The sequence below is a fragment of the Aethalodelphis obliquidens genome, unplaced genomic scaffold (assembly GCF_003676395.1).
Source record: "Aethalodelphis obliquidens isolate GAN/ISIS:26980383/991018 unplaced genomic scaffold, ASM367639v1 scaffold41, whole genome shotgun sequence".
In the NCBI taxonomy this organism is placed as follows: Eukaryota; Metazoa; Chordata; class Mammalia; order Artiodactyla; family Delphinidae; genus Aethalodelphis; species Aethalodelphis obliquidens.
The window spans coordinates 15,379,903-15,449,502 of record NW_020837985.1 but is presented as its reverse complement, the minus strand read 5'-3'; the positions used below and the strand labels follow the sequence as shown (position 1 = coordinate 15,449,502).

General features: G+C 61.2%; 1 protein-coding gene across 1 annotated transcript; it reads left to right on the top strand.

The window, feature by feature from the left end:
• The first annotated feature begins 41,322 nt into the window (after positions 1-41,322).
• On the top strand, positions 41,323-42,983 carry GPR20 (G protein-coupled receptor 20). The gene has a single exon (XM_027132351.1). It carries the CDS (start codon positions 41,485-41,487, stop codon positions 42,565-42,567), a length of 1,083 nt encoding a protein of 360 aa, XP_026988152.1. The 5' UTR covers positions 41,323-41,484; the 3' UTR covers positions 42,568-42,983.
• Positions 42,984-69,600: the final 26,617 nt, after the last annotated feature.

Genomic DNA, 69,600 nt, shown 5'->3' with positions numbered 1-69,600 from the left:
TTGTTCCTGAAACTTGCCTCTGGGATCCTGCCTCCGGCCCTTTGCACGTACTGTGCCCTCCGCCAGCTCTCTGCCCTGCACCGTCCCACACAGCCACCAGGCCTTTGCCTATGGGCGCCACCTACCCAGGACTCCCTCCTGGCTCTCCTGGGTCTGTCCAGACCCCACCTCCTTGGAGGCCGGCTCGCCAGACCACAAACACTTACTGAGCACCTCCTGAATGCCCTGGCTATGCTCTAGGTCCAAAGGAGCTCTCCGGAAGAAAAGCTCAGTTCCTAGCAAGACGGCCAATCTGGCCATGGCAGCCAGGTGGTGACCCTGAGGGCCAGGTGCCCCCAGACCACGGCCCCAGCAGCAGCAAGAGAAGAAGAGAGGCCCTGGGCTGCCGAGGAGCCCCTGCCCCGGCTGGACTCCCGACGCACTGAGAAGCTCCCATCTCAACCGACTTTCCACCCAGACGCCCTGGCAGAAGGGGAGGGGCGTGGAGAGCACTGTCTTGTCACGTACCATCAACGGAGCACGCGGCGCCCAGGAAGAAATGGTCTGGGGGCTGAGGCTAGCCACCGTCCCTCGGCCAGCCTCCTCCCCAGCCTCCCCAGATTCTGGGCTCTCGGCGCAGGGCTCCCCTAACACCCCTCAAGGCTTCTCCCATTTCAGCAGCATCCCAGCAAGCGCCAGGGAGCCCAGCCTCAGCCTCCTGCTGCCTCCCCCACTCCCGCTCACGCACACAGCCAGCGTCTCCTAAGAGAGCACCCTTCCCTCTGCTTCCACGTTTCGCTGGACTTAGCATTTCATTACAAGGCAGCAGAGCGAGGCCGACACTTCTCAGACCTGGGGTCAGCTGCCCTCTACCACCAGGAGGTAGCCGATCCCCCACAACCCACGGCGGCCGTGAGGCTGGGTCAGTGCAAGCAGCACAAGCAGCAGGCTTGGGAAGGTCACTGACCCTCCCGGGACAGGCTCATGGGTGTCTGTCCTCGGCCCATAGATGCCCATGGATGCCCCTGGACCATCCAGTCTCACCCAGGACTGGCCGGTGGACACGCCTCCCGGCAGCATGCTCCTGAATCCTGGATCCACCCGAAGCCCTGGTTCTCACACTCACTTCCCCAGGGTGGGGTACCGTAAACTCACCCTGGCCCCGAAACCCCAGCACACTCTCTGGGAGGCTTTGCCCATAAGAACCTGCGCCAGAGCCTTCCAAAGGGAGGGGGGGAGGAGGGGGGAGGGGGGAGGGAGGGGGACGGAGGGGAGGGAGGAGGGGGAGGGAGGGGAGGGAGGAGGGGGAGGGGAGGAGGGGGAGGGAGGGGAGGAGGGAGAGGGAGGGGAGGAGGAGGAGGGGGAGGGGGACGGAGGGGAGAAAGGGGAGGGGGACGGAGGGGAGGAAACCAAGGTGGGGCGCTCCTTGGCCTCCCCAGGGCTGGCTGGGCAGGGCTGTCTGACCCCTGAGCCCACCAGGCTCCTTCTGAAGACAGGAGGCCCAGGCAGGCACAAGGCAGCCAAGTAGACAGGACGCGAGGCCCTGAGGGGTCAGCGTCCCTCCTAGCGCCGGGCAGGCCCAGCTGGCAGTGTCTGTGGGAACAGTCCCCAGGCCTGGCCGGCCACACTCAGGCCAGTCAGTGGGCATCGGGGCTGCAGCAAATGCCGGGGCAGCTGGGCACGTCCCGAGGGGCGGAAGCCCAGGCCCCGACCCTGCTCCAACCACGCCGAGACCTGCAGGCTGATCTGGGGGTCTCGCGGGGGTCCTGGGGGAGGGGCAGGAGGGCTGGGGGAGGGGAGGAGAGAAAGAGGTCTGTGGGGCATGATGACCCCTACCATCACCATCCATGCCCCCAGACCCCGCCCACCTCCAACGCCCCAGAGGCTGCCCCCTTCCACCTGCAGCGCTCTCCCCCCAGCCCTTCCCCTAGACGCCTCCTCCTTGACCCTCAGCTGGCGCCGAAGGCCCTTCCTCTGACCCTCCCCGGGGGCTGGGGCTCCTCCCCCGGCTCCCGGGACCCCACACCTCCCCTGATGTCACACAGTCCACCCAGGGCCGAGGCTGCGGTGGCCTCACTGCTGTCTGCAGACCGTGACTTCGTGGGCTGTGGCCATGCTGGGCCTCATCGGGGGCCTGTGGGGGGCAGGGGCAGCTGACGAGGTGGACAGACAGACGGACACCCTTGATGAATGGTTCAATCTACACTCCAGCCCACACGCCCAGCGGGCTCTGCCTGGCCCTGTCCTCCACGTTCCCTGCCCCCTACGCTCCACCCCGGGACCCCCAGCCTCTGGCTGTCCTCACAGGCCTGGGGGCCCCTCGGGACGGCCCTTCCGGTGACTTCCTGCCAGGGAAGCTGGGAGGAGGGGTAAACAAGGCCTCCAGATGGCTTCCTGCGGCTGCCCGGCGACCGTGGGAACGGCCCAGCCCTCCAGGCCACGGAGGATGGAACAGGAGCAGGGAAGGGCTGCACCCTCAGCAGACCACCTTCTGCTCACCGCGCGGGGCCCCCTTTTACACCTCCCAACATGCCCACGAAAGGGGTGCACACCTCCATTTACAGAGGGGGAAACTGAGGCACGGACCGGCGCGTTAACGCCAGGCCAGAAGCAGGGCCTCCCGCTCACCAGGTGCCCCCTCCTTATCAGACTGCCACCCATCGTGCAGGCAGGTCCTCCCAGCCCCGTGTGAGAAACAGGGAAAGCTGAGGCCAGAGAGGGGAGGGTCTCCCGGGCCAGATGAGCCGGTGGCTGTACTGGGGTGAGATCCACTCCACCCCGGTCCCACACACACCTGAAGGCCCCTCATCTGTAAACGAGGGGACGACAGTCTGGCTCCAGGCCGTTCTACAAGGACCGCACAGCCCTGACTCAAGGGGCACCAGCCAGACACGCCTGCCACCCTGGGCAGGGTACGTGGCCTGGGAGACGGGGCAGTGACAGCCACTGCCGCACAGCTGGCCGTGAGGTTGAATGCCGTGCCCTGGACCAGCTCCACTCCGGCCTAGAGTGAGACCACGCCAGCGCCCCTGAGGGGTGCTCTTAACTCAGGCCCCGAGCTCCCCGGAGCTGCCTCCGCCCAGCTCTCCCTTCCTGGAGCCCCTCCCGCCAGCTCCTGTGATGCCCACATCCTTGAAGCCCCAGCCAGACACCACCTCCTCTCAGAAGGCTACCTGGACTTCCTGCTCCAACACGACCGCAAAATCTTGGGGACACACGCTCCAGGAAGGTGACAGTCGTCTCCTGCAGGTCCTGTTCACCCACGGTCCCTCCCGGGGTCAGGACCACCTTTCTCCGCCCTCTCCCATCCCCCACAGGGGCCAGTGCAGGCCTGGCGGCCCCTCAAGAGGCACAGGAAGGCAGGAGCCAGGCCAAGCCAGTAGGCTGCCTCCCCAGCCCCGCTACACAGCGGCCAAGCTGGTGGTGATGGGGGCGAGAGGGAGGCAGGGCCCTGTTTAGGAGCGGCTGTCACGAGGGTACTGATTCATAAACAGGGTCCATCCAGACCCGGGCCCCGGGCCCCCAAGCGCCATTAGGAGAGAGGCCCACCGTCGGTGGTGAGGGAAATTTCCAGTGAGATACATCACGCTGCACGTGGGCAGCCTGTCCCCGTGAGATCCAGCATGTGCCCCGCAGCCCAGAGCCCAGAGCAGCTGTGAATTTCCGGGGCTGTCTGACTGTCATCACTGAGTCTGTACTGAGCAACACGGAGCACTGTTTGGATGGTCCCCGGCCCCAACGTGAGTTCCTGCGCCCAGGAGGTACCGTCACAGCAGGGCCCCAGGCCCTCTCTGCCCACTCCCTGCACAGGGTCTGGCCCAAGAGCACAACTTGACAGACGGGGGAACTGAGACACCCACGGACGGCCCTTCCCGAGGTTGCAGGCTTCAGAGACTGTAAACGGCAAGTCTGCCTGGCCGGTCACAATGGGCAGACGCAGGGCTGCCAGCAGGTCGCCTGGCCCAGGTGGCTTGGGCTTAACCGCCAAGACTCCCAGCTTTGTCCTGACCCCCCACCCAGTCTGCTGTGGGGCCCAAGGTCTGCTCCAAGCTCTCCATTCTCTAGACAAGAAAACTGAGGCCCAGTAAGAGCAGGGTCCAGCCCAGGGTCACCCAGAGAGGCCTGGCAGAGCTGGGGCCACGGCTCTGGGCTCCCTAGGGCTATGCGGAGGGGACTGCGAGGTCACCATGGGGAGCCCCGGGCACCCCCGGGCACCCCCTGAGCTCCGCATGGCAATTCCCAGCAGATGGGCCGCTGGGCAGCCAGCCAGAGAGGAGTGAAGGCCAGGAGAGGGCCCAGCGCTGAGCCCATGGGGAGATGAAAGGGGAGGAAATGTTTGGCTTGGCAGGGCCTGGTCCAGGCAAGGGAGGAGGAGGGGCCTGTCCCAGCACCAACAGACGATGCCCGGAGGGTGCCAGCGGAAGTAGCAGGAAGGGGCGCCCGCTGGGGGCAGGCACAGAGCAGACAGCACGTGGAGCCCACCGTAGGTAGCGGTGGGGCGGTGACGGGACACACAGGCGGTCGCTGCGGGAACTCTGGGTGGGGTGGCGGGGAATCCTCGTCGCTCTCCCGCGCCTCTTCCAGGAAGCCTGAGTCACAAGGGGGGCCCCGGGGCCAGGAGAGGGGCCGGGAGCACCACTCCCATGGGAAGGGGACAGGGCAGGGCTGCCTGCCCGCCCGCCTCCTCCAGCTGGGCCAGCCCTTGCTTCGGGGTCTTTGTGGCGAGTGAGGCCATGGGAACAGGCTCCTGCAGCTCCCAGGAGGGACTGGGGGGAAGGAGGAGCTGGTGACAGCAGGTCAGAGCCCCCCTTCTGCAGAAGGGGAAACTGAGACCCCAGAGGAGAAAAGCTGGCCCAAAGGCAGACGGCTAATGGCCTTTCATTGCCTAAGGGGGCTCTGGGCAGCCAGGCCGGGATCTAGGGAGACCCACAGCGGCACCCATGGACGTCCTGGCTGAGTCCTCTTCCAGCACATCAGCCCCCAGCCACGCACCAGAGACCACCCCTCCACCCTGCTCTAGAACACTCCATGGCTCCTGCCGCCCCTTCCCTCAGAATCTGAGTCAGGAAACAGAACCGCGGCACGACAGTCTGCGGCTCCCAACCTTCCATCTGCCCACATCAGCCATGGGTGCTTCCTTCCCGGGGGCATCAGAATCTCCTGGAGGACGTGTGGGCGCACCTCAGAAAGCACCAAGCATCTGGGAGCACCTCCTCCATTGACAACCTTGGGTCTGATCCAGCCCCTCATTTGCTGGTGCAGAGTGGAGACCCAGGGTGGTGACACCCACCCCTAGACCCATCCAGGACCCAGCCAAGCTCTGGCCAGGCACACAGTAGGTGCACAATAAAGGTGGCGGCCGGGAATATCCAGGATAGAGAGGGCATTCGTGGCACAGAGGCCTGAGAAGCTGGGGCAGCGGGAGGAGCCGCGCGGGGCTCAGGTCTGATTGCCGGACCAGTTTCTCCTCAACTCCCTTCTGGCAGTGATGGCCGAGGACAGCGGAACCCCACTCCAGCCATCCTGGGGGATCGTCACCTTCTAGAGATGAGAACACTGGTCTCCACAAGGCTCAAGCCACCACCTTGCCCGCTGAGACCCTCGGGCACTGAGGCTTAGGTCCTCACATCCAAATGTACACACCAGGGACTTCACGGGTGGTCCAGCAGTTAAGACTCCACGCTCCCAATGCAGGGGGCCCGGGTTCAATCGCTGGTGGGGGAACTAGATCCCGCACGCCGCAACTAAGAGCCTGCATGCCGCAACTAAAAGATCCTGGACGCAGCAACGAAGACCCTGCATGCCACAGCTAAGACCCAGCACAGCCAAATAAATAAACAAATACTAAAAAAACCAAAAAACAAAAAACCACCTGCCTGGCGAGGGCTCGCAGAGGACACACACTCCCAACTGAGGCCTGGGCGGAGGAGGGGACAGACCCCAGGCAGCAGAACGGTCACTGTGGCGGGAACTGGGCCTGGCTGGGGCTTCCACACACCCCTGACCTGGGCGGCCTTCCAGAGTCCCAACAGGAACAATTCCCAGCCCGCCCGGGGGACTCGGGGCACTGGGCCAGAGGCGGGGTGGGACAGAGGGGCCTCCTCCCTGAGCCGTCACTGCCCAGAGCCCCTGTGACCTCGGGAAGTGAGGAGCCTCACTGAACTTTGGCCTCTCGCTGCAGGACAGGTAGACAATGACCCCAGTTGCTGGGGGACAGACCAGGATGGGGGAGGGGCCCGGCACCCAGCAGGCACCCAGCACACCTGGTGGCTACCTTCTCTGAGCCTCGGCTTCCCCACCTGGAAGGGGAGCCACCACCCCTCTCCCAGAGCCCCGGCGGCAGGAGACGCTGTGACCCTGGGGACGTGGACAGAGCCCTGCGCCACACGAACGGACCTGCCCTCGTTCCCTCCAGCCTGCAGAGTCCCTCCAGGCCCGGCAGCCCACCTCCCCACCCGCCAGAACCCCCAGCACTGAAGGCAGGGTCCAGGAGAGCAGGGTCACACCTGTTCTGTTCCCTGGTCCTCAGTGCCCGGAGCCCCACCTGGCAGAGTGGACCCTGGCCACATGCATCAGTGGGCACACACAGCCCCACCCATCACGCGGCGTCACCGTCCCAAGTGAGAGAAAGGTATTGTGAGGTTCGGCGGGGACACGCCCAAGACGGCACAGCCACCTGTGTGTGTGGGCGCCTCCACCTGACTGCCATCTCCCGGGGCCAGGGCCCAGGTCAGCCTCGATAACAGCTTATCAGGGCCTGGCACACAGTAGGTGCTCAAGTTTTGGTGACTCAGTGAGAAAGGAATGCCTGACGGGCTGCTCAGAGCCAGACTGCTCAGGGAGGACCGCCACCAGGACAACAAGGACTCGAGGAGGCATGGCGCCACGGCCTGAGGCGGGACCTGCCATCGTCCACCCCTCAGTCCAGCACCGGGCCTGGCACACGGGGCATGGCAAGCACTATGGGGGTGTTGTGGGGTGGCCAGCTCCCCAGGGGGACATCTGGGGGGCAGCCTCTTCTCCTGAATACCTGCAGCAAGGGAGGCCTGGGTGGCCGTGGGGAGACCCCCCCCCCCACGCCTGCCTCAGGGCCCATTTACTCCTCACAGCAGCCTGCCAGGAAGGTCAACCAGCACCCACTTCACAGGTGGGAAAACCAAGGCTCTGGTGAGGTCTGCAGGCTGAGGGGCTGGACATGACTCCACCTCTCTGGGCCTCAATCTCCTCATCTGAGAAGTGGGGTTAAGAACTTCATGGGAGGATTTGAGGTCAGTGAGGCAAGGCGCCTGCACAGAGCTGCAAAGGGGTCTCCATTTGGGCAAGGCCATAGGCACCCTGTGTCCGCTGACCCTCTCTGGTCCACAGCCCCACACTGCTCCGGCCTAGGAGCAGGCCCCCCTGGAGTCCACACACCTCTGGTGCCCAGCACCCAGGCACCCACCATCACATGCAGGGCTGGCCACAGAGCCGGCCAGCCAGGAGAGGAGGCACAGCGCATGCCCACCTGCCAGGGCCGGAGCGCCCGGCACACTGTGACCAGCTGGCCTGGACTCTACCCATCCTCAGACCCGCTGTCAGGGTCCGGCCTGTGGGGTCACCATGCTCCACCCAGGAAGGCCAGACCAGGGCGACAGCTGCTCTACTGGCCTGGAGCTGACACGCCACCCACCCCAACTCAACCGGCCACCAGCTAGCTGCCCGGGAGAACACAGGAGCGCATCACGAGCCGCCTGGGACAAGGCTGGGACCTGCTCTAAGCTGGGGGACTGCTTGGACAAATGAGGCACCGCCGGGCCACCAGCCCCAGAGTGGTCTGAAAGCCGGGGCGCGGACCTGTACCGGGACTTGGAGCTCAACCTCGTTGACGTTCGCCGGCACCCCCCGCCATCACGACGCAGGGAATCCGGTGGGGTTGTGGCGGGCAGGAGCGCTAGGGACCAACTCCCCCCAAACTGTGCGGAGGAGGAAACTGAGCCAGGGGATGGGAGGCAGCACCCGACACCCTACCGGCCCTTGGGGAAGAGGTATTCGGGGGCGGGGGGAGGGGGTCACGCCTCCCAGCCCGGGCGTCCCGTCGCCGCAGGGGGAAGCGGCGGGCGGAGTCCCGAGCCGGCCCCCCGGGCTGAGAGTTGCACGTGGCAGCCTCCAGGCCCGCGCTCGCGCCGCAGCGGCCGCCGGGAGCAGGGTCCCTGGACTTGGGTAGTCGGCCCGCCCTCGGCCCGCGCGCGCCCCGCCACGCGCCCGCACCACGCGCGCGCCCCCGCCCGAGCGGGCACGAGGAAACTGACCTGGCGGTCCAGACGCCGGCTCCACAGGCGGAGGGCTCGGGGCGCATGCGCGTGCACGCGGGTCCGGGGCGCGTGCGCGGCCCCGCTCCGGGCGCGCGGGCAGGGCCCGCCGCATCACGTGGACGGCGCGGCCCAATGGGAGCGCTCTCCACACCGGAGAGACGCGGGCGCGCGCGCGCGCACCGGAGCCCCGCCCAGGTGGGAAGGGGCGTGTCCGTGGGCTCTGACTGTGGTCCAGTATCCCTCGCAAGGCGGCTGCTGCGGGAAGCCGGGGCGGTTGGGGGGCAAGGCGGCTGCTGCGGGAAGCCGGGGCGGTTGGGGGGCGGCTTGACCCCGAATGCGGGTGAAGAGGGCAGGGTGCGCCGAGGCTGAGGGATGGTGTCCGGGGTCCAGGGATTTCAGGAAACTTTTGGAGTCCTGGACTTCATCTTGTGTCGACTGGGGCTGAGCCCCACGCGCACGGCGCGTTGCCGTGAGGATGGGTTACGGAAAGCAGACACCTGTCCCGGTGCTTGGGGTCAGACCGGGCCTCGAGGCCCCCAGGCCGCCCATGATACATGGGGCGGAAGGTGGCTTTCGGGGAGTGGATGCTGGGGCCCTGGGAGATCTTAAGGTGCCCCCTTGGGGACTGGTGAGGAGGGCCCCTTATGGATCAGCCCATCCTAGGGAGCTCATGGCTCGGCCAGTGGTGACATATGGAGGAAACCCAGGACAGAGGGCGCATGGAGCCTGGCCAGGGTGTCCCGGGCGCCTCACTCACCCTACCCTGTCCCCCACACCAGTCCGTGGACCCCCAGCCCAGCCAAGTGCCCAGCCTCTCCTTCCAGACTCTGGACCTGCCTCCATTTCTCGGAGAGGATGCCCTCCGACCACCCACCCACCTGGACCCCTGGAAGGCAAGAGTGAGCCCATCCTCCTCTGTGCGGAATCCTGCAGGGCCCCACCTCACTGTCCCCAGGCCACCTGAGCAGGCCCAGGCTCACTCCTCCAGGTGCCCTCCACCTGCCACCTCACTGCCACTGTCTCATGCACCTGCGTGCAGTTCCTCCAATAGTCAGGGTCCATCCCACCTAAGGGCCTTTGCACTTACTGTTCCTTCTGCCTAGAAAGTCTTGCCCCAGACTATCCCTGTGGTGCCGTCCTTCACGTGTGGTCCCTCTCAGTTGTTGTCTCCTCTGAGAACTCAATCTCCGCTAACCATCCCCTCACTCAGCCCCAGAGCTGTGCACCAAGTTCTGCCAGAAAGTCACAGGCAGTGACACATAACACTGATGGTGGTCTGGGTGAGGACCTCACCCGTATCCCCATCTGTGTCTCCAGCGCACAGACCTACATCTGGCACACCAAAAGTACACTCAGTCATGGATGGGGGGGTGGGGGTGGTCGGATGGTCCCCAGAGACCCCCGATTCCTCCCTAAGAGGCATCAGGGGCTCAGAGGGCAGAGCCTTGCCGATCTGGGTTCAAATCTCAGTTCGCCAGCTCATTTAATGCCTGCACAGCCCCATGAGGTAAGGACAATTGTTCTCTCTATCTTGTAGATGAAGACACAGAGAGATTAAGCAACTTCCAAAGATCACACTTCAAGTCGGGAGTAGAGCTGGTCCAGGCCTCCCTCGCTGAACCACAAAGCTGGGCTTCCCTGTCCTCCGTGCCTTCAAGCAGGGAAGAGTGGGAAGGCTGTGCTGTTGGAAGAGGCAACATCTGGCATGCATTCCAGCTTTGAGGGCCTAGGACGCCTCCACTGAAACGGGAGCTGGGCACCCACGGAGGCAGCCCATTTCCAGGTCCATTTTTTTTTAAACTTTTTTTTTATATATATACATTTATTTATTTTTCGCCATGTTGGGTCTTTGTTACTGCACGCAGCCTTTCTCTAGTTGCGGTGCGCGGGCTTCTCTTTGCAGTGGCTTCTCTTGTTGCGCAGCATGGGCTGTAGGTGCACGGGCTTCAATAGTTGTGGCTCGTGGGCTCTAGAGCGCAGGCTCGGTAGTTGTGGCACACGGGCTTAGTTGCTCTGCAGCATGTGCAGTCTTCCCGGATCAGGGCTCGAACCAGTGTCCCCTGCATTGGCAGGTGGATTCTTAACCACCGTACCACCAGGGAAGTCCCGGGTCCATTTTAATTACCGATCTTTATTTTTTCAATGTTGAGCTTGACCTCGAAGAACAGCACCTGCCTCCCTAATTTTCATACTCTTCCTCCTCGCCTGCCCCAAATCTTGGAGAGGTTTCCCCCATGGATGTGGCCTTCCTCATGGGCTGCGGTCCCTTTCACCTCCACATTCTTGGCATCAGTATGGGGACCCGAGGAGGAGGGTCCAAGAGTACCACTCCCTAAACATTCTCTGAACTCCAGCCTCGTACCAGACACTTACACCCACTGTCCCACCAAGTCTGCACTGTGCCCTGCAGAGGAGGGGCCACCACCCCCATTTTGCAGATAAGGAAGCTGAGGCTCAGTTAAGGCAGAGCTGGGATTCGAACCGAGGTCTGAAGGCCAGAGCTGGCACCCCTGCTGTGAGTGGAATGGGCGGGGCAAGAAGGGGTGAGCTGAGTGGTGATCTCATAGCAGGAAGGGTTGGCTCAGAACTTATCTCCTTTACCCGGGAAACGGGGCCACAGAGCTGATGGCTGAGTGAGGGAAGGACAGTCAGGATCCAGACCTGAATTCCAGATGCCCAGATCCTCCCTGGGATTGAGGGCCCCACCCCATCTACCCCCAGTCACTGGACCTGCCCACCAGCCCCCAGCATGGCTGAGAGGAGGCCCCCAGCTGGGGAAGAGGGCCTGCAGGGGGAGGTGGGTTAGGAGGACCGGACTGGGGAGCGCCCGCCGGGGTGACAGGATTAGCAGATTAGCTCCAAGGAGGACAAAGGCGAGGTCAGTGCTAAGTGGATTTCCAGAAAGCGGCCTGGCCCCAGCGGCGGCAGGACCACAGGTGGGGCCCAGAGCCAGCCGCGGCCAGCGGGCAGCTGCACGCCTTCACCTCTCCCTGCCTCAGTCTCGTCATCCATAACGGGGTCAGGGTGACAGCTCCAGCCTTGGGGGATGAGACTTGACACCGGCTTGGTTCCACCTGTCACTGAACAGGTGCCCAGTAGACGTTCTTAGGACTTTCCTTCCAGAATCATCCTCAGGTCCCAACGTCATACATGAGCAAAGAGAAAAAGAACTTCTGGTTGTCTTTTGGGGTTTTTTTTGGCTGTGTCGCGCGGCATGTGGGATCTTAGTTCCCTGACCAGGGGTCAAACCCATGCCCCCTGCAGTGGAAGTTCAGAGTCCCAACCACTGGACCACCAGTGAATTCCCAAAGAGCTTCTGGTTGAACGTTAAGTCAGGTAAACGCAAAAGCTGGGTGCGAGGTATAGGACAAGAAGAGGAACCTCGGGGACTGACTCCTGGTGGCCACGTCACACCCATCTCAGCTACAGAAGCAAAGGTCCGTCCTGAGCCCGGTGGGACCCTCCTCCTCCCGACAGTGCCCCACCCCCAGGGTGCACCGGGCCCCGAATGTGTGAGCCAGGACAGCCCTCACCTGTGTACTCACCCAGCCTCCCTCCTGCAGACAGAGGGTGTCTGGAACACCTCCAGAGGCCCTGGAAGCATCGAGAGATCTCCACAATGCCCCCGTGTGTTGGCTTTCCCACCTTCACCTGGGATCACCTGAGTAAACCCCCTGCACCCAAGTCCCGATCTCAGGCTCTGCTACCAGGGGAGCCGAACACACAACTGTGTTCCAAATATGAAGAGGAAACTGGACTTGGAGAACAAGGCCTTGGGGGTTCATCACTCTCATTCCCGAATTTCCAATAACACAGTCAAGTTGCTTAAACGATGATTTTATGTGCGCTCGCTATGCTGCGAAACAGTCACCTCAAACTTAGTACCTTGAAAGAGCAATGACCATCTGTCCTCTCCGGGCACCTGTGGGGCAGGAGTTCCGACGCTTAGCTGGGCAGTTCTGGCTCAGGCTCTCGTGGCAGCTGCAGTGGTGGCCTGGCTGCATCATCTGAAGGCCCACCTGGGGCGGGAGGACCCGCTCCAAGCTGGCTCGCCGCCCCAGCTGGTCAGTTGTGCAGGCTGTTGGCTGAGGCCCATCCCTCCTCTTGAGAGCAGGTCTCCCAGGGGGATGTCCTCACCAGACAGCGACTGGCGTCCCCCAAGTCAGCGACCGCAGAGAGAAGCTGCCATGCGTTTGTAACCCAGCCTCAGGGGTCGCTCGTGCCCCTCCCCACCGTTGTCCATCCGTCACAGGCCAGCGCTGCAGTCAGTGTGGGAAGGACAGGGCCCGTTCATGGGCCTGCAATCTGTTCAGGAGGCAAAGGCAGCAACAGAATGAGCTCTGGTCCCCGCAGGGGAGGCGGGGGTCCTCCCTCCCAGTGCCAGCATGGAGGAGGGGCAGTTCTTTTCATTTTTTTATTTATTTACTTATTTTATTTATATATTTGGCTGCGTTGGGTCTTCATTGCTGCGCGCGGGCTTTCTCTAGTTGCGGCGAGCAGGCTTCTCATTGCATTGGCTTCTCTCAGGCTTCAGTAGTTGTGGCACACGGGCTTAGTTCCTCCGTGGCATGTGGGATCTTTCTGGACCAGGGCTTGAACCCGTGTCCTCTGCATCGGCAGGCAGATTCTTAACCACTGCACCGCCAGGGAAGTCCGGAGGGGCAGTTCTTAAGCCCAGACTTCTGAGACTGCCAATGGGGTGGGTGTGGGAGCCCTGGGGGCCATTGGAGCTGGAGAACCAGTGGAGCGGAGGGTCCCCAGCTAAGCCTGGAAGTTCCAGCCCTTTCACCGATTGCTGGCTCTGACAACCACGTGTTGAGTGCTGTGCCAGGCTGTCCTGGGGATGCTGCAGACTGGTGTGGGAGAGCCCACCCAGGCAGCTCCCCAGTTACAGTGGTCAGGAGCACGTGGGGAGGCTGCTGGGCCTGGGAATTGAGAGGGTGCGTTCCAGGCATCAGCACATGCGGCAGGCCTGCAGGCCAGGCAGCCATTAGGCAAGCAGCTCAGGAAGAGTGCTCCAGTGTGCACCAAGGCCTCCCTGAGGACGGCCATGGCCGGCTGTGTCCCCCACCCAGCCCTGCTGACCCCTGGGTCCATCTACACCCAGTGCTGCTCTTGGCGACCTCCAGCTCCATCCCTGGAGCCCCCAGGGCGTCAGATCAAGCCCACGTCCTGGCCTTTGCACAAGCGGTGCCGTCCACCCGGGATGCTGCAGCAGAGAACTAGCAGCCAGAGGACCCACCAGTGAGGAGGCCTGGACACCGACGCAGCCTGCATTCCCGACACCTCCTGGGATGGTTAGGACCAGAAGGCTTGAGGTGGACACCTCCAGGCGCCAGCCCGGAACAGGCATCGGGCACGCTTCGCGAGCGCCGCCTCGTGGTGACTGTGAGAAGGGCCAGCTGCTCGGGAGTGAGACCTGGGCGGTCACAGGCCTGAGGTCAGCCACGGGCGCGATGCTCTAGTGTCCCCATCGGGCAGCGCTTATGAAACAGGCGGCCCACAGTTTGGCTTCACGCTGGGCCCAGGAATTACGTAGCCCGTCCTGCCTGGCCCTCCACCCAGCCCCAGTGACCTGGGTTGCCAGGGAGATGGCAACAGGGAAGTGTGGGAGTTGGAGCCCCAACACTCAGTTCAGAATGAGGCGCAGGGGGGCGAGCCACACATCCAGGGGATGGCCCGTAGCCCCTCCAGAGACCACCCGGGGAAGGGAGAAAGGAAGGGACTGCGACGGGAAGAGCAGGGCGTGCCACCGCCGCCAGAGCCCGCTGGCAGCCCCGCTGCGCTTCTGCACAGCCCTGGCGTAGGTCTCTTATCTCAGCCCTCTGGGGTCCCCAGTATATCTGAGTCTGTCCCCACCTCCTGGGCCCATGGAGGACGGGGTCCCTCCTGCTCGGTCTCTTCGGTATAGGCACTGGGGACAGGAGCCAAAACTGCCCCAGGAGCAGGGTCTTGGGGCTCCAGGGCCGGGGTTGCCCAAAAGGGGCAGCAGGAGGCTCAGGTTCTCACGGAACCACCTGCAGCCACCCTGGTACTTCCACCCACCGAGACTGTGGTCCTGCACGAGGCCTCTGAGTGTCAGAACCCCTGCCCCACAAAGCCCCAGAAGAGGGTCTGTCCTTTCACCCCGACACCACGAGGAGAGCTTGTTTCAGTGCATTGCCCCCCTCAGCAACCGAGGCCCAGAGCAGATAAAGCTGGTAGCCCTCCCGGGTGCAGTCCACGGTCAGGGGGCCTCGGCGGGCACCGAAAGGGTCATTGCGCCCCTCACAGAAGTTTGCACCCAGGAGACGGGGGTATGGTACTTGCGGAAGCCCAGAGGGCAGTCTCTCCTGGGACTAGGCCAGGAGGCTTCCTGGGGGAGGAAACACCCCCACTGGGCCCTGCAGTGGGAGCGGGGTTAGGGTTTGTCCCGTTCGGGATGGGGGATTCAAAGGCCCAGGGGAAGGAGGGACAGCAGGACACCAGCAAGACGGGAGTGACAGGTGAGGGTCCTGCAGCAGGACCACAAGCTCTGTCTCAGCAAGTTCACCCCAGTGTAGGTCCCCCCCAGTCCCCTGCCCTCAGCACGGGGCTCAAAGGTGGGAGCTGCTGACGGTCTGGGGAACAGCAGGGCTGACTGCTCGGGAGGGTGGGATGGTACAGAGAGGGTCCAAGGAGACCCCAGTAGACCCAGCAGACGGCAGGGGCAGCTGGCTGGCCATCCAGGCAACCGGGATTGGGTAAGAGCTGTGTGGTGGCCCCAGGGCAGTGGGGGCTGTCCAGTCAGGTCTCCCCAAGTCTGGCATGTTCTGACCTTGCATAGTGAGTCCCCTCTTGGGGAGCCTGTAGGGGACAGACGGCAGCCTCGGAACAGGTGACCCCATGCCAAGGTCATGGGGCCACCAACAGTGACACTTCCCAGGAGATAGCGGGTCCAGGCCAAGCAAACCTGATGGGTCTGTGCGTCCCTAACCCTCCCATCCGCAGGACAAGGCCCACGTGGATCCAGGGACTGTGCGAGGCTACCGTCAGGCCTCCCCGAGCCTGAAGATGCCACGTCCTCCACGCTTATGTATGTGTCTGTCTTCTCCAGGGGTCTGTGATCCACTTGCTGCCTTGTCCCCTGCCTCCTCAGTGGCGGGCACTCAAGGACAGGAGCCCTGTGGACAGGAGAGCTTCAGCCCCTGTGAACCGCAGCCACCAGGGGGCAGCACAACTCTGTAGCCTGAGCTCCCTGCCGGAGAGCCCCAGGAGGTGGTGGGAGAGAGACCCCACGACTCATCACACACACCATCTCGGGCTGCTGACCGCCGCACGGGAGACTTTGTGGGGAGACTGAGCCCTCGTTCCCAGGAAGCTGCCAGTGCTGAAAATATGGCCTAACGATGTAGTGAGCTCCCTATCACAGGAGTGTCCGAATATAGACCACGTGCTGAACCTCTACAATGCTCTGAGCTAGAGGGTGCAAACTGCAGAGTACATTGGAGCTGCCCATGCCTCAGGGGTTTGCACCCCACAGAAAGACAAATGTCATACGATATCTCTTATATGTGGAATCTTAAAAAAAAGCGTACAAATGAACTTACTTACAAAACACAAGCAGAGTCACAGATGTAGAAAACAGATTTATAGTTACCAGGAGGGAAAGGAGGAGGGATAAATTAGGAGATTGGGATTGACATATACACACTACTATATATAAAATAGATAACTAATAAGAACCTACCGTATAGCCCAGGGAACTCTACTCAACACTCTGTAATGGACTATATGCAAAAAGAATCTAGAAGAGTGGTTATATGTGTATGTATAACTGATGTACTTTGCTGTACACCTGAAACTAACAACATTGTAAAGCAACTATACTCCAATAAAACATTTTTAAAAAGGGACTTCCCTGGTGGCACAGTGGTTAAGAATCCGCCTGCCAATGCAGGGGACACGGGTTTGAGCCCTGGTCCGGGAACACCCCACATTCTGCGGAGCAGCTAAGCCCGTGTGCCACAACTGCCGAGCCCGCACACCTAGACCCCGTGCTCCACAACAAGAGAAGCCACCGCAATGAGAAGCCCACGCATCGCAATGAAGAGTAGCCCCCGCTCGACGCAACTAGAGAAAGCCCGTGCGCAGCAATGAAGACCCAACACAGCCAAAAATTAATTAACTAATTAATTTAAAAAAGAAAAAGGGGCTTCCCTGGTGGCGCAGTGGTTGAGAGTCCGCCTGCCGATGCAGGGGACACGGGTTCGTGCCCCGGTCCGGGAAGATCCCACATGCCGCGGAGCGGCTGGGCCCGTGAGCCATGGCCGCTGAGCCTGCGCGTCCGGAGCCTGTGCTCCGCAACGGGAGAGGCCACAACAGTGAGAGGCCCGCGTACCACAAAAAAAATAAATGAATAATAAAAGAAAAGAAAAGAAAAGAAAAAAGAAAAAGAGTTTGCACCCGGTACCATCACTTACCAGGGTACTGGCTACGGGTCCCTGGGCTGAAGGAGTGGCCGCCCTCGGCTGGGGCCCCAGTCTGTACCCCCGCCCCACCATCTGCAGGTTCTGCGGGTGATGCCACAGGCCCTGCCCTCCAGGGGCAGCAGACAGACGCTCACGGTCTGGGTGACATTAGGAGGATGCTGCAGGCCCCTGGGGTGGGCGGGGCAGCATAGGCAGAGGAATGGCACACGCAAAGGCGCAGAGGTGCAGAAGCACGTGGCAGGTTGGCAGCACGAAGGCAGCTGGCAGCACCAGGACTGGGGCACACGGTCAGGTGCGCCCAGACGGCAGAGGGTCTCAGATGCCACGCGACATGCCTGGGCTTTGCTCTGCGGTGCAGGACGTCCTTCCTGGGCTCGGCCGGGGCTCATTAGGCATGGTTAGGGCTGCAGCTGGCATCTAGCGAGTACTCTTCATGTGCCAGGCCCTGGCCAAGCACGTTTCCTGCTGCATCTGCTTCTCCCCATTTAACAGAGGAGAAAACCAAGCCTCAGAGAACAGCAGGAGTGCGTGCAGCAGTGGAGGAGGCAAGGCAACCCAGACCCCCACTGCCGATGCTCTCAGCCACCCACCTGCTGAAGACACACTTGGGTGTTGAAGACAAACTGGGGGGGGCACCCTGTGAGAAATGGGGGAGAGAGCTAGGGCAATGGCCCAAGGCAGTGAGGAACAGAATGGGTTCATAACAGGATGCTGGGCTGGGGAGACTCACACGTTCCTCTAGGACTTAGACAAGAACAGTCAAAAGTGGACCCCACGCTTGGCGAGGCACTGAGGTGACCCACTGGAGGCTCCTCCGGCAGCAGATGGGGGAGGAGATGCCCCCAGTTGGGGGGGAGACCAGCCTGCTGTCCCGGGCACAGCAGCATCTGAAACTCCTTTTGGGGAATTTTCTTCAGAGCAATTTATGAGGCACAGGAGGGACCAGGCGCCACCCAGCCCCACCTCGCCTGTGCCCAAACACGGCGCTTGGCAGTGGGCGCCCTCACTTGGCTCTTGGCCCAGGAGGCGGGGCTGCCCGCCAGTAGATGGACCCCACCCCCAGCCCGGGTGCTGGGGGCGTTTGGGCAGCGATGGCAGAGGAAACAGACCAGTACAGTGTGGGGCTCATCACTTCTTTAGCAGCGGATTTCTTTTTGCAAACAAAACTCCCCAGGAAGCCCAAGTTATCGTTCTGAATTTATTCGTGATTCAACAAGCTTCAGTAGAACACCTGCTGCGTGCCAGGCCTGTGCCAGGAGGAGACAGCGACAGGAGAATGCCAGGCAGCGCGGTGGGCACGAGCGAGGGCGGTCCCCCCACGCAAAAAGCAAAACGCGTCTCGGCTCGGACACGCCCTGGGGAGGTGGGGATTGTGACCATCCCAAGGTCTCAGACAGGAAGTGACTACAGAGAAGAATCAGTGTGATGAAGGAACTCTGGAGTGACGCCCAGGTACGTGCCCCAAAGACCAAGCGCAGGGACTCAGACCAAACCTGCTAGAGACTGTGCTGCGAGTCCGCTCAGGAAGCCAAAGGTGGAAGCCGCCCAGATGTTCATCATCTGGTCACAGGATGAGCACAGCTCGATCCACGCTGCAGTGGAGTATTCTCCAGCCATAGGAAGGAGTGAGACCTGACACAGGCTGCAATGGGCATGAACCTTGAAACCATCACGCTCAGTGAGAGAAGTCGGATACGAAGGACTACGTGTTCTGCGAGTCCTTTTACCTACGGTCTCCAGAACACTCAAAGCCACAGAGACAGACAGTACATGAGTGGTTGCCAGGGGCTGGGGGGAGGAAGGGGAGTGACTGTTTAATAGGTACAGGCCTTCCATGTGTAAACCTTTTGGTGGTGGAAACGTTCTGGAACTAGATAAAGGTGATGGTTGCACGACACTGTGAGTGTACCAAATACCACTGAACTGAATTGTACACTTTAACAGGGTTAATTTTATGTTATGTGAATTTTTCCTGAATAAACGCAGAGTGACAGGGTCTCTTGGAGAGACCAAGTGGCCTGGGAGCCCCGAGGCAGAGGTCACTGCTGTGCGTCTCCTCCCTCCCACGCTCGGGGGGTCACTGTCCCACCCCCTGATGTGAGGCGTGGCCATGCCACCGACGTCAGACCTTGGGAACAGGAGCAAAGCTACAGGGGCACTTCTAGTCCAACGCATCTAAGAGCCTATGAGTGAAGCTTCCCCCCGCCAATGGCGGTGGATCCTGAAACCTCATGTTGGGACCGCAGAGGCTTTGTGTGATGGTGGAGTCTCTGTCACTAGGGTCCCCAGGCCACCAGGGAGCAGGAGCCCCACCCCCACTCCCCTGACCTGCAATGGACACGTGGTGTGAGTGAGAAACATATCTTCACTGTCTGGGCCCCTGGGAGTCAGGGCTGTGTGTTGCTATACTGACCTCTCACCCACTCTGGACAGGTGACGTCTGAGCAGGGCCCTCAATGAGGCTATAGGGGTGAGACAGTGCGGGGAACCTGAGGGAACAACCATAGCAAAGGCCCTGAGGCAGATGGGTGCCCAGTGTGGTCAAGGACAGTCATGGGTGGAGCCCAGAGGCCACAGTGGGAGGCCAGAGCCCGTGGGGCGTGGGGCCTTTGGGGCCTCCAGGAAGCATAGGCTGTCACTGTAAAGGGACGGGAGCTCCCAAGCCATCTTAAGCAGGGAATTACAAGGTTGGATTTAAGCTCTAGGAAGATGCTCTGGGCCCTGTGGAAATGGGCACTTTGAGCAACAAGTAATGGAAACCAGGACTACATGGCCTTCCCCAGGAAGGAAAGTTATCTCACATAACAGGAACCACAAAGGGAATGTGGGCTCTAGACACAGATCCGTCAGGCTCTGGCTGTGCTGCTCTGAGATTCTTCCCCACCTTCATTCTCGGGTGGGCTCCGTTCACGGTCACAAAAAGGCTGCCTGTTTATCCAGGGACAGAAGAAAGCACAGAACCCACGAGGCCGCTCCTGGTCACCTTTCACTGGCCTAAATCAGCCTAGACTTGCCCACCCCAGAACCAATCCCTGGCTAGGAGGGAGGGCAGATGATCTGTGATTGGTCAGAGGGTTGCACTGTAAAACCCTCAACCCAGCCACACAGAAAAGCCCTGGGAGCTCAGATCCACGCACTGTCTGGAAGCCTGGCCAGAGCCTCGAGAATCCATGCAGCTCTGGCACTGCCCAGCCACCTGCCACGGCTCCCCATCGCCTGCAGGGCAGAGCCCAAGCTCATGAGCGTGGCTCCCACCCGTGTTCCTAGATTATTGCTTCCCTACAATGACTCTGCAAAGTCCATACAACTATTCCCTTCCCTCTAGAGGTGAAGAAAATGAGGCACAGAGAGGTTAGGTAATGTGCCCAAGGCCACAGAGCAGGTAAGTAACTGGTGGAGGCAGGATTCACACCCAGGCAGCTGGCCCAGAGCTTCCCACCCTTCCCACACTGCCTGCTTTCTGGCCACGCCTCCCTTGGACAGCCACAGCCCAGCCTCCTGTCTCTGCTACTGATGCCTTCCCCTCCACCGCCTACCAGTGTGCCCCTCCTCAGTTTTCCCAGACAACCAATTCAGATGTCACCTCCTCCGAAAGCCTTCCTGGGCTCTACGTCTGAGAGAGTAGGGACCTGGTAGCCTGGGGCCAGGACTCAGGTGTGACTCGGGCCTGCTGGGTGAGTCTCTGAGGACTCACCTGTGAAGTGGGGATGGTGACAGAGCTAGGTCACTGTGTGGAGGGTGCCCTGAAGCCCCCTGCGGCCCCCGCCCTGTCTCCGACCAGAATAAGCTTGCGGCCTCCCTCCTGCACCTGGAGTTTCCGCTGACAGCCCCAGCGTAAACACAGGGAGGCCCGGGAGAAGAAGTGTCAGCCGGCCTTAAACAAACCTGCTCGGCAGACCGGAGACGAGGAGCAGGCCAGCCGGCGGCGGGACCTTGATTTATAACAGGATCTGATTTATAAAAAGGAAAAAATAATTATCCACAAGGCCTCAGACACAGTCTGTTCCTGAATGGATGGACGGATGCAGGGATGGAGGGGGGGTGGGCGGGTGGATGGATGGATGGAAAGAGATCATACCTACCTGAGACTAACCTCAGGTAGTAACCATCAGGCAGGGTCTAGGCTGAAAACTGGGAGCTGAGAGGGCCGGCAGCCCAGCGTCCACTCTGACCAACATCTCAGTGTGCTGGCAGGAGCCAAGCTTGGCCCAGTGATAGTCACCCCTGGCTGCACACCAGAATCACTGGGGGAGCCTTTTCAAATACTGATGCCCAGGCTCCCACCCAGACCACTGAGGCCAGCCTCCCCAGGGCCTGGCCTGGGCCTCTGTATCGGATCCAAACCCCCAGGTGACTCTCAGCCCACACACTCAACCCTGCACGACCATGAGACGGACCCCAAAGCACATCTGTTATCTCATCTGCTGCTCTCACTCTAGTGCCAAACGCTGCTGTCCTCCTCGTGCAGATGGGGAAACTGAGGCACGGGCAGGCTCAGTGACTCAGGTAGGAGGCAGCAGGGCTAGGATGACAGCCTAAACGTGTCATCACAAAATGTCCCCATCACCTCAGCTGAGGACACATCCCAGTCTCTCCAACCTCCTGGGGAGAGAAATGAGCCCCAGAACGGGGTCCAGAGCGTCGGGGCAGAGGCCCCTCCCCAGCAGCTCCCCCAGCCTGTCCTGGCTCTGACCCTCCAACTCTCAGTGTGACCGCGGGGGCCGCCTCCCCCACTGCAGAGAGGGGCCGGACCACACCCCGGCTCCAACCCGTGCCCAACAAACTCCAGCTGCTGCCGCTCGGTCACCACCTTAACGGTCATCTTAATGCCGTTGCCATCATCACCATCACCATCGTGTCCATCTGTGTCTGTGGCTCTGATGACCAGTGTCCCTGCCAGACCCAGTGCTCTCCCACCTCCCCACAGAGGAGAGCCTGAGGTGCAGGGCCTGGGACAAGTGCCCAGTATGGACACTGGGCTCATGGCCTGAGAGCAGGTGAGGGAGGGGCCAGAGCCCAGAGTCCCCCTCGTTGGAGGGAAAGCAGGCTGGGGCCCAAACATTCAGCCCCACCCTCATTCCCTCCACTGACTTGCCCAAGGTCACCCAGCTGGAGATGGGAACCAGATTCTCAGCCACCAGAAAACGCCCTTGACCATGGGCAGCTATCCTGACAGCCTGAAAACAGGCCTTGGCCCCCGCCCTGGCTCCCTCACTCCTACCCCAAATTTAACCCACACCCAACCCCTCCCACCCATCTAAACACCTTCTAGGTCTGGCCTCTGTCCTCCTGACATGACTTGTAAGCAGGAAGTAGCCAGCAGGCACTCCCAGGCGGATCCCAGACACCACCAGCTCCATCGGGAGAAAGAGGAAGGCTTGGGAAGGGCCTCCCATAGGACCCAGCAAGCGCCCCGATTCCCCACCAAAAGAGAGACCTCCCTGGGGCAGGGACAGGGCAGGGCACGGAGGCCACAGGGTCATTTGTAATGCGTGAAGACCTTTCTTTAGAGATGCCAGGGTCAGATGGTGGGATGGCATGTACCCAGGCTGGGTGCCCTACTACTGACCCCAGCCAGCAGATGAGCCCTGCTCCCACACTGAGCCCCGCCCCTGGTCCCACGCTGAGCCCCGACCCCTCGGCTGTGAGCTGGGAGGCGGAGGGCTCACTGGTCCTTGCTGCAGGTGAGCACGCTGAGGCTCGAGCCGTGAAGCCCCAGCCTTGGCTCCCGCAGCTGGACCCGAGCCCGGGCCTTGGACTCTGAGTCTGGCACTGTCACCTCCCACCAAGTAAAGCTCCTGAGGACATGACCAGGTCCCTGGGAGGGTCACATGCACTTCTCCTGGGCAAGTGCCCTGAGGCCAGGGGCAGAGCAGGTCTGTGCCCAGCCCAGCGCTGACAGAGGGCAAGACCCGGTGGGGCTGGGGGCCAAGCTTCCCCGGAGGCCTCTGAGAAGACAGCACAGGACAGAAGAGTCCGATCTGGGGGGGAAGGTGCTTCCTTAGTGGGAGATGACCTCACACCGCACCCCATCAGCAAAGCCAGGGGTCAGCTCTGGCAGGGAGCAGACGTCCCAGCCCCAGCGTAGACCCCACCCACCCGGGGTCAGCTCTCTGTAAAATGGAGGAGGCTGGCAGACACACAGCTGCCCCTGTGAACCTTCCGGGGCTGCATGCGTTTCTGGTTCCAACTTGAGAAAGACACTAAACGTATACACTGTCTATTACACGTCGCCCCAGTGGGGTCCGGGGCTGCCCCTTCCACCAAACACCGATCGTTCTGCAGCGGGAAGTATCAAGTTCACTCTGAGCGGAACCCATAAGATCCCAATACCCTCTGGCTGGTTACGGCCGAGGGGGTTTGAGCCCCTTCAGCTGTACCTCACCTGCTGCTTTCCCATCTCAGAGCAGTTTGGTCTTCAGGACTTTGAGTGGGGACTCTGGGGACTATGCAGCCTGCACCTCTGTGTGGCTGTCTGTTGGCCGGTGCCTGCCCACTCCCTGGTGCCCCACCCCAGTGCCCTCCCTACCCACCAACCCAGAGAACTGGCACCAGCTTTCCAGAAAGCCACTGTCCTAGCCAAAAGAAACAGCAGCCTTCCTCCCGTTCCCACCAGCTGCCCGCTCCTCAGGGCAGTGGGCAGGGGGTGGGGCTCCATGGACAGGGACCCGGACATCCTCCCAGCACCCTGATCTGGGCTTTGCCCCTGCTGCCCAGATGGACAGACCAAGTCAGGGAGGAGACAGGCTGGGACGTGTCCAGGGCACCCTTGGGAGGCAGGGGCCAACCCAGGCTCCCGCCACCCACCGCACCCCATCAGCTGGAGAAACGTGGGGATCACATCCCCAAGTGCCTGTTTCAAATCCTCGCTCCACTGCCCGTTAGCTGGGTGGCCTCGGGCCCCTGCCCTCTCTGAGTCTGTTTCCTTGCCTGTAAGAGGGAGGGATAGTACTGATGGTGCATGCCACCCACCCCGTCCCCTTCACCAACAAGAGGTGGCTGCCTGGCCCCCGGAGGAGAGGGCAGGGTGAGCGGCCCTACAACTCAGCAAGCATGAGAGGAAGCTGCAGCAGGAGCGGAGGAGGTCGGCCACCAGGAAGAGCGACCTGTTTGTGAGAGGGGTAGGAAGCACGCTGGGGAAACCTGGAAAGGCAGGAAAGGGGTCCGAGTGCCTGCGACGGGGCCATGCCAGGCTGCCTGCCCACTTTAAAAATGACTGGGCAAGGACTTCCCTGGTGGTCCAGGGGCGAAGACTCCGCACTCCCAATGCAGGGGCCCGGTTCGCTCCCTGGTCGGGGAACTAGATCCTGCATGCATGCCTCAACTAAGAGTTCACATGCCGCAACTAAAAGACCCCGCATGCCACCATGAAGACCTGGCGCAGCCAGAACAAATAATTTTTTTTAATGATGGGTTTGGGCATTCCCTAGTGGCCTAGCGGCGAGGACTTACGCTTTCATGGCCGTGGCCCGGGTTCAACGCCTGGTCGGGGAACTGAGATCCCGCAAGCTGTGCAGCGCGGCCAAAAAAATATGAGACGGCGTTTGCATTCATTGAGCTCCTACCGTACACCCTCACATACACTGAGCATCAGAGAGAGAGAAACAAGTAAAATTCTGGCCCTGTCTGGGGGGACCTAAACATCCAGTTAGAGACAGAGTTGGCCTGGGAGATCCAGACAAGTGACCAGGGCCCAAACTGCCCTCAGAATCCGGGGCTTAGAGAAGTCAATCAAGGCAGGCCTCATGGAAGAGGTGGCCTCAAAGCTAGGGTGGATTTGGATCTGGAGAGAAGTGGCGAGAACAGTGGGGGCAAAGGTGTGGTTATGGCAAGGAACTCAGCCTCCCCCAGAGACGGTGGGGAGAGGCCTCAGGGTGGCATCTCTGTCTCCGGCGGGGGCGGGGGTTGGAGCCTGGGGAGAGCCTGTCCCGGAAGCTTTAACCCCAGACTCTTAGAAGTGACAACATCTTAGCAGTTTGGAATCGCAGAATCCCAGAATCAGTGATGTTTAGAGTCTGGGGTCTCTGCGTCCCACTCCTCAGAGGTCATCAGTCTTCCTGGCCGCCCAATGCTGATACCCACTCAGCAGCTCTGGAATGTGCCCATCCGGGCTCTATTTTGGCCACTTACAGTGACGGGGAGCTCACCGTCTTCTGGGAGGGAAGGTAGACAGGGCTGTGTAGAGAACAGCGGCTGCTGCGACAGTGTCCCTGCGTGGCCGCTGCCCCCTTGCCGGTCCCACTCTCACTCCAGGGTCAGCAAATAGAGCCCAGGCGTCCGGAGCCACCCGCCAAGTCCTGCTGAGCAGACAGAGACAGACAGAGCTATTCCGGTCCCATGGTGCCTTGCAGAGGCCAGGAAAGGCTAAAATAGAAAGCAGGTCCCCAGGAAGGCCCTGCAGGGGATGCGGCAGCCCGTGACCTGAGTGGGCCAGTCTGGCGCTGCCAAGGGAGTCACAGCCCAGGCCAGGCTGGGGCAGCTCTTGGCGGCCAGCCTGGTCCTCCAGGGCTTGGGCACAAGGCTGCCTGCGGACAGGGCCCTCGACCTGGGAGAGGCCTGGAACCAGCACTCCCCGCCCCGGGTGCGGGGCTTCCAGGATGTGGGGAGCTCTCCACCGTGCCTGGCGGATGGGCTCCTGAAATTTCCTCAGAGGAAGCAGACCCGCTCAGCAGGGCAGTTTCAGTGCTCTGCAGGCCCCGCGCTGCTGCCTGGGTTCAACCCCCAACTCCGCCCCTTCCCAGCTGCGTGACCTCTGGCCTTGCTTCCCCTCCATCAGACCACGATGGTTACAAGGGTGCCCCCATGGAGGGCCGTGTGGAGAACACCGAAGTGCACCCCTGCCCGACCTGGCCAGTCACAGGTGAGCCGTCGGGGGAGCACCTGCCCAGACCTTGGGGAGGTCAGAGGGGGCTGAGCAGCAGCTGAGTTTGGAGAGCCGAGCCCCACTCCTGGCCTCAGTTCGCTTACCTGTAAGAGGTCGGGCCACCTGGGCAGGTGGGCTCCACAGCCAAGCTGGGCAGAGCCGGGGCGAATCCCGGGAGGGCCGGTGAGAGCGGTGACAGGCTCCTGTCCCTCAGCCAGGCCAGGCTGGGATGTCTGACACAGGGAAGACGGTGCCACCTAGCGAGCTCTTCCTGTTTGGAAATTCCTCCTCCAGCCGCCACAGCCCAGCCGGGATACATGCGAGGGGGTTGCACACACGCCTCCCAAGAGGACTTGACGCTAACCAGGAAGCTGGGGAGAGGCGTGTGTCATGCGTGTGCGTGCACGTCCGTGTGTGTGCGGGAGTGTACGTGAGTGTGCATCTTGTGCCCGTGTGTATACATGCAGGTATGTGTGTGTGTGCATCGCAGTGTGCAGGGGTGTGTGTGTTGGTCTGTGTGCATGCATCTGTGTGTGTCATGCATGCATACGTGTGCATACACACAAGTGCATATAAAAGCATGTAAGGGCCGGAGCAGGGCTGGCCTCAGGGTCTGTGTGTGCCGTAGGGATGGGATGAAAGCGGACACTTGTATTTCAGGGCTGGGATGTGGAGAAAATGTGCTGTGGGGTTGAGAGGTCAGCCAGCTCCTCTCCGGCTGGGGACTTGGTCAGTGGCCTAGCTCTGGGCGGCAATCCCCACATTTGTAAAGTGGGATCATAACTGCACCTGCCTTTCAGGGCTGTTGTGAAAATGAGGTGATGCACATGGAAGCCCTGAAACAGCCCCTGGCGGGGGGTAGAGCAAGAGCTCAGGGTGAGACCCTGCAGGGGCCACAGTTCCCTCTGTGAATGATTCTCTGACTTTCTTTCCCTGAGACCTGCTGCCTGGAACCATGGCTCCTCCAGGCCTGCAAAGGCTGCTGACAAGGCCTCCTCCTCCTGCAAGCCCTCCTGGGTTGGACCCACCCTTCAAAGACCTAGGGCTTCCCTCGACTTCCTCAGGGATGAGCCCAGCCCCGCCCCCGTACCTCCCTGCCATTCCCACAGGGGCCCCTCCCCTCACTCCGTGGGGCCTCGGGACCTCTGCCAAGTCCCCAGGCCCTCCTTCAGCAGCACCAAAAGCCCCCCTCCATCTCACCCTGGGCTCACCCAGGGTCAGGTCCACAGTCTCAGCAGACCCATGAGGACGGCTGCTCTCACAGTCCCAGACGCTGCGTTGAACGAATGATTAAACAACCCTGCTCCGGTCACTCAGGCAGCCCAAAAGTTAGGAAGCCCAGGCCTGGTTCCCGCCAGCCTCTGCAGTGATCCATTTGCTGTGTGGCTTTAAGCAGGTCTCTGTCCGTCTCTGGGCCTCAAATTCTCCGCCTGTAAAAGTTGAAGGTGGCACAAGATGAGCTCTGAGGGGCTTCTGGGTAACAAATGAGACCTGGAAGAGTGGCTCAGGGAACTGAGGAGACAAAGCCCAGGGGTGGTGGTCCCGCGAGCTTCAGAGCAAGCTCCCACCATAACTGTGCTCCAGGCCCATCCTCAGTGCCCTGGACATTTCCCCACAATGCACGTTTCAGCTCTAGCTGGCCCGCCCAAACGAGCTCCGTGCATTTAAGGACACAGGGGTGGGGGAAGGGTGGGCATCTGTGCCCCACCTCAGCCTCATTCACCCTCCAGAGAGCCGGCCCAGTTTCTCCAGCTCTCCCACCGGCGGCTGTGCACCTAGGGTGAGTCCCCACCTGCGGCCCGTTTCCCCACATCTGCTGGGGATGAGCGTTCCTGTGAAACGTCCCACGTGCAGTGGCAGGACTCGGTGCTTCCTGAGAGGAGAGGGACTTGGCCTGGGGCCTTTCACCGGCCACGCTGTCCCCACTTTATGGGGAGACGCTGAGGGTCAGAGCACACGAGCGAGGGGTCCAACCGGGCTCGAACACAGGGCTGCCCAAGGGCCCCCCAACCCAGACACACAACACACTCACATGGTACCCCGACAGCCTACCCAGGCCTCCCCTGTGGCTGCCGGGCCCTTCCAGGGAGTCCAGAGCACAGGAGGGGGTGCATGGCCATTGAGCCACCCACCCAGCCCCGCTACCACCTGTCTTGCCGGGATCACCCCTTCTGGGGGCGAGTCTTCCCCCACCACCCAGCTGGCCTGCGTCCCCTCCCCCGCAGCGCCCCTCACCCCGCCTCACCCGGGGCAGACTGTGTGGCCTGGGTCCCAGCGCTGTTTACATCCCCCGGCAGCACCGGGATGAGGGAGGATGGATGAGGTCTGGCGCTGCAGGCACCAGGGTGGTGAGAGCAGCGGCCTGGCTGCTGCCGCGCGTCCCCCGCCTGCCCTCGGGCCCCCGGGCTGCTCTGCTGCTTCTGTGGCTTAGTCCCTCAGGGTGGCGGGCCGCAGGGGAGGGGCGTCCCGAGACACGACTGTGGAGCCTCACAGCCCAGCCGTGAGCCTGGGGGGCTTCTGCAGCTCAGCGGGCTCTCTGCCAGGCTGGCTCCAGGAGGGGCAGCCCCACCCTAAACTGCTCGCGTCAGACCCACCAGAAGGGGTCTGACCCCTGAGCCAGCCAACATCTGACCCCTGACCCCAGACACAGACAGCCTGGCCCGACACAGCCTGTGGACGTGACAAGGCTGAGACTGTCCCGGTGCCCCTGTCTCCGCTGAGGGCCGCTGTTGGGGTTGGTCACCCCGAGCCTTGTGGGCTCCGGCACCCACCCCAGACCCCCTCGGTCCTACAGAGAAGAGCGCCCTAGAGCGAGAGGTGCTCCCCGGCAGTACACAGCATCTGCTGCGTTCCAGAGAACCTCCCCGAGGTTTCTTTGGGAACCAGCCTTCCTGTGCCAGCCCAGAGCCCCGCGGCCCTCAGAGAGAGTACGAGGCCTGGCAGGCCCTGCCAGTGACTCAGCGGCCGCGGGCTGCCTCCAGCTCATAAAACCTGACCCTCAGACGGCTCAGCCCTCCGGCACCTCCCACGTCTTGGCTGCCTCCAGTCTGCCCCTACCCCTGCCCCGCACACAAACAACGCTGGATCCACACTCCCCCAGCAAGACCCTGGCTGCCCCTGCCTTGCCAGACAGGAGCCAGTGCCAGCCCAGGTCAGGGACCTGGATGGGCCAGGGGCTCCTGCACCACTCTGGGCCTCAGTTTCCCCTTCTGGGACAGATACGACAGCGTTCTAAGGAGACAACGGCAGCCTGTGGGCTCAGCCCTGCATTAGTAGGGAGCCCGTTGAGGGGGGCAGCGAGGTTGCTGCAAGGACCACCCTCCCCCAGAATCTTCAATGGCTCCCCACTGCCCTCGGGTCAAGTGTCCCATTCTGGTCCCCACAGGGGCAGCTATAACTCCGTGTGGAAGTGCCCTGCTCATTCCTGCCTTCCACTCACGGGGACCTGGCATGCAGTTCCTGCTGCCCGAGGACCTCCCCTCCCTCAGCCCACCAAGGCTGCCTACCTCCTGTCACCCCTGCCTCTGCCCGGCTGTGCTGCCCTCCTGGCCAGCGCCCTGCGGCACCCTGCTCCCTCTCGCTGGTGCACTGAAGCCGTGTCCCCCACCAGACTCAGAGCGTGGCGGCCAGGGGCCTGTCTCTGGCCTGTGTCCTCAGTGCCCAGCCCCAGGCCAGTAGGTGCTTCGTCGAGGGGTCTAGGGTGGTTCAACCGCATGAGTGGGCAGGAGCACAGAGACAGGAGAGCAGAGGTGGCACTCAGGCGCAGGAAGCGGCATGTCACAGACTTGGCCCTGAGCCCTGCCTGACCTCGACCCCAAAACCCTGACCCCCCAGCCTGGCCACAAGCCACAACCCTGGTCAGGGTGTCTGTCTGGGGAGGGATGTCCCTCTCAGCCACTACGTGTTCCCACAGAGCCACCAGCACTCACAGAGGTTATGCTGGGTCACACGTGGCGCCAGGCCGGTGCACGGCGTCAGGCATGCGTGTGCCCCTGTGAGGCCACATCTGCCCCAGGGACACAAACGAGTGGACGCAGAGACCCAGACAACACACGTTCGAGACCTTGGTCACGGGCACAGACACCCCAGGGCCAGAACAGGCAAACGGAACTGGAGAGCAGCGCGGCAACCCAGACCTGCATGGGGCAGCCAGGATGGCCAGAGGCAGCCCGGGATGCCTTTGTCCCCTCCCAGGCAGAAAACCGATCTGCGTGTGTCCCCAGCTCCTAGAGCACACGTGAGTGCCAGCTGAGCTCTCCAGGCCCAGGGAGCCTTCCCAGAGAGGACACTGTGGGGGACAGAGAGCCAGGCTGGAGCCGCTGTACCCCTTCCCCTTCCTGGGTGGTGCAGCTTCGGCTCTGCCCTCCGTGCCTCAGTTTCCTCCTCTGCCTGGCCGGGCCTGTGGACTCCGCTGCCCCAGGCTCCCTCCCCCAGGGCCCTGAACCACGCTCCTCAGGGGGCCGGCGGGGGCGGGGAAGACGCCCGCCCCGCCCCACCCCGCCCCCGCCCCGCTGCCTTTGCCCAAAAGGAGCCCCGAGCGCGGGCCTGACGTCAGCCCCCAGGAAGGCGAGGTCCGTAGGGAAGCTGCAGTAAGTGGCCCACAGAGCCACAGCCGCGGCCGTCTCCTCTCCACGCGGGCGAAGGTGAGGTGAGTCCCCCTCGGGCCGGCCGGGCCTCCCCTCTCTGAGATGAGATGGTGGGTGCCGGGGTCCTCACGCCCCGTGCAGGCAGGCAGGCAGGCAGGCAGGCAGGGGGCAGGGGCAGAGAAAGACCCGGGCTGGAGAGAACTCAGAGCCCAAATGTGGCTTTGTGGTCCCACCCTGCAGGGAGCCATTGTACAGATGGGAAAACTGAGGGCGAGGATGAGGGCAGCTACAGCTGACCAGGCCAAGTGAGGGATAGGGGAGGGAGAGCTCCCCAGGGCTCGAGGGGACATCCCTGCTGTGCCCAGCCCCACCTGTGCTGCAGGGCTCCCAAGCCCCCTCCTCTGAACTTCCTTCCTTCCTTCATTCATTCAGCACTCTCACTGGTCATCTGCTGGGTGCCTCGATTTCCCCGTCTGGGCGGCCCCAGAGGTCAGGGAAAGGGTTGCGGTACCCGAGAGGCACTTGAGCTCTGGGACCTTGGCCACCACCATCCCCCAGGCTGGGGCAGGGCCAGGGGGTGAGGGATTTGTGGGGACAGGCTCCGACCAGGGCACGCCTCCTGACGTCCCACAGCTCAGGTCCTAGGCCCCAGCCCGGCCCTTCCCCACCCTTGTAGGGTCGGAGAAACTGAGGCCCAGGGCCCACCCAGCCCCCTACGTAGACCTCGCGGCTGGCACTGCCCCCGCCTGGCTCTCTGGTGGTGCCGGCCCTGAGAAGGCAGCAGGAACAGGGTCCCGAGGGGGGGACGGCCAGTTGGGAACTGGCCTGTGGCCAGGGTGCTGGGCAGGGCAGACGAGGAGCAGCTGTGCGTCCTGGGGCAGGACTGGGAACGGAAGGGACTGGAGGCATGGTGGCAGCAGCTCACAGCCCTCGGACAGGCGGCTGGCCCTACCAGTGGCCCCCATATTCTTCTGCCAACCTATGGTCGCTCCCAGCCAGAGGGTTACCGGGGCACCACCTCCCCTCATGGCTGTGTGGCCATGGACAAGTTGCTGCGTGTCTCTGAGCCTCAGAAAAAGCAAAGTCTGCTGCTTCTACAGCCCTGGCGTGTGGGGGAGGGGATTGGACGTTTCCTGGGCACCTCCTGGGAGCCTGCGGGCTGGTCTCCTTTTGTCCTGTGGTAACCTGATGTGATGAGGTGGGTCTCAGCACACCCACTTTATAGGTGAGGAGACTAAGGCTTGAAGAGGCCAGAGGGGGCTCTCAAAATCATTCATGTGTTCATTTAGCCACAGCAAAGGCCTTGGCCCTCACGGCACTGCCAGTCCAGTAGGGGAAAAACAAGAAACAAATAAATACGAAGCTGTCAGGTGGTGGGAGGGCTGCAAGGCAAAAAAAGCAGGTGGAGGTGAAGGTGTGCGGGGAGCTGGGTGATCCGGGAGGGCCTCCCAGAGGAGGCAGCCCTCGGGCCTGAAGAGCACTGGTGGACCCCAACCCTGCTCTGCCCTGCTGGCTATCACCACACCCAGGCTGCCCCTCAGACCCCTCACGGTGCTCTGAACACAGAAGCCAGTTCCCACCTCAGGACCTTTGCACTTGCTGTGCTCGTCCCACTGCCTGGAGCACTGTTCCCCCAGGTCCTCCTGAGGCCCCTCCTGCTCCTGAGCGGCCAAAGTGGTCCCCCCAGCCACTTTCTAGCCCACTCCCCCCACCCTGCCCCTGACTGCGAGCTCCACAAGCTAGAGCCAGATCTGCCTGAGACCCTCTGTGCCCCCAGCACCGGCCTCAAGGCCAGGTCTGCTGCCGCCAAAGCATATGGGGTCCTCATTGTTCCTCTGACCTTGCCACTGGGCTGCGTGCCCTGGACCTCTGAGTCCTCCCCTGTACGGTGGGACGTGGTAAACTTTCACTGGCATGGTACAGGCAGGAGGGTCCACAGAGCAGGGTTCAAATCCCAGCTCCTCCGCCCCCAGCTGGGTGACCCCAGACAGGCCACTTAACCTCTCTGTACCTCAGTTTCCTCACAGGCAGCACCAATGTGGGGCATCTTGGGAGGGGTCATGAGACCCTGGGAGGGGTCATCTCGGATGCAAGCTATGAAGTGTGGGATTAGGGCTCTGCCCCAGTGGAGGGGTGTCCAGGCGCCCAGGGAGGACTGTGGGCGTGGGCACTGTTGGTGCTGGGGGCCTTCAGCAGGTGACGCAGGCAGAAGTGACATGCCGGGCCGAGGGAACGGGCAGAGACCTGGCAGATCCATGACCTGTGCCCCTGGGGTGGCTGGGTCAGGGAAACGGTCAGGTGCTGCAGCAGCTGCAACCATCAGGACGAGGTGAGGGATGAGCCAGGGTGGCAGGGAGGGCTGTCTGACCCCCGGCAGGACCCCCAGGTGCGGCGACGCCTGAGGCGGCCCCTCCCAGAGGAGCCTGCATTTCCATCAGAGCCCAGATCTCAGCAAGGGCTCTCAGACGGTGGAAGGGGAGCCCAGGTGCCCGGCACTCCACCCACACCCACGAGTGACCCCTCTCCCTGAGCTGGGTGGAGGGCGCCCTGGCCAGGATGGGGAGCTTGATGCCAGCTGGCACCACCTGGGACCTGCTGGGTGACCACGGGCCAGACCGGCCCCCTTGGGGGCCTCAGTAAGGGCCCAGCTGTCCCTGGATGGAACAAGCAGAGACTCAGACTAGCCAAAAACAGCAGGCAATGTTCTAAAGCAGATGCCATGGAACCACGAATAATCAGGAAAATAATCAGGCAGATGGTCCCCCGATAATGGCTATTTTGGCCTTGGAAGGCTGTGAGGGTCACCCCAACAGGGGCACAGGCACATGCAGGTACGCTGTGTACCCAGAATCTGATTGCCCACAAACCCCAGGGCCAGAGATGCTCACCCCTCCCTGGTCCCACCCCTGCCTGGGCCAGGAGCCAGTGGACCTAGGTTTGAGTCCCGGCTCCGTCAATTTCACGCTGTGTGTCCTAGGGCCTGTCACTCCGCCTTCTGGACCTCCACTTCCTTGTCTATAAAACCCACGACTGCCGTGTGGACGCAGAGTGTCTGGCATGGCGGCTGGTTCACAGCAGACGCTCCAGGCACCTTGGTCAGGAAAAAGGCTGGGCCTGTCCTCCATGCCTGTCCCTCCCGGCTCCCGATGCAAGCAGAACATGGGATCTCGGGCCACACTTCCAGGCAGGTACCTGTTGCCCGGGGCTGAGGCCAGGCCCCCTGGCTGCCCCGGTCCTGTACACGGCAGGACAGGAGGCAGCCAGGCTGCGGGCTTGGGGTCTGCTAGGCAGCTGGGCGGACACAGAGGACACACAGGGATAGCAAGGTGGTTTCAAGAGAAGCCAAGGAGAGGTCAGGATGCACCCCCCACCTGCCGAGGAGGGGAGGTCAGTGTGGCCCGGGTCCCCCTCGCAGCCTGTGGGCAGGTGCTGGCACCCTGAGCCTCTGGGTCTTGGCCTGTGTCTCTGGGCACACAAGGACCCGAAAGCTGTAGGTGGAGGCAGCGGGGCATGATCCCCCATCGGTGTTCAGTGGGGAGCTGGTGCGGCCCTCAGGCTGGATGGAGAGGGAGCCCAGGAGGGGACAGGGTCAAGTGACTTGGGGAAAGATGCTCATTCCCCGGGTTTGAGAGCTTCACAAAGGCTCTGAGAAGTCCTGCACTGAGCACCCGGTGTGACCCGGGCCTCTCCCCAGAATGGGCAGGCGGGCCCAGGCAGGCCTCCGTTCAGGTGGGAAAACAGGGGTCTCTAGCACTGCTGCTGTTGTCATTATACACCTTCTTTGGGGGGGGCACCTGCGGCCGTTTGGCCACCCAGTACCCCCAACCGTCCCGCCGATTTCACTTGTTGGTTTGCTCACTTGTCCATTCAACAAATAGCAATCGCAGCATCACAGGTGAAGGAACTGAGGCTCTGAGACTTGAACCAAACACCTCTGCTGAGCACCAAGGGGAGGGGGAGGGGGAGGACAATGGGGACCAAGGGACCCCCGACGATGGTCAGGGTGACCGGGTGGGTTTCCTGGAGGAGGTGTTAAACCTGCTCAGCTGGAAAGACCGGTGGGTAGTGAGGGTGGAGCCGAGGGCGGGGGCCCTGGGACACTGGGTGGGCTGTAGAGGGGCTGGGCCAGGCGGGGAGGGCACCGGATGCCTGGGTGAGAAACGGGCCTCGCCCTGCAGGCCCTGCCGGGCTCGCTCAGCGGTTCACTCAGCCAAAGAGAAAGATGGGTGCTGCTCTGCGCCCGGCTGTTCTGGGTGTGCTGGAGGAGCAGACAGGAGCACTGCCCCAGCCCCGAAGCCGCCAGGCCCACCCCGAGGTGCTCACGGTCCAACGGGGAGGCACCGTGGGACGGTGCTGGGCTGGACGGTGCTGGGGCAGGAGCATCCGGGAGAGGTACTGGGCCAGCCATGGTGGAAAGACAAGGCTTCCTGAGGAGCTGAGGTCAAGAGGAAGCCCTGAAAGCGGGCAGGAATACTGCAGTGCGGGACGAGAAGCAGCTTGGGCAAAGGCACGGAGGTTGGAGGGTGCCTGGGGCGTCGTCATTCAGTTGGGGCGCGAGGAGACTGGGGAGGGGGCTCCCCTAGCCTTGCTCAGAACCTGAGGCTTTTCCCGGGGAGGACCCCTGCCCAGCAATCCCAGCTCCGAAGCCTGGTTGTGACCAGATGCCTGTGAGGAGAGCATATTGGGGGGGGAAGACATCCTTCACCCCCCATATGCCTCCCCTAGAGGGTCTTGGAGCTCCAGGTCTGCAGATCTGGGGGGGCAAGGGGAGACGTGCCCCCCTTACCAGGCACCAGGTGGCAGCAGTGCACTCCCACCGCACTCTCCGGCACCTCTCCACACCTGCACCAGGTGCTCTGAATCAGCTGAGGCCCGCAGCATCCCGGAGGAGCAGTATAATACAGCTGTGCCAGCCCCACTCCACACAAGTGGAGACTGAGGCTCAGCGAGAACCCCTGCAGGGTCAGAACCCTCACTCCAAGGTCAGGTGGGGCAATGGGAGGGAGGCCCACAAGGTTACCTATGGCCAGAAGCCCCAGGGCCCAGCTGGGGGACCCCAGGCTAGTTGCTGAGGCTCCCTGTCTCTGCATCCTGCATCCTCGTTGATAAAACATGGATTGTGCCCCCTCCACGATGATAGGAGGAATCCAGATGTCTCTCGCCAGGGCCCCATGGGTAGGGGGCAGAGAAAGCAGACGTATTTCTAGGGAGGCCAGGGGCTGTAGGCTTGGGTCAGAGAAAGTTAATTTATGCTACAATATAGAAAGACCTTTCTTATTTTCAGAGAGTTTTGCATTACAGTGGGCTAACCTGGTAGGTAGTGAGTTCCCCGTCCTCGGAGGAGTGCAAGCTGAGCTTTTTTTTTTTCGCTGTGTTGGGTCTTTGTTGCTGTGCACGGGCTCTCTCTAGTTGTGGCGAGTGGAGGCTACTCTTCGTTGCAGTGCACAGGCTTCCCACTGGGGTGGCTTCTCTTGTTGTGGAGCACGGGCTCTAGGCACACGGGCTTCAGTAGTTGTGGCACGTGGGCTCAGTATTTGTGGCTCGCAGGCTCAGTGGTTGTGGCGCACGGGTTTATTTGCTCCACGGCATGTGGGATCTTCCCAGGCCAGGGCTCGAACCCGTGTCCCCTGCATTGGCAGGCGGATTCTTAACCGCTGTGCCGCCGGGGATGCCCCACAAGCTGAGCTTTTGCACATTCATTCACTCACCCACTTGGCGTATACTGAATGTGAATGTGCAGGCCTCTCCAAAAATTCACAGGCTGGTGGGGAAACTGGACACGTGGCCAGGCAACGGCAAAGCCTCGGGTACAGTGAGGGCCCAGAAGTGGCAGCAGATCTACCTGAAGCAATCAGGGGGGGGCTCTCTGAAGGAAGCGGCATCCGAACTGAAGAAAGCTGACAGGTGAATGAGAGGGTATCGTCAGAATTATTTTAGTCACAAGTGACAGAAACTCCAAAGTAACTTAAGCTGAAGAGGGAGATAACCAAGTCCCAGACGACCAGCTTCAGGAAGGGCTGGATCCAGGCACTTGAACCATCCTGTCAGGACTTAGTCTCTCCTCCTGGTGGGTTTCCTCTAGAGGAATACGGCCATCAGCAGCTTGAGTCTCATAACCAGCTAGAGTGGCAACCCCAGGGAAGAGAGCTGCCAGCAAAAGTCCCAGGGCCGGTAGTGACTGGCTGGGCTGGGGTCATGAGGCCACCTCATGACTGGCTGGGGTCATGAGTGACCAAGCACTGTAGCCTGGGGTTCCGTGTTACAGGAGCCCATGTCTGAGGCTAGGAGCTGAGCAGCGCCAAGCCACTGAAGGACTTAATCCCACACATGGCGGAGGGAGGCTGAGACTTCCTGCCCACGGGTCCCAAGGGCTCCTCCTAACCTGGGAAGCACTGGGCCCACATCTCGCCCCAGTCCCCAAGCCGCCGGGATTCCACGACCATCCCTCTGCCCTGCTCCCTGAAAGAGCCTTCCAGAGCAGTCTTGCAGCCAAGACGTTCCCAAAGGTGCAGACATGTTCAAGCCTTGAAGTGCTTCCGAGCTGGAAGTACCCTCAGAGCCACCTGCCCATTGCGTAGATGGGGAGACTGAGACCTGGGCAGCCTGGGCAGTGGAGGAATTCCTGACCCTTCCTCCCAAGACCCTAGTTTCCTCTGAGATGGGCGGGAGGGGAAAAAGGAAGGAAGAGAGGTGCAGGAGGAGGGAGGTCCCCAGGGACCTGAAGCCCTGGGCTCCACCCGCACAGCTGCACTCCAGCTGTTCAGTCCACCCAGGACCAGCACTCACCCTTGGGGCCTGGGGCTGTGCAGAATCCACTCTGCAAGGCCTGCCCGCCCGCCCTGCCGTCCTCCTGCTGCTGTTCTCCACAGGGCACCTCCCTTCCCTAACCCTCACCTTTGTTTATACTCGGCCCATCTCCCATCCCCTCACCAGCTGAAATCCTCTCAGGACCCTTCCAGGGCCACGTGTTGACAATGTGTCGGTACAGCCTCAGAGATGGATCCAATTCTGCCCACTTTACAGATGAGGAGACTGAGGCTCAGAGACTTTAAGGTCACAAGCCGGTTCTGAGATGGAGCCAGGCTTTGGGTGGGGCGTCCAGGCCAGAGTCGAGACTCTTAGTGGCTGTGCTCCAGTCCCCCCAACCCACTGTGCGTCTCTTCCTCTGACCCTGAGCCCCCGGAGAGCAGGTCCGCGTGCCCTCCGCTCTGCCCAGGGAAGGGCCTGAGCATGGGTGGGCGGAGCAGGCCAGGGTAGTGGCTGGTAGATGTGTGAAGGCTCCCAGCCTGGGTCAGTTGCTCTGAGGCAGTTTCCAGACCTTGAGCCCGGCACGGTGCTAGGCACTATGAGGGCGTGGCCCCTGCCCACTGGGATCCAGCCAGCTGACCCCAGCTGCAGGCTTCGCTGCACCTCAGCCAGGACTAGGGCACCTGCCAGGAACGGGGCGGGGACAGGGCCATGCCGCCACCCTCAGACTGGCTTCCTCAGGCTGTGGAAAGCACTAGTGACCCCATTTAGCAGATGAGGAGAAGAAGGCTCCCTGACTGGCCGAGGTCCAGGGTCGAGGGAGTGGCAGGGCTGGGCCCGAGCCCAGGTGTCTGGGACGCTTCTGCTTGCTCATCACCTGGGGCCCATCCAAGGGCCAGGTCTGTGCCTCCCCACTCAGCCCGGGTGTGAGGGCCAGCGTCAGGCTATCCCCACAGAAGAGCAGAGGCTTCTCTCCTTTCCCCTCATTCCAGGCTACATTTAGAGTGGAGCAGGGTGGAAGGCAGGTGGGGAGTGGGTGCCCACCGTGCACCTGCTAGAGGAGGGGACCGTTGCCTGGGTGCCCGCCCTCCCTCAGGCCCAAGGACCCAGCTGTGGGCTCGCACTAGGCAGACCCAGGTTCGAGCCCTGGCCTGTCCCTTCCAGAGCCTCAGTTTCCTCTGAGTGAGTGGAGGAGGCCAGGAGCCAGGTGGGTAAGGAGTTACCATCACCAGTGCCTGGATCTGCAAGGGAACCGATGCCATGAACCCGCTCAGAAACTGCAGAAGGAAGGTGCTGTTGTTACGTCACTTTGCGGGCAGGGAGGCTGAGGCTCAGAGAGGTTAGTCAACACCCGGGGTGACCCCTCATGAGCGGGGGCCAGCCCCCAGCGCGCACCTCCACTGGTTACTCTTACTGGTCAAGTGCTCCCCGCAATGCCCACCACCCCCAGCCATCACCAGCTGTGACATCCCACACCACACTGAGCCCCATCTTCCCACGGGAGTGTGGACAGGCCCAGCCCGGGCCGGCAGATGGGGGTATGGGGTCCTGGGTGTGGACAGAGGGAGAAGCGGACATGGTGGACGCGAGGGCGAGTCAGCCCCAGACCAGAGGACCGGCGGGACCACGGAGGGCAGGACTAGTGCTGAGAGCATGGAAGGGGGGCGCTCTGCTCAGGGCTCGGGGGGGCCCACGGCAGCCCTCGCGCTTGACCAAAGCAGATTCAGGGGGTGGAGCGGTCCATCCTGTGGAGCCTCAAGGAGGACCAAGAGCTGAGGCGGTGGAGACCACGGGGGAAACCGAGGCCCAGTGAAGGAGTGTCTGCCCTGAGGCCATGTGGGGTGGAGGCAGCTCAGCCCAGACACTCCCAGCCCGGTGCCTCCCCGGCCCCAGAGAGCCGAGCGCCCTGGACTGTGGATCCCTGAGGCCATCAGCAAACCCACCTCCACAGGGCCCAGGGTCTCACGGTTTGAGCTCCTCATCTTGCGAAACAAAAGGGATCGTGAGTAGATGCCCCCAGAGAGCGGCCAGTGACTAATCAGGTCAGTGTGTTATCACCGTGAGAGGTGAGGGCTGTGCTGGGGCCGGTGTAAGCAGGGTGGGGTGGCGGGGGTCTTATCATACAGACAGAGACAGCCAGACTCAGCAGAGAGCAAAGGGGAAGAGATGGTGCTGTAGAAAGCGGGGGGATGGCAGGGCCCGGGCTGTGGCCGCGATCTGAGCTCGGCCGGCGTGACAGATGCCAAGGTTCGCCGTGTTCCGGGACTGACCTCAGTGTGTGAGCGGCGGCGCCCAGGGCGGGGACCAGATCAGGCTCAGACTCTCGGAGCTGAGAATCATGGTGCGCTTGGCTGACGTCCTCCGTCCTCACCTGCCCGGCCTCTGGGGTGTCCCGCGCTTACCCCTGCTCTGGAGCTCCAGGCGTGCAGCCCTGGCCCACACCACCGGCACCTTCAGTGAGGCGCTGGCCAGCGTGTGAGGCTGTCCCTGGGATGGGACTCAGTGCCAGAGGAAACCTTCTGTGGTGTTTATTATTTGTCTCTGACTGTCACATGGATGCAGACCTCATGCAGACACATTGGAAAACCGAAAGGCGCGCGAAAGGAAATTCAGAACCCTGTTTGCGTGTGTCTGGGGCCAGCTCCTGTCTCCCTGGGCCCTTCCTCCTGGGGGTTTGCGGAAGCGTCGTGTTTTCCACAGTAGAGCAGGGACGCGTTGGGAGGCATCCCTCTCCTTCCTGGGGGACTGCAGGGGTCCACGCTGCCTGAGGACGAAGCCCACAGCCCTGAGGCACCAGGATGCCAGCCCCACAGCCTAGCCTCATCACCTCCCCTCGCTGCTCCCCAGCCCCTCACGCCCACAGGTCTCTCCCTGCCCCGGACATCACTCTCGCACGCTGTCTCCCTGAGCTGCCGTTGGACAAACACATCCAAAGACCCTGTGTGTTAGGGGCTGGGGACACCGGGCAGAGGACAGCCCTCCCAGAGGACCCCGTGAGCTGGGGCCCGGGCCCACTTGCGCTGGAGGTGGCCAGAGGGGCCGGACACAGTCTTGGGCAGCATCCGACTCCTCCCGGCAGCCTTGAGAGTTAGCAGACGCTCAGGGCCGGCGTCCCGGAGACAGAGGCTCAGCCGATGCCGCCCTCTCTGAGCTGGAGGATGGGGGCGGCCGCCTGCCCTGCCAGGGGCTCCCTCCCGGCCAGGTTGGGACCTGAGCCTCAGCTAGCAAGAGGTCCCCTGCTGTGCCCACCCCTTCCAGGCTGGCATTCGGTCCCCAGTCCCCCAGCGGGCACGACTTCCGCTGGGTGGAAACTGCCAGAAGGAGCCTGTTGCTCAAGGGTGTGCAGTAGCCGTCCAGGGGGAGTGGGCAGCGTGAGGCCCGTTCACAGCAGACGCCTCGCTTCCCTTGGTCGCCAGGAAGGGGGAGGGGTCTTCCCTCCCCTCGCGGGTGGGGGAGGGCACACTATGCCTGGGGTGTCCCATGTGCCCTCACCTCCTCCCTGCTTCTCCCCAAAGCCTTCTCCTTTCTCCTGAAAAAGACAGAAATGTCCTTATTTGGAGGATCAGCCTGGCCCAGGGCGGGGATGGGAGCCTGTTAACCCTTCGTTTATAAACAAAGGGATAAGCCTCAGCAAGTTAAACAGCTCAGCAGGAACAGAAACAGGGTGGGCGGCCCCACCCCAGCCTGCCCCCACCGCAGTGTCTGGGCCACCAGGCCTGGACCAGGCAGGGAGCACAGTGTTTATGTAACTCACATCTGCTGTGCTGCCGCTGCTGGGACCTGGCTCCAGGCTCGAGCCCCAGTGAGCCACCCCACATGGGCCTCCAAGACAGCAAAGGTGGCCACCTCTCAGGGCCGGGGAGAAACTGGGGTGGCCAGGGGGCTGGCTCCCAGCTGGCTCCCAGCTCCCCAATCCCAGCCTCCCTTATGAGGACCTTCACCCAGGGCATTGACCTGGTGCCAGCCTTGCAGGAGGTGAGAACAGATGGGTGGCCTGGAGGACAGGGGCTGTGTCGCATGGGTGCGGGAGCTGTGGGCTGGGGTGACCGAAGGCACGGCTCTGTCCTAGCAGAACCGTGGTGTATTTGGCACCAGCTAATGGTGCGCTGAGCACTGCTGTGCTCAGTTAATCCTCCCAGCAGCTCTGTAGTCCCAATGATCTAGATTAGGACGTGAGGCACAGAGAGGTTAAGCGACTTGCCTGAGGTTGCACAGCGAGCGAGGAAGCAACTGGAATTGGAGCCCAGGCTCAAACACCACACACTTGGCCCGTCATCTTACCTGTGCCACACCAGTCGCCTTTGTCATCTTTCAGTCCCGGTGACAGTCTTGCGAGGCTTTTCGCCTCCCATTACAGCAAGCAGCAGGTGCACAGCACTGGCATTCTGCTGGAGCTGCACGCTGGCAAGTGCCAGGGCCAGGCCAGGCAGAGGCACAAAGGTGGGAATGTTGGGGTGCTGGGTGGGCAGACGAGCCAGGTGAGGTCCAGCCTCGGGGCAGGGCTCCAATAACCCCAGGGTAACCCGGTCTCCTTCCTTCCAGGCCCCGGGCGTGCGCTGGCCGCTGTCATGCCCTCCGCGTCTTCCGCAGGGCCCTCGGCCGTGGCTGCCCCCAATGCCACAGCGGCAGCGGCAGCGTGGACCAATGTCAGCATGCCGGAGATGCCCCTGTTCCACCTGTTTGCTGTGCTGGACGGGGAGCTGCACGCCGCCTTCCCGGGCCTGTGGCTGGCGCTGATGGCCGTGCATGGCGTCATCTTCCTGGTGGGGCTGGTGCTCAACGGGCTGGCGCTGTACGTCTTCGGCTGCCGCACCCAGGCCAGGACGCCGTCGGTCATCTACACCATCAACCTGGTGGTGACTGACCTGCTGGTGGGCCTGTCCCTGCCCACGCGCTTTGCTGTCTTCTACGGCACCCGCGGCTGCCTGCGCTGCGCCCTCCCGCACGTCTTTGGCTACTTCCTCAACATGCACTGCTCCATCCTCTTCCTCACCTGCATCTGCGTGGACCGCTACCTGGCCATCGTGCAGCCCGACGGTGGCCGCCGCTGGCGCCAGCCTGCCTGCGCCAGAGCCGTGTGCGCCTTCGTGTGGCTGGCCGCCGGCGCCGTGACCCTGTCCGTGCTGGGCGTGACGGCCACCGGCGGGCCCTGCTGCCGCGTCTTTGCACTGACCGTCCTGGAGTTCCTGCTGCCACTGCTGGTCATTAGCATATTCACCGGCCGCATCATGTGTGCACTGTCACGGCCGGGCCTGCTGCGCCAGGGCCGCCAGCGCCGCATGCGGGCCATGCAGCTGCTGCTCACCGTGCTCGTCATCTTCCTCGTCTGCTTCACGCCCTTCCACGCCCGCCAGGTGGCTGTGGCGCTGTGGCCCGACGTGCCGCACCACACCAGCCTCGTGGTCTATCATGTGGCAGTGACCCTCAGCAGCCTCAACAGCTGCATGGACCCCATCGTCTACTGCTTCGTCACCAGCAGCTTCCAGACCACCGTCCGTGGCCTCTTCCACCAGCATGGAGCGGGGTGCGAGCCCAACAGCTGCAATGTGGTCAGCACGCGCAAGAGCTCCAAGAACTCGGCTCACCGTCACATCCTCGGCGCCAGACCTCGAGCCCTCACGCAGGCCCTGGCTAACGGGCCTGAGGCTTAGTTGGTAGGACTTTGCAAGGGGGCCAAAGGTCAGGGCTGGACTGGACACGCCAGGTCGGGGACAGCACAGATATCTGCTCTACTCGGATGGCAAATTGGGTTCTGATCAATTGGTGATGGCTGCCCAGTGCACTGCGTGGAGGAAGTGTCTAAGGCCACTGTGCTGTGATTGATTAGCAATGTCTGCCATGGGCTCTAGATAGGATGTGGTGATCTGAATGCTGATAATTTGCCATCCCTAAGGTAAATATTGTGTCCATTGAAAACTCAGAGGGGTAGCCAGGAGCTGCTTCTCACTTGGACCATTCAACCTCTAGAAGGGGTCCCTGAGAAACATGGACAAAGATGTTTTAGATACTGGGAATTTCAAAGAGGGTTAAAAAGATAACCTGAAGGGGTTCCCTCCCCACCCCTCCCCCTTTTTCTCCCTCCCCCACAAAGAGAGAAGAACAGGAACAGAAAGGAAGTGTTAGAGGACACAAATGTTATGTGAGCGGACGTGAAGCGTTCACGTCTGCAGGGCCTCCATTTGAGGCATCCATAAATCACACAGGAAGACAGCCTGACACCGTGGGGTGCTTTGCTGTGAGCACTGTGCTACCTGGGCTGACACTCAAACCAGAAACTACCCTACAAAGGGGAGACTGTTTTCCACCCACCAGCCATGAGGGGGAGGCTGAGTGGCACATACAGGTGCCATGAGTGGGAGATGGCCAATCACAGCTCAGCCCCACCTCCTCCAACATCCCCTTGCCTGCCCCGTGGAGACCACTCAGATCTTCCCAAAGCCCTCCACTTTAGGAACCATCTTGAAAGACCCTGCCTGCTGGCCCAGGAGGGCAGTAGGCTCACAGCCCATCCTATGGATGAGAAACCAAGGGCAAAGACACAGAGACTGGAACCCAGGCCTGCTGGCCTAAGGCCACCGTCTCCCCACACTCAGAACCCTTCATTCTCCCTCTCACCTGGCTCGTCACGCTTCCCTGCCTTTCCTGGGGAGGGATCATTTCTCTGGCTTGGGCCTCTGGTTGCCTCCTCTGAGCTGGACTCCAGGATAGCCTCTGCATGCCTTCTCGTCGAATGTGCAAGCTCCCATGAGCCCTCTCTAGACTGCTGTGTGGGGGGGGCCTGTTGTGAGAGAGGAGCTCTGGGCGTCCCAGGCACCTCTAGCCACCAGGCTCCACCCTCTCACGTGGCCACCACCACTGAAACTGGTGAGATGGAATCTGGGCCCCAGGTTTGCCCTTTGTCTGCAGAGAAATGTCCTACGTGGGACTTCCCTGGTGGTCCAGTGGTCAAGACTCCGCAGGGGACATGAGCTCGATCCCTGGTCAGGAAACTAAGATCCCACGTGCCACACGGTGCAGCCGAAGAAAACAAGATAGTCCTACGTGCTCGGCGGCTCCAGGCAGAGTATCCTGGCCCCGAGTTCAGGGCCCTAGTGCAAGGCCTGGATGCGAGGCAGAAAGGCCATTTATATCCCCATATTACAGACGAGGAAACTGAGGCTCAAAGAGGGAAAGGAGCTTGCCAGGGTCGTAGAGTACCCAGGTACTGCAAGGCCAGTACTGTCTGCTGGAGCCCAGTGGGGGTGGCTCCTTTGGCCCTAGGACCTTGTGGGGTGGCCAAGGTGGGAGATGCTGGAGCCCGGGGGAGGCCAAGCCCTGCTCAGTGACGTGGTGGGGGAGCTGGACCCAGGGTTGCCTCCTGGGCCCGGGTGCTCAAGAAGCCAGGGGCGTGGTTGTCAGCATCAGGACCACCATCCTTGGCCTTGACTGGGTGCCGGGCACAGTATGCAGCCTCCCCCCACCTCCCAGCTCAGAGAGGGGCCCAGAGCTCCATGGAACAGAGGAGGAGCCTGGCTCTCGGGAAAGGAGCGTGCGGGAGTGGGTTGTCTGTGCCAAGAAGCCCACGGCGACAGCAATGCTGACCCCAGGGAGTGGCACTTATGGTGGGTTTTCAGGCGGGGAGGCTCTGCCAGAGCTTTGTCTCTCCCCGGCCTGCAAGCCGGCACCTGGGCAGTCACACAGCAGAGGAGGGAAAGTTAGTGTGAGGTGTTTGTCCCAGCCCAGCACCACCTGTGGGCTTTCCTCCAGGGTCAGCAGCCCTGATTCTATCCCAGGTTCTCACTCTAATTTATACTAAAGAGTGAGTGGCTGACTTGAGCTGACGGCTGTGCTTGGGGGTGGAGGGGTTGCAGTGCTTCTGGAACAATCCCTCCCTCAAGGAGGAGGCCGGTCTCTAAGGTGGGCCAGCGTGGGTCTCGGCACACATTGACTGGGCGCCTGCTGGGTCCCAGGTCTGTCTGGCCCTGCTTCACACCCAGTGTCTCGTTAGTCCCCACCATTCATGGAAGTAAGAGCCCAGCGCAGAGCTGGGATCCAGATCCAGGGTGGCCAAGCCCCCTCCCCTCATCCCACATGTGAAATCCCACATCCAGCCTGGGTTCCTCAGGGACTGGAAGAGCCGTGGGGATAAAGGGTGCCAGGTCCCAAGGGAGCCTTCCGTCACCCCCCAGAGCTGTCTGATGGCCCCCTTGCAGAGCCCTCGCTAAGTGGACCTCAGTTTTCCCCACTCTCTACTCCTCTCCCTCCTCTCTGTAGCCTTGCAGCCGGTGGACAGGGGGCTGAGGGCAAGAGATTCACCGCACGTGACCCCACAACTTCCTCAGACACTTGCTTCCTCCTCCTGACGGCTGGCTCCTCCCCACTCCCTCCATGGGGACATGGGCCCAGGAGCCTCCAGAGGCCAGACTGGGACTGTCCTTTTTCCCACAGGGGCCAGAGTACAAAGTTTCTGCAGTCCCCTCCACATGGCCTCCCTTCCCAGATTTTTGAAAAGCCCAAGTGACGTGAGGTGGCTTGTGTATTTATATCTGATGTAAACATTCTCCTTAACGAGGAATCCTCGTCCTGAATTAAAACTGTTTATTCCCTTCCTGCCCTTGACTCAGCGCCCTGGCTGGTGGGCAGGGGTTGCCGTGGGACACTGAGCCAGGTGGGGGCCCCCTCGTCCCCCCAACTTCGCTCACCATCCTGTGGTTGGGGACAGTGGGCTCCACGGGAAAGTCTGTAGTGGTGGGGTCATGGTTTTGCCATCACTGCTGGGGGCAGGCACAGGGGCTTCTGAAGGGCGAGGGTTGGAGGGGATGCAGGTGGTAAGGTGTGGGCCGTGGGTGGGCACAGTAGCTGGTTAGGGGCACAGACCAGCAGAGTGACGGGTCGTCGCCCCAGCCTGGTCCCAACTCCGCCTGCCCAGGGAGAGAACATAGACGTGGGCAGGGCAGCCAGACTGCCCGCAGCATCCAGTCAGATCACCCCCAGGTATGATCTGGAGGGAGGGGCTACGGCTCCGCTACAGCGCGGGCTTACAAGGCAAGAGCTGCTGAGCTGTCCACCTTCTGAACTTCCCCGTGAGCCTGGGCTGTCACCCCATCGCCCAGACAGGGAAACTGAGGCTCTGGGCATCCGGCAGGGGCCTCAAACCTGAGCCCCCAGGCCCCAGTTCCTGCCTCACACACGGCCTGGGAAGCACGGGGTAAGAAGGGCATTGCCCGGGTGGGGCTCGTCACTCTCGCTGTACGGCACCCTCGGAGGCCGGAGGCGCCTGGAGGTAAATATTAGGGCCTGTTTAGATTAAGCTCCATTAATAGCAGGAAATGTCCCTGGGCGCCCGCCCCGGCTTCCTGGAGGCCTCTGATGCCTGAGCAGAGGTGGCGGCCCTGTGAGATGGCTGTCCCACCCTCACGTCCTGGTTTACACCCCACACTTTTGCCCACACCCTGCCTCTTCACACTCCTCCCTCTGCCCTCACCGCCTCCCATTCTTCAGCCCCTCGGGAGGCTCTCAGTGCCCCCACCCCCGGACGCAGCCCTCCCCCAGCCCCGGACAGGGGAGCTCAGGAGGCAGGTGTGAGGGGGACCCTTGAATGAGGTGAAGACCCCCATAGGACCAGTCACCCCTCGCATCCTCCCACACACTGGGGCCGACCCCATGCCCGAGGGGTCTCTGTTCCCAATTCACAGAGGAGAAAACTGAGGCTGAGCGATGCAATGGGACCAATCCAAGGCTACCCCATGCCACCTTAAAAAAGGAGCTGGAATGCCCCACCCGGACCTGCCTGACCCCAGGGCCAAGGCCACCCTCAACCCCTGACCCCTGGACAGCAGCCAGGACAGCTGTGGGCCAGGGAGGTCAGGGACCAGTCAGCTGAGTGTCAGCAAACAGAAGGGCGCCCCCAGGTGCAGGAAGGGGGCACGGTGGGGGGACTGGGGAAATGGCCCCCGCCTTCCCCTGCTACCGGGCCTGGGCCCCTGCTGTCTCCCTGGCTTACCCACCACCCTAGCCCCGCCGTTTGCACTTGACCACCTGCCCCTCGGGGCCTCCACTGGCGGGAGGAAGGCACAGAGCTTCCCGACAACTGCACCGGGGGTGTCCTGTTCTCTTCTGTGTCTTGGTCTCAGCAGGTCCACTGCCCGGCCAGTCTGCCCAGGAGCAGCCCTGACTGTCCTCCTTGCGGGTCCCTCCCTCTCTGCCCAGCTGTCCCGGGGCCAGCACCTACCCCACTGCAGGACAGACCACATGGCTTAGCTGTGCCCTCCGGACTGGATGCCTGGTGGCCCCTCGCTGATCCCTCAGGGACTCCCCACCCACCCACCTACCCACCCCCATTGTCCTGGTTCTTCAGATGATGTTGACGCTCTGTGCTTTGCACTGAAGCATCTTCTCTGCAGGCCCTGGGGAGTCTGCAGCCTGGGGGCACAGCTGGGCAGGTGGGAGATCAGAGACCCCACCACACCATGTGGGACCAGCCACGTAGGGGCATCCGGGAGGACTTCACGGAGGAGGAGACATTCACGGCTCTTCCCTCCTGGTCCTCACCTTATCCACCTGGGTTCCAGACCCCTCGGGCTGGGCCTCTCCTGAGGCTGTGGTGCTAGGAGCTTTTCAAGCATCCAGTGCCCAACGGGATGGCAGGGCCAGGGTGTTTCACCCCCATTTTACAGATGAAGAAACTGAGGTCCAGTGGGTGCGTGGACACAAGCCCACGCACTGGGACCATGCACAACGGTCCCAGACCAGCTCATCTGCTGATCTGCTGACTCTGGGACCCTTCCGAGCATTGGCTCTGCCACCTGTAAGTAGGAGTCTGCTGCCAAGACCGCAGGTGCCCCCCAAACTGAGACAGCCCCCATCCGGCTAGAGGCGCAGCCTAGGAGTCCCTCCAAATCCCCATGAGACCCCCGCCACACCCCTGCCCCTCTCTGGGCTCCAGTTTCCTCATCCGTAATCCGGAGCTCAGAATGGCTCCCTGTGGTGTTAGACCCTCAGTACCCAGCTCAGCAACGACTGCAATGTGGGGCGCTCTGTGTGTGTTTATGAACCAGCCTGGGGCTCTGTTCCCCCTGCCCTGCAGCCCCTCGGCTTCTCGGGCCCCAGTCCTGGGCAGGGAGGTGTCCTCACAAGGCATGGGGTCCCCAGTCACACCACAGGGAGGCCTTCCCGGGGCACCCCTGGCAGAGTGGGGACTCCTGATGGGGGTCTCAGATGGAAGTACTAGAGATGAGGTGTGTACCCCAGGGGTCCAGGCTGTACCAGTGGCCTGGGGAACTGCTTCATGGAGAAGTCCTGGGACCTCTGAGGGTCTTCTTGCCCCACCCAGCCCCATGGGTACCCCTCCGAGTGTCCTGCCGGGGACTGAAGGTCAAGTTCTACTCCACAGGGGTGACATCCAGGACGCTGAACTCTACTCCACCCTTCCTCTCCAGAGCAAAGCCACGGGAGGCAGCTCCTGGGACCCCAACTGCCAGAGGCTCGTGGAGTGGGTGCCACAGTCCAGCCCAGGGCAGGGTAACAGGGCGTCTGGCCCATGCCAGGCCCCTTGGCCACACCAGCTTCTCCAGCCTTGAGCAACTCACACGCTGTCCCCGAGACTCCGTTTCCTTCCTCTGTGTCGTGGAGGATAATTACACCCTCTGCCTTCAGGTGCAATCGTGAGGAGTAAACAGTTGTGTGTGTGCGTATGTGTGCGTATGTGTGCATGTACTGGGACGTGTGTGTATTTGTTGTATGCATGCATGTATGTGATTGTGTATTGAAGTGTATGCATATATTTGAATGTGTGTGCACATGTGTATATTATACATACATGCATTGCATGTGTTGTGTGCACGTGTGTGAGTGCACTGTATGTATGCAGGCACATGCACATATACATGTGCATATTTGTGTGTTGTATATGTGCGTGTGTTGTGTGCATGTGTGTACATGTATGTTGTATATGCGTTTGTTGTGTGTTGTGCACATGTGTGTATGCATGTGTTGTGTGTACATTTGTATGTGCATTGTGTTCTGTGTGCATGTGTGTTGTCTGCATACGTTTTGTGTATGTGTGTGCGTGCATTGTGCGTGTATGTGTGTATGTAATACATATGTGTGTGTGTGTGTGTGTGTGTGTGTGTGTCTTCCCACGGTGCTCAGCTGTCAATAAGTAATGATTAAAATGAGCTAATGAGGGCAAAAGGGCTTCCCCGAGGAAGGTCCCAGCACGTTCATTCATTTTCCTTCATTCCTTCAACAGCGTCCTTTACCTTCCTGTGCCAGGTATGACCTGAGGGTCTCCCTCCCAACAGGACGCCTGCCCTCCCCTCCCGGGCGCACACGCACACACTGGTCACAGTGACTGAGACGCCTCCATCCTCACTCATCCCTCTGGGTGAAGCCCTGTCTTTGAGCTTCCCCCTGATGCCTGCACCCATGGCGTGTGGGGGGGCACATTCTGGTCTCAGGCGGGCAGGATGCCTGCGTTCTCTCTCGGAGCTGCCAGTGATCTTGGGCCGGCGCCTCCCCGGCTGGCCCAGCCCCCCTGGCTGATCCCGGGGCACCACCGGTTGGATGGAGGCGTCCGGGGGGGCTGCGGCCACCAGGTGGCGCTGCTGGCCCAGGACAGGCGCCCGAGGTGTCTGCCGCCAGCCAGGACCAAGGAGGGCAGGGACCCTCCTGATCACCTCTGCCACCTGACCCTCGGGGGGTGGCCCCAGAGCTGGCAATCCTGGAAGGCTGCTCAGAGGAGCTGCAGCTTCCTTCCCCTCCTGGAGAGAAGAGTGACACTGAGTCAGGAAGCCCCTGACCCCTTCAACTCGGCCACCTTCCAGGCAGCCCCTCACTCCAGGTCTGTCTCCCCACCCGCCAGAGGGGCGGCTAGGCGAGGTGATCGCAGAGGGGGAGGAGCCAGCCCCTCCCTGTGGGCTGTGGAATGAGGCCGACGACTGACTCCATGACACGCGGGGACGGTGGGCTCTGTGGGCAGCTGGGGCTCCCCTGAGATGTGCCTCCTCTTCTGGCGCGTGATCTAGGGGGAGCTGAGAGCCCCCCAAGGCCATACTGGGGCCCCAGGTGAAGAACCTCATTTCACCATCTCATGAGCCCAGAGAGGGTCGGACAGCTGCCCTGAGTTACACAGCCTGGCAGCTGAGACTGCTGTGTGGCAGGAGAGAGAAATGCGCCCAAGGGCTGGGATGTCCGGACAAGCGGTGCTCTGCATTTCCAACCGCAGCGCTGGCACCAGCTCCAGGCTGTGGAAGGAGGCAGGAGACAGACAGATGGACAGGTGGAAGCCAGGGAGAGACTGCCCTGGGCATGAGTCGCTTGGTGGTCCCTGGACCCTCTGCTTAGGCAGAAGGGACAGGTCCTGTACTGGACACAGAGGGGAGTGACCAGTAGGCACTGGCCTGACGGCTGAGGTGTGGCGCCGCCCATGCCTCACCTGCCCACCAAACTTCCACGCAGCGGTGCTCGTCGGGGCGGGCTGCAGCCCCCAGTCCGGCTCACTGAGGAGGGCAGTCTGGTCCCGGGGCTGGCGCAGGGCCTGGATTCCTGGAGACGTCAAGTGGGACCAGCCTCTCCCGAGGAGCCCCACCGGGAGCCCCAGGAAGCTCAAGTCGAAGGCCCTGGGGCCCAAGACCCCCGGCGGGCCTCCCGGAACAAGGGCCAACCACCCCTCCCTCAGACGTGCTTCCCTTTCCAGATATTCCCTCCCATCCTCCCATCTACCCACCCCCTCAGCCTGTGTCCCCTTCCCGGAGCCCCTTGCACTCCCCCAAATATCAGGTGTTTGCTGGGCTGGAGAGATGGACACAACCCTAGGACCCTGAACCTTAATTCTGTACACCAGGACCTTGACATCCTCCCTGCATCCATCTTCCTTCACTAACATGGCTCTGGAACCTTCTGGCTGCTCCCGTGTCCCCTGTCTGTGGCCTCTGCCCACCCCAGCCTCTCACAGGGGGAGCCTCAGGCCTCGGTGCTTGCCAAGGAGACAAGAAATGGGGGGCCAGGCTGAGGGAGCTGAGAGAGAGAGGTTTGTGGTTCGCGGGTGTTCCCGGAGGCCCCTGAAACGTGGACTTCTGGTCGGTGCACCGAGCACTTGTCTTCCTGTGACAATCCACCTTTCCTGGTCCCCCCGGCGGCTGCAGGCGGCACCTCACAGGGTCCCTGAAATGCTCTTGGAGCAGCATGTCCCCCCCACGCCTGGGAGAGGCCCTCGAGAGACAAGACAGACCCCACAGAGGGGGTGCTGGCTGTGAGGAAGGGCGTTCAGATGCCACACATGAGAGCCATCCCAAGGGACAGTGGGCCACAGGGTGCAGGAAGGGAAGGGAGTTGACAGGCGGGGCAGTCAGAGGCCCACCTGAGCCCAGTGCCAGGCACACGCTGGGCTCTCCAGAAAGATCCGTGCTTGTGGGGCCGGGATCAAATCCCAGATCCTGTCCTTAGTCGCTGTGTGACCTTTGGGTAGGTGAGTTGACCTCTCTGAGCCTCATCGGTAAAGTGGCTATGCTCATGCTAATTTGAACTTCTCAGGTTGTTGTGATGAAAATGCAGGGGAGGGGATGAGGGGTTCAGCTGACCTCTACCCACACGTTAATAGGAACAGTCCATCGATGAGCCACTCAGCGAGCACTTACCGAGCACCTGCCACGTGCTGCCTGGCGCAGCGTGAAGGACACAGCCACGGTCCCTGCCTTGCGGAGCCCACCGTCTGCTGCAGGGTGGCGAGGTCCTGGTGGAGACCACGGAGGGCTCCACTGCCAGCCAGGGGGCTGGGGGGGCTTTCCAGAGAAAGGGGCATTTTGCTGAGTTTTGGGGGATGCATACAAATCTGGCCTTCAGAGAAGCAGGCTAGGACATCTCCCGGGGTGGCAGAGCCCCCGGGCGGGGGGGTGGGGTGCAGCTACGTCATGGAAAGCACGGGGTCAGAGGCCAGCTGCCCGGCAGAAGGCCCTCAGGCAGGTCACTTCCCTCCCCAGCCTCAGTTCCCTCGTCTATAAAATGAGGATAAAAATGCTGTCTCCCCATGAGATAATGGCCATGGAAAGGGCCAGGCGAATGCTAATATTCCCTATTTAATTTTCCATGTTCTTTTTTGAGGCCAGGGTTATTTCTGTGCACACTTGGCTATTTCCAGGCCAGAGCTCGCCCTTTCCCACAAAGGAGCCCCACTCCCAGGCTGCGGCAGGAGGACAGGGCCAGAGGCACAAGGAGGAACAGAAATGGAATGTCTTCCCACGAGGGCAGCACAGACCCCCCAATGCGCAGGGGCCCAGGGCGCCAAGAGCCCAGCTTGAGAGCCCCCAGCACACAGCTCCAATTCCAAGCCGCCCTTTAACAGATGCCGTGGAACTGATGTCCACAAGATGTCAGAAGGAGGAGACGAGAGAAATTACCAACACCATGTGTGACCTCATCACCCCCCCGCCCCAGGAGCCCCCCCCCAGGAGCCCATCCCCCACCCAAAGGACAGACCCTGGGGCTGACACCTGGAGGACAGGTGGGCAAGGAGGGAGCACAGGGTGCCACGTCATCTCCTGGGGTCTTCCCCTGCCCTCCAGCCAGGTTCTCTGCCGCTGGCCAAGGAGCCTGGGCACCCTGGGCAGCCTCCCCCAGCCTCTGGAAAGCCCCCTGTCCCCACCACCTCTCCCCACAGGAGAGCCTGCAGGACCCTCGCTCGGGGTCCACCCCGGCTGTCACAGGCCCTGTCTCAGGCACAGGATGGAGGGGGGCAGGAAAGACCAGGGTCCCCCAGGGTAGGAGGGGGCAGGGAGGAGCCTGGGGGCATGAGAAGGGGGTGGGAGGCCAGGAGGGAGGGAATGGTCAGCTGGAGATGAACAGTTTGCTGGAAGCAGGGGCCAACAGGCCTCACCCCAGTTGGGTGGAGGTCCCCAGCCCAGGCCCTTGCAGGGACCCTAAGGCCCAGCTAGCTCGATTAGTGATATCTGCTGTGGGGCTGTGGGTGGGGACAGGTATCTGCTCAGAACTCTTCAGCTCCTGGAACCTCGGAAGCTGAGTGTTTAAGAATCTTCAGATCCAAGAGCTCTGACACCCTGGAACTGTAGGATTTGCCAATTCTGGAACCTCAGGCCGGAAGGTTATCTGCAGAATATCTGCTGTGCTCAATCTCAGTCTGGAGGGACCTCACACTCCCCACCCAACCCCTCCCCAGCCCAGCCTGACACTCACCCTGGAGGGGGCAGAAGCCCCCAGTCGCTAGGGGAGGGCAGGCCTGGGGTGGTGAAGCCTATGGGAGAGAGCACAGCCAGGACTCCGCAAAGAGTTCAAACCGCGACTTCAGCTCAGTTAAACAGCCACGCAGTGGAATATTATTCAACCATCAAAAAGAAGGAAGCACTGACACACGCCGCAACACGGATGAAACGTGAAAACATTACGCTACATGAAAGAGGCCAGACACACACACAAAAATCATAGTGCATGATTCCATTTATAGGAAATGTCCAGACAGGAAAATCCACGGAGACAGAAAGGAGATTAGGGACTTCCCTGGTGGTCCAGTGGGTAAGACTCCACGCTCCCAATGCAGGGGCCCAGGTTCGATCCCTGGTCTGGGAACTAGATCCTGCATGCATGCCGCAACTAAGACCCAGCACGGCCAAAATAAATAAGTAAATAAATAAAAAATAAAATCTTTAAAAAAAAAAAAGAAAGGAGATTAGTGGTTGCCAGGGGGTGGGGGCAGGGAATGGAGAGTGACTGCTTAATGGATCCAGGTTCTCCTTTTGCGCTAATGGAAATATTCTGGACCTAGGACTTCTCTGGTGGCGCAGTGGTTAAGAATCCGCCTGCCAGTGCAGGGGACATGGGTTCAAGCCCTGGTCCAGGAAGATCCCACATGCCGCGGAGCAACTAAGCCCGTGCGCCACAACTACTGAGCCTGCGCTCTAGAGCCCGCGAGCCACAACTACTGAAGCCCGCACGCCTAGAGCCCGTGCTCTGCAACAAGAGAAGCCACCGCAATGAGAAGCACGCGCACCGCAACGAAGAGTAGCCCCCTCTCGCCGCAATTAGAGAAAGCCCGCACGCAGCAACTAAGACCCAACACGGACAAAAATAAATTAATTAATGAAAAGTATATTTATTCTGGACCTCGATAGAGGGGGTGGTTGCACAACACTGTGAATGTACCAAAGGCCACCAAACTGTACGCTTCACTGTGGTGATTTTATGTTACGTGAATTTCACGTCAATAAAAAACAAAGAAAGAAAACTATTAAAAAACCCTTATCTGAAAAACAGGGGTAACAACACCCCACAAGACCGCGGACAGGATTAACCAGAAGCACCATCTGTACGGTTTGTGGCCCGCCTAGCACTGCCTGCAGCCAGCCTGGTGCTCAGACAAGGCCGGCTGAGGCGAGTCAGCACGGGAAGGGCAGCCCTCACCACCCGCTCCAGAGTCTCCAGGGAGACCCCAATGTACCCCAGAGAGTGGCCAGGAGACTCCACCCACTTCCGTGTCACCCGCCACCCCTGCCATTCCCATAGGGACCCCAACACCACACAGGGGGCGGGGGGTACCTCCAGAAGGGCCTGCCTGTGGCCTGAGGGGATCACAGCCCTGCACCAGTCCGAGCCCTAGCCCACCCCTTTCCATGGGCCTGCGGGCGGGGGACTGCCAAGGGCTCCTGGTGACCGCCACTGGGGGTTCGGGGATTGGCCTGACCCAGCCCTGCTCCATGATGGCAGCTGGGCAGGGCCTCGGGCCTCTGGGCCTAGAAAGCCAGTCTTAGTCTCCTAGGGCTGCTGCACCACACATCTAGTGGCTTAAAACAACTCACATTTAACCTGTCACAGTTCCGGAGGTCAGGAGTCCTGCGATCCAGGTGCCAGCAGGGCTGGTTCCCTCCAGAGGCTCCAGGGGAGAATCCCTTGCCTTGCCCCTCCTGCCCCTCCCAGCCAGGACCGCTCCCCTCAGGGCCCCTGCAGGGGCCCCGCACCCCGGCCCAGGACCCATCATCTCCAGGCACACTCCTTCCCTCGCCTCCTCCAGCAGACTGGTGCCCCGGGTGGGCGGGTCCTCGGGGCAGTGCCCCCTCGTCCCAGCGCTGGCCACAAGGTCTGCTGCCCAGCAGACCCTGGGGACGGCGACCAGGTGCCCGAGAAGGGACATCCCAGGCGCTGCCCCTGCCCTCCCCCCAGCACCCTCTGCCCAGCCTTGGCAATGAACTCCTGTCTTCCAAGACCTCGGCTGCGCCGGCCACTCGTGTAAATAAATGTTCCCATCGCCACTGACTCACGGATGAGAACACCGAGGCCCCTGCCCGTGGCCACCCACCTCCGGCCCGCCTGGGAGCAGCCCTTCCCCCGGTGGGGACGGTGCCACGAGCCATCCGCACCAGGGCCACCTTGGCGTCCTTCCTATTAGAGTTCAGGGTCTTGGTGATCTAGCTCCAGACCGGGGGCCAAGTTCCCTCCTGGCCCTGACCTGTAGGGAGCTGGGACCGGCTGCTAAGCTGGAGGCGGCTTCCTGGCGCTCCCACCCGCGTTCCAGTCCCCCTGGCGAGGAAAGCTTCAGCTCAGCCTTCCGGGACCTCAGGGACCCCATGTTCCAGGAGACCGCCCCCCCAAGCCACGGGGACCTCAGAGACCCTGTGGTCCGGAAGACTGAGACCACACAAAGAACTCAAGAGAGAGCAGAGCTCTGGACGGCCCCTGGACGCCTTCGGCCCCCTCCCCTAGGGGCCGGGCAGCTGGGCCCGGCTGCAGCCCTTCCTGAGCTAGAAGGGTGAGCCGTCCTAGCTGAGAGCCCAGAGCGGCCCGGCACAGAGGCGTGCTCAGTGGTGGCAGGGCTACTCTGTTCTGAGGGGTGGCAGGACGAGAGGGAGTGTGGGGACACCGGGGGTGACCAGCCTGCTGCTCCGACACGGCTCTGGGTCTTGGCGGGGACCACGGTGGGCCTCCATTTCCCCCTCCATAAACTGGGCGAAAGTGGAGCTGGCACTCAGGGTTCAGAGGGCTGGGGGAGGGGTGGGACGCCAGGGGCTTGGCCACCACCAGCAGGAGCCCTCCCTCAGCTGGTCGGCTTCGAAGGTGCGGCTCGGGGATTGGAACCCAGCTTAGGCTGAGCGCAGAGCCCACCCCGAGATGGACGTGGGAGAAAAGGATTGCTGCCCAGGCCACCCGGACCAGGGCCTGGGGACCTGGGTCTTTCAGCACATTTTGCAGACTGAAAACTGGATTAAAATAAAAAAATTCATATTCTATGAAAATCTACTTGGGGTATGCTCTCATTTTTAATAAGTATTTAAGATCTACAATAGCACAGGACGTCTAGGAATGTTTGACTCGGTTATTTTTAGCAAACGTTTTGTATGATCACCTTTCGAACGAAAAGCTCCTGAACATTCAGCAGCACCAGAGGTGGGACAGGGAAAGGAGAGGGCAGGGAGAGGTGTCTCCCTCCTAATCAAGGTGTGGCTAAGGTCAGGACATCACTTACAAACAGAACAGTGGATTAACCGGGAGAGGGAGAGTCCCGGAGATAGGAAGCAGGAATCGATGCTATCAGGGTTGCTGAAATGTTAATTACAGACCTCCCCAGGCTCACAGACCAGAGCGTGCTCTTTATCTGCCAGCCTTCTCACCTCTGCTCTTCCCAGGCAGCCTCACCAGGAGGGGGAGGGGGCTGTTTCCTAGGTCACAGAGTAAACAGGCACTAGCACACAGGGGCCTGCGGAAATCCCGCCAAGCACAGGGTGGGATGTTTGGCCTGAGAGTACCTACTCTTGGGCTAAGCATTGCCCTGCATTTAAAAAACAGAAGGATCACAGAAGACCACCAACACCCTAGCGATATCACCGTGATATCCAACAGGACCGAGTCTAGGGAGATTTGAGTGTGGTGTGAGGCTGGAGCCCCCAGTCGAAAGGATTGCCTTGATCCGCTGCAGCCATAGTGGTGAACCGCTTTTCCCCATCTCTCTAGGCTTCCTCTGCTGTGCCATGCAGGGTGAGCCTGTGCCCTCTCTGGGCTCAAGTTGCTCCCTGCAGAATGAGAGAATGGGCCCCCCTGCAGCAGAGACGCAGGCCCTTCCTCAGCTGGCTGGGGTCAGCCGGGGTGGCGGGGGACTGGGGGGTGGTCCTGCCTGAGGCACCTCCTTCTGATCTCCACCCCACATTACACTGAATCCTCACAACATATTTTTAAATCATAGCTTAGTAACCTACTTGATAGAGGAGGACACTGCGACTCAGAGAGGTGAAGTAACTTGCCCAAGGGCACACAGCTCTTTCATGGCAGAGTTTGAATCCAGGACTGTGGGACCCCATCCCCACCCCAAGAGCCAACTCCTTTCCCTGCCATCTCAGCTGCCTAGTTAATCAGCTTCATTCAGCCTGTTTTCAGGGGTCTGCTGCTCCCATCAGGGTTAGGGTGGAGGTTCTAAAGATGAATCAGGGTGCTCCCAGACCCATCAGCACACAGGCAGGGTTCCATCCTGCTTCTGCCACCCCCCAGCAGGATGACCTTGGGCAAGCTCCCTAACCTCTCTGAGCCGCTGTTTCCTTGTCTGTAAATGGGCTGTTAAGAGGATTTATTTCCTGTATAAATAAGAGATAATGCAAAAAAACAAACAAACCAACAAAGCCTGCTACACGGGACACCTTTAATAAGTGTCAGCTGCTGGCAGCGTCTCATTAGTGTTTGCTTAACACTGAAAAATCCAGGAACGTTATAGAATCAGAGGGATGTGACCCCAAGGGTGGCGTTTCAAGGCTGTGACAGTAGTCGGGGGAAGGGAAGGCCTGTAAAGGCCCAAGGCCCACGTCGAGGCCCCTCACCGTCCGCTCAGTCACCAGAAAGCCATAGCTCAGGGGATTACGGGGCGCTCAGGATGGATCTTATCGGATCAAGTGCTACCCTCCACTCAAGAGAATGAGTTCCCATTTCTGCTCAGCATGGCCTATCTCCCAGCGCGGCGTGACACCCTGCCATCCCCCCAGAACTTTGGCTCTGAGCACCGTCACAGCCCAGCGACCCCCTCGTCCTTCAAAGTCCTGATACTGTGAACAGAAATAGGTGCCGGCTCAGAGCCCCCCTTGCGGCTCATCCTGTCCCAGCGCCCTGGCTTCATCCTCACGCCCATCTGCCCACCCGGGTCCTTGGCCACAGGCCCCAGTGAAACTGAGCAGGAACCTGTTGGGCCCTGCTGGACACAGAAGCCTTTCTGTGTCCCCCCCCATTTCTTGTTTGTAGGAAATAGGCTTCATTCAGCCTCCTTGACCTTCCCTGAGTTCCAAAGGGCAGATTCAAAGAGTTACTAAGCAGGGAAGGGAGAGGATGCCGGGGGGAGCAGTCAGGAAACAATAGTGCAGCCCCGGGGCAGGGTCCCGGCTCCTCCTCAGGGAATATACATATCAATACCTTTGAGTTCTGCGTCAGGAACTAAGGCCCCACCTACCCAGGTAGAGGAAGGTAACTTCAGGCAGAGATCAACATTCCTGGAGCACCGCCAACCAATCAGAAGAAGGCCACTCACCCTGCAGCCCTCACTCCAAATCCTATCTGTAAAAACTTCTCCCCGAAAACCATCGGGGAGTTCGGGGTTTTGAGCCCGAGCCGCCAGTTCTCCCTGCTGGACTCTGCGACAAACCTTCCTCTGCTCCAAACTCCAGTGCTTGGGTTTGCTTGGCCTCACTGTGTGTTGTGCACACGGACTGGTAACACCAGGACCCGCACCTTGCAGGCTAAGCTGGTCTGGCTCCGCAGTCCCCACCAGGCAGGCAGCTGGGGAAAAGGAGGCTGAAGCGGGTGCCCCTGGCCTCATAGGCACAGGAGGACAGGCCTATGGGGCTCCTCCCCTCCCCTAAACGTCCAGCCCTATCTACCCATGCCCACAGCCCAGCTGCAGCCAAACCCTGTCCCCCATCAAACAACAGCTCCCCATTGGGTGGCAGATCCATTCTCCTCCACTTTTCCCCAAAGGGCCAGCCTGGCAACAGACAGCTCACGACAGGGGAATGGAGATGAAATAGAGCCTGATATATTTGAGGCTGGAAGCAAAAATCCCAGGGGGAGGGAGGGGTGAGAACGGGGGGGTGTGGGGAGGCAGGGCCTGAAGGATGCATCAGGGGTCAGTCCCAACCTGTAGAATGAACTCTGGAACTTCAGGAGGGAGACAAAGTCCTGGAGAGTAACCCCCATCCCGCCACCACGCTTTCCCTCCAGCCCACGTGCCGCCCAGGTCTGGACCTAGACTTCGGCTCCTCCCCACCACCACCCACCTGTGCGGAGAGCAGATGATGCGCCCCCAGCTGCCCCAACTTAACCCTCAGTGAGCAGATGAAAGAGTAAGGCAGAGAGGCCAATGCCGCCTTTATTCCTGAGTGAGCGGATACTGGAGAGGGTGCTCAGGAGTACGGCCACAGTGGGCTGCCTCTCGATCCACCCCAGAACGGGGCAAAGGCCGGACCGCGGGGTCCCAGGGATTCAGCGGCCTTAGCAACTGCGGCGAGCCAAGGCTCCCTTGGCTGGGCATGCGCAGTGGGCACGCCGCCGGTAGAAGGGGGCTCCTGGGCTGGGCATGCGCAGAGGGCGGGCCACCTGCCGCCCGGGCTCCGGGGTTGGGCATGCGCAGAGGGTGCACCGCCTGTGGGCGGGGCTCCCGGGCGGAGGTTCCTGCGTGCCGCAGCTACCCTCTTCTCACCTTTTATGCCCCTGCTGTCGTGTCCAACTCGGCCCCACCCTTGCTCCCTCCAAGCACTGTCCCAGGAGCCAGGCTGATCTTTTAGATCAGAACACACCAACCCTGCTCAGTCCTTCCACGGCTCCAGCCTACCCTAGGAGGCCTGCCCGCTCTGCCCTGCCCTTGCCTTCAGCTCCTCCCCACACCAGGCAGTGGAGATGTGGCCACAGGACCTTTGCACTCGCTGCTCTTCCCCCATACCTCCCGATCCCACCTACTTCACGCTTCTTTTAGCTCTCAATAGTCACTTCCCTGTTCCATCCCTCTGCTCTTTGCCCCCCTGCTGCCAGCCAGGCATATCTCCAAAGGACTAAAGACAGTCACAATTTTGCGCCTACTCTTTATTTAAATGACTAGTGTCTGCCTCCAGGCTGTCAGCTTCAGGAGGGCAGGGCTTTGTCTATTTTGTTCCCAGGGAAATCCCCAGTGCCTGGCATAGCATCTGGGACGTAGTAGGTGCTCAATATATGTTTGGGGGGGTGTGGAGGAAGGGGAAAGGAAGGAGAGAGGGAGGCACCCCAAGGCTAGGCATTGTGGGATCTTTGGAGTACCCCGAGTACTTATTCTGAAGGAGGATGGACAAAGCGTGAGGGAGTGAACTCCCAGAGCAGGGTAGGGCTTAGGTCCTGGGAGCACAGTTCAGCTCAGGTGAGAGGAGGCCTCACACCAGAAGTGAGGAGGGGCCTGAAACTTCCATGATGTGGCCACAGATAGCTCTCTTGTGGGGACCCACATGCTCACACATGAGCTCATTGAATTCTCACCCTGGCCCGTGAGAGAGGTGTCCCAATGCCCCCATTTCTCAGAGGAGCAAGCAGAGGCCAGAGAGGTGAAGGGCCTCATCCCGGCCCCACAGCGAGGATGCGCTCCTGACCCCGTTCTCTGGTGCCCCGAGTCCTGGGGCAGCTGGCCCGCTTGCATGTTCCCTGAGAGCCCCAGCTGTCATGTGGGGTTAACCCTGGTGTACCCCCAGACCCGGGTGCTGAGGCAGTTCCTCAGGAGCCCCAGGAGCTGGTGCTGGCCCTCCCTCCCTGCACCCGAGGCCCTTGCCTCCTGCAGCTGCTGGGGGCTGCCCTGGCCTAGTGCCCACCAGCGTGTGAAGTGCTTCCCGAGGGAGTCCCCAGGGAAGCCCCCGCCAGCCCAGCACTCCCCACTTCGGAGTGCATCAAGGAGGAGGCCTTCCTTCCGGGCTCATCCGCCAGGGCCGCCAGGGTCAGGCCTCGGGTCACCCTCCAGCTGCGACAGGAAGCCTCACATTAGTCTGGAGTGGAGGGTGACCTGGCCCGCTGGGGACACCAGCTGTCTGGGCTGAAACCAAATTGTGCTACTCTGTGACCTGCCCGCTGGACACTCGACAGAGTCCAGACCTGGTGCTGCCTTCTGTGCAATCTTGGACCAGTCGTTACAAGTCCCTCCTTGTGTGCCCTGCCTAGGCTGGTGTCTGAGGGTGGAATCCTTTCCCCCGGAAGGTGGGAACTTTCCCCCGGACGGTGGCCTCCCATTGGCCTCCCTGTCTCCACCCCGCTCCCCACAGCCCCTCGCCTACACCTGCGCTGTCCAAGACGGTGGCCACCAGCCTCAGGTGGTTGCTGAGCACTTGAAGAGCAGCTAGTCTGAACTGGGACGTGCTGTAACTGGGATTTCGAAGACCGAGTGTGAGAAAAATAATGTAAACTATCTCAGTCATTTTTATTATATTAGGTCAAATAAAATATATTATTAAAAAAATTGTATGATTTCCTTTTCCTTTTTATAAGATTTCCTTTTCCTTTTTTAAAGTTGCTTATGTGTCTGGCATTGGATTTCTCTCGGAGACCACTGTCCACACCACCAACAGAGGGAACTTTCCAAATCTAAATCAGTCTCCAACTGAAAAGGACTCAGAGAAAGTTCTTCACGCCCCGTGTGGACTTTTCTTAAGACTCAGTGTCATTTCTAGCTGCTAACCCCCCCTTCCATCTGCCCCACTGTGCCACAGGCCCACCCACCTCGGGGCCGCAGGAGCCGTTCCCTCTCCTGGGAGTGCCCTTCCCCCTTTGTCTGTAGTGTCAGCCCTTCCTGGACGCTCCCCTGACCACCTCACTTGTCCCCTCCAGCAGCCCCTGATGGCTTGGGCTTGAAGCAGGGTACGCGGTGTCAGGGTCAGGCAGGGTCGGGCTGAATGACACACCTCTGAGGCTCAGTTTGCTCACCTGTAAAATGGGAGCCCACGAACAGGTCCCACTTCACAGGGCCGTGGCACAGCTCAGAGAGTGTGCTGAGGCGCCCGCACGGGACCGGCACACGGTAGGTGCTTGGGAACCTTTGGTTGGAGGTGTTAAATGGGGAGATCACCGAGGCAGCCACCCTCCCAAATGCAGCCAGGAATTTCACAAACTTCCTGCGTCCGGTGCTGGGCTCCCGGGTGGTGGAGCAGATCCCACCCTTGCTTCCCAGCCACCCTCCCCCGCAGTAGCTCGGAGGTAAACCCTGAGCTCTGCTTTCCCCCAGGGCTGAATACAGGTCTTGACATTGTTTTTGTTTTGTCAAGGGTGTGATGGGCTTTTTAATGTTAATGGAGGTCGCCCACACCTTTTGGAGGCCCACATCTGCCAGACATTGAGGTAAATGATCTCAACTACCTGCCTGTATTATCAATAGTTTGCTGGGCTGCCTAACCCGTGCCCCCGAGGGGGCGGGGCCGCTGAAACGGCTGACTTTTATTGTCTCAGGACTCTGGAGGCGGAAGTCTGAGATCAAGGCTCCTTCTGAGGCCGTGAGGGAGATTCTGTTCCAGGCCCTCCTCCTAGGCTTGTAGACGGTGGTCAACCCCGCGTTCTCCCTGTGTAGCTCTGTGCAAATTCTCCCTTCTTAGAAGGACACCGGTCAGATCGGATTAGGGTCACCCTACCTCACTTTAACTTGATGGCCTCTGTAAAGGTCCACCTCCAAACTAGGTCCCACCCTGAGGTCCTGGGGGTTAGGACTTGGACATATGAATCTGGGGGGCACAATTCAACCCATAACACCCCCGTTTCCCAGAGGAGGGAGGCCCAGGTGGTTAGGAAGTGGCCCGGGACCACAGCGGGGTGCAAGCAGAGGGGCAGCTGCATTACTTGGAGGCAGGGAGGCTCCGGAGAAGGTGGCTCCCAGCCTGTGGGTGAATCAAGTTCACCAGGGCGGTTGTCACAGTCATATTTCAAAGTCTGGGCCCTTGAATCAGCCTCCCCCTCCTCCTCTTCAACTAATTGGCCGTGGGTGCCCAGGGGGTGTCGATGTTTCTCCTCCAGGCCGCAGGTGATGGTTCCCACAGACAGTGTGGGTCTCTCCCTGCCTGCGGAGCAGCCTGGCACCTTCCCTCCTGGCCACCCGACCCCGGGGCCGGGATGCTGTTTTCCTCCCAGCCACGACCCAGGCAGGCATTTTCTCCCCTCACTGTGCCCATCTGTAAAATGGGCTGTGATGAGGGTTGAGGAACAGGAAAGCCCGCAGTAGGTGCCCCAAGGTGCTTTGTGGGGAGCGGGTCGCTGGAAACCCCACTCTGGACAGCGGTCTCCACTCTGCTGAGCTCGGGCAGTCTGTCTAATACTCAGAGAAACTGCAGGGACCTGACCAGTTCGGTTAGTGGTGGTCGGGCTCAGAGAGGAGCAGGGGAGGGCAGAGCAGGGCTGGACCTTTAGGTTAGGCTGAGCCCAACCTAAAACACTCTCACCCTCTGTCCCTCTTTGGCCCCCAGGCTCTTCCTTGCCCCCAGTCCCAGCTGTGGAGTCGCTCCCACAGGGAAGCCTCCCCAGCCAGCCTCCTCTCTGTGGATTTGGAGCTGGTCCAAGCATGGCATGGCTCCTGCTCTTGCATTTGATGGTGGAGAGGAAAGTCTTTGAGAGCAAGGCGGCATCCTTGTTTAGTTTGGACGCAGTGGAGAGTGTGGGCAGGGCCGGGTGGTACCATGGCAGAAGGAACAGCGTGTGTGATTGGGAGTGTGGCTGACCACGGGCCACCGCTCAGGGCACCCTCATGGTGCAGGTGGGGAGCCTCCTGCAGCCCCCTGCACCCTGCCCCGCCCCCACCCACCCTGGCTCCAGGCCTCAACATTTTTGCACATGCTGTTCCTTCTGCTGGAATGCTTTTCCCTATCCTGTCTGTTAATAGGGACCAGTCCCTCCTCACCACTTGGCTCAAACACCACCCATGCCAGGCGGCCTCCCTCAGCCCTGGTCGCAGTAACACAAGCAGCAGCAAGGTCTGGCTGTGCCCTTGCCCATGCTACAACCCTGCCCCATTTCCCAGGGGAAGAAACTGAGGCACGGAGACCCAGTCACTCTCACGCGGTAGCCAAGAGCCCACGTGAGCTAAGGCAGGGCCCCATGACTTCCTCTGTGAGTCTCACCTCCCAGAGCTCAGTTTCTTCATTCTCCTGCCCCCCCTCGCCCCAAGAGGGCTGTAGGGCCCGGGAGCGGGGGACGCTGTGGGAGTGGAATCCTCACCAATGGCAGGTCCCACACTGTGCCGCAGGACGCTCAGAGCCAGGCCATGGCCAGCAGCAGGGGCCCAGGGCCTCGGACCCTATGGCTGTGGCTCCTCTGGGGAGCAGGGAATCACAGAGGACCCCTGGTGTGTGAGCAGGTGGGGCTGGGGCCGGGGGGAGCTGCAACCAGGGTGCTTGGTGTTGCGGGTGGGTTTCCTCCACTCTGCTTTTTTTTAAAAATTTTTATTTATTTATCTTTGGCTGCGTTGGGTCTTCATTGCTGCACACGGGCTTCTTCTAGTCGCGGCAAGCGGGGGCTACTCTTCGTTGCGGTGCGCTGACTTCTCACTGCAGTGGCTTCTCTTGTTGCGGAGCACGGGCTCCAGGCATGTGGGTTCAGTAGTTGTGGCTCACGGGCTCAGTAGTTGTGGCTCGCAGGCTCTAGAGCGCAGGCTCTGTAGTTGTGGCGCACGGGCTTAGCTGCTCCACGGCACGTGGGATCTTCCCGGACCAGGGATGGAACCCGTGTCCCCTGCATCGGCAGGCGGATTCTTAACCACTGCATCACCAGGGAAGCCCTCCTCCACTCTTCTGAGGCCACAGTGAGGGCCCACTGAAACCCCAGGAGCTCAGAGTCAGAGATGGACCGTGTGCTGTGGTTACCAAGGGCGTCACCCTGCAGAGACGGGGCAGGATGCTTAAAGTTCCCCATCAGCCTCAAGGAATCTGAGAAGTGTCCAGAAGGACCTCATGTCTAAGGGGGGCCATGGCCTCGGGGATAAAATTTTGTGTCTCATCCTTGCTGTCTCCATCTTTGCTTTCCTTTATCGAGGACACTTCACGTAAACTACATCTTATATCCTGCCCGCAAGTCCTGTGCCGCAATGCTATCCCATCTTATGGATGAGGAAACTGAGGCTCAGCCAGGTAAGGGCCAAAGTTCCTCCCACACACCGTTGGCAGAGTCTAGGCCCAGTGTCCTTGATGGGGCCTTGAGGGACAAGCAGAGGCCTCCTTCGGGTGACCCAGGACACATCTGGCTCCAGAGCTGGCAATGATCCTGCCAGGGTCAGGAGGACCCCCTACACTCACTGTGTGCCCTTCACTCCTTAGCTCTCCACTGGCACACAGGTGGGGCCTGCCAAGCGCCCCCATTTCACAGGTGAGGAGACTGAGGTGCAGGGAGCCCAGCGTCACACAGTGGTGTGTGCTGGAACCAGGATTGCAGATGGCATAAGGAGCGCGTGGCGGGGTACCCGCTGTAGAGAGACAGGCTGGCACCCAGAAAGGAGGGGCCCCTGTAGACTCTGGCGGCTGCTGCTGGGCCCGGGGGTCCACAGGGCACTGGGCACAGGCGAATGGAACTCCGTGGGGTTCAAGGGTGGAGAATGGATAGGGAGTGACCTCAGCCTGTGGGGACCCCACGGGGGCCCAGGCGGGGACAGCAGGAAGGAGGGCCTTTGCCGGGCGCCTGGCTGACTCTCTCTAGAAGCCGGCGTCCAGAGAGGGGGCCAGGGACCAGGAGGGAAGCAGAGCAGACACCTGTGCCAGGTTCCAGGTGTGCCTGGGCCCGGGCATAGGAGACAGAGAGACCGTGCGTGTGAGCCCGTGTACGGTGGGAAGTGGGCGTGGCATCTGGGCTGGCTCTGTAGGCACGCGTAGGTGAGTGTGCCCGTTTGTGTGGGCACACGTGTATGAGCGCGTTCGCCTGCGAGTCTGAGGGCAGAGTGTGTGTGCGTGGCCGTGGGTCCACATCAGGTGCCCTGGGGGTCCCCCCACGTCTCTCTGGGAGGTGTCAGAGAATCGAATGACCCCGAACACCTGTGCTAGTGCCATGGGCCGTTACACACGGGGCACCAAGGCACGGAGAGGGGAGGCAGGTTGTCTGGCTTCACAGCTGGCAGAGGGTGGCGGGGACGTGAAAATCTGCATCTGGTTTCAGCCCGCACCCTCTGACCCCAACCCCAGAACTAGGGGCTGAGTCTCTTGGGGGCCGGGCGCTGGCCCTGCACTAAGAGCCATCACTCCACGGACCCCTCCCCGGGCTTCTGTGGGCTGTTCACTGCCTCGAGTTGCAGATGTGGACACGGAGGACCCAGCTGGCAAGGTGAGCTGCCCGCATGGAGACTGGCTGTCTGCGTCCTGAGCAGGGCTCGGGAGGCACAGCTGCCGCAGGGTCTGCGTGGACCCTGGGCCATCATTGCGGCTCACCTGCTCTCACCCGCCAGGCTGACGGACTTGAGGCTTTGCCCGGCTCCTCGAACCTTGCTCGTCCCCTCCCGAGACTAAGGAGCGTATCCCAAGGACCTGCAGGCACAGCTGGCTCTCAAAGTCCTTGCTCTTAAGAGACAGCCAGTGGGGATGGTGTCACCAGAGGGCTCCCCAGGCGTGGGGCTCTGGCAGAGCCAAACCAACCCAGCAGGTTGGGTGGGAACTGGGTGGGCCTCCTTCCATCCCTGCACCCCACCCATGCAGGACGAGGGTGATATTCCTGGCCTTGAGGACAGCCTGGGGCAAGGGACAGAGGGTGAGAGCTCTGCTGTCACCTGCAGTGGGGTCAGGCCACTGTGTTGCTCTCAACCTTTGTTCTGCATCCTTCAGTGGAGCTCAGGACGTGGCCGCAGGTTGCAGGGTGATACTCACCTGAGCAGGGGAGGAAAGGGCTTAGCACAGAGTAAATGGTCAATAAATGCCGGCCGTGGTTAATTAGGCTTGATGAGGCTGTGTTTATGAGAGTGGCCGGCACACCAGTGTGAGGTGTCCTGGGCAGGAGGGGACACAGCAGGCAGGGCCCTCTGGGGGTCTGGGAGGGACCGGGGCAGGACCCACTAGCCCCGGTTGCCAGTCGCCTCTGAATTCAGATATGCCCCCGCCCCACGTCGGCACCACGTTCCACTCTTTTTTTTTTTTTTTTTTGGTACGCAGGCCTCTGTGGCCTCTCCCGTTGCGGAGCACTGGCTCCGGACGCGCAGGCTCAGCGGCCATGGCTCACGGGCCCAGCCGCTCCGCGGCATGTGGGATCTTCCCGGACCGGGGCACGAACCTGCGTCCCCTGCATCGGCAGGCGGACTCTCAGCCACTGCGCCACCAGGGAAGCCCTCTTTTTTTTTCTTTCTTTCTTTTTTTAATGCTTATTTATTTATTTGTCTGCACCGGGTCTTAGTTGCGACATGTGGGATCTAGTTCCCTGACCAGGGATCGAACTCAGGCCCCCTGCACTGGGAGCGCAGAGCCTTAGCCACTGGGCTGCCGGGGACGTCCTCCACGTTCCTTTCCTGATGGTCCTGACAGCTCTCGGGGTTCGGAGCTCTGGCTCTGGGGTCAGCCAGCCTGGAGGCCAGCCCTGGTTCCGCCGGACGGCCGGGGGACTTTAGGTGATCATTCAACTGCTCTTGGCCTCATTTCCCTCATCTGAGCGAAGGGAATCATGGTAATACCTGGTCCAAGGGAACGGGCTCTTTGAGGATAGAAAGAGCTGTTGTAGTGGTGCAGCCCCAGCTGCCACCTCGTCCCCCAAGAGCCCCAACCTGCCTGCACCCTAGCTGCCGCCACCCCACCTGCAGGCTCAGGCCGCGTCCTTGGAGTCCACCACCTCCCCAGCCGGCACTGGCACCCCCAGCCCTCCCCGCTGTTGGGTCTCTGAGTTCTCCTCCCCGTGGGCTCTTGGGAGGCAGCCCCGCCCTCTGACAGCCCCACCATCAGCCCTGGAGCCCTGCCTCGGCCCAGCGACTGCCCTCAGGTAGGGTGGGGACACATGAGCCAGGCCGTGGGAAGGTTCCTGAGTAGCTGGTGGCCTGGTCCAGGGGCGGGGGTGAAGGGGAGCCGGAAAACCGGAAGGGGGTTGAGCAGGGCAGGGCCTGGTCCCCTTGTGCTTGAAAAAGGTGACTCCAGCTCTGCGAAGGTGGCTGTGAAGCGGGCCCGACCGGATGCCAAAGCCGAGGTCTGGGCAGGCCGGAGGCCGGGGCCCAGCCATCCTGCACACCCCCGCATGGCTGGCAGAGCAGAGGGAGGACGCCCCAGGCCCGGGCCTGCGAGCTGTGTGTGGGTGGCTTGAGGCTGCAGGGACTTGGCCAGTGGACCAAGCGCTCAGAGACGACGCCCCGCTGGGAGCCCTGCTGCCCAGGCCCCCACTGCATGTCCCTTGCTGATGGTGGCTCTCCCGGGTCTGTGTGCCGCCTCGCCCGCTCTGCTGCCCTGGCCTCTGCCCAACCTCCCTTGTCCTTCCACCCCTTCCCACAGTCGTGTTTGTTGGCCTCTCGCACCCTCATTCCTTCCCATTGTCTGCTGCGTCTGACCCACCCACTGTGGGCCGCCTCCGGGGCAGGGAGGGCCCACCAAAGCGAACACCCTGTCACCTGGAGGCATCTGGCTGGGGCTACCTCTGAGCCTGTGCAAGCATGGCCTCCTGTCCCAACAAGGCTAGTCTGCACATCGCTCTCTGAGCACTGGGCCCTATTTGTCCACAGCCGGCCCCCAGCTCTGACACTGGCCAAGCGCTCACCTTGGCAACCAGATTCCCTTGCTCTGAGCTGACCAGCCCCCAAGCCTTTGCTCAAGCGGTACCCTCTGCCTGGAATGCGCCCCTGCCCACTCCCTTGAGTGAACCAGCCTTCAGAGCCTTCTCCAGGAAGCCTTGAGTCCCGAGGAGAAATACGTCACTGGTCCTTTCTGGGCTCCAGAGTATCTTGTAGGATGCGGACCTAGGCTGAGGCACCAGGGGATGGGATGTCCTTCAGGGCTGCGACTGCAGCTAAGTGACCTTGGAGTTTGAAGCACCTAGAACAATGCCTAGCAGAATAGAGGATCCTTTTTTGTTTTTTTTAATAATGATCGTGTCTTTTTTTTTTTAATTTTTATTGAAGTATAGTTGATTTACAATGTTGTGTTAGTTTCAGCTGTACAGCAAAGTGAATCATTTATACATATACATATATCCACACTATTTTAGATTCGAGTAGAAGATTCTTAAATGAAAAAGAGGAAGCTGAATGGGGCTGAGCTGCGCAGAGAAAAGAGACCAGGCAGCCCTGAGTCCACCGCAGGGTTGTAGCTGCCACGTCAGGTTCACGGGCAGCCGCCCCGTGCTGAGCCCCGCGGTCAGTCACCCCTGAGTCCTGACCCCACCCATAGACTCCTCCCAATCCTAGTAACAGACTGACCCCTGACCCCCACTGAACTCTGATCCTAATGACACGCTAAGCCCTGATCCCAGTCACAGGCTGAACTCTGACCTTGCCCGTGGACTGAGCCCTGATCCTGGTCACATGCTGAGCCCTAATCCCTGCTCACATTCTCAGACCAACCTTGGTCAGACGTTGAACGCTGACCCTGGTTATACATTAAGCCCTGACCCTACTCTCCCCTTGTCACTGGCTCTACTTTTACCGGCTGAACCCTGACCTTCTTTGCTCCCAAACTGAGCCTGTCCCCACTTCCTGAGTCATGACCCCTTTGCATCTGCTCCACCCCCTCCTCACCAGGCAGCCTGGAGAAAGGGGTCTCAGCTCAGTTCCATCCCAGCCCCCAGTTCTGAGCCCCGGTCAGGGGTGGGCC

What these genes read in the sequence shown, in the direction of transcription:
- GPR20 (XM_027132351.1), top strand. Translation starts at nt 41,485, where the DNA reads ATGCCCTCCGCGTCTTCCGCAGGGCCCTCGGCCGTGGCTGCCCCCAAT.